This window comes from Pinus tabuliformis, chromosome 4_2 (genome assembly GCF_031772625.1).
Source record: "Pinus tabuliformis cultivar Carrire ecotype Pingquan chromosome 4_2, CPIR1, whole genome shotgun sequence".
NCBI lineage: Eukaryota > Viridiplantae > Streptophyta > Pinopsida > Pinales > Pinaceae > Pinus > Pinus tabuliformis.
Genome location: NC_142304.1, coordinates 877812951 through 877885039, shown reverse-complemented (window position 1 = coordinate 877885039; position 72089 = coordinate 877812951).

Below are 72089 nucleotides of genomic sequence, written 5' to 3'. Positions count from 1 at the left end.
TACCCTTCCTGCCACCTCACCTCATCACCGCAGAACATGCTCGTAAGCTCCCATAAGTTTAAATACGCTGCAGTCGACGCATTCATCACCTTTGCTTTCATTTGCATCATTGTGCTCTCGACCGCAACAAACTAACTACCACCTTCAGAACCTCGAAGCAGTTGCTCTCTGTCAGTTTCAAAACCCTTCTGCTTATCGAGCTTCTATAAGAGCATTATCGCACTCTACAGGAGCAAAAAACATAGTCCTACAGGAGCCCTTTTATAGGAGGGCCATTAAGTAGTCTCGCAGAGGGAAATTCAGGATTATATGCCAAATTCAAGCTTGAGAAGGTAGGCTCAGTAAAACCCACTCTGTATTTCATATATCTACAAAAGGTGGTGGATTTGAAGCAAAGTACTGAGTTGAAAAGAAAGGAAAAGTGAGAACAGAAGTCTGCCTGTTTTTTTTTAGAAATATATACAGTTTCTCCATTTACTCTCTGAACCGAAATTCTGTCTCTTTCTCCTCTATTGTATTCTAGTGTGTAAAGAAAGGATGCAACCATAGAAAATCAAGCCTGTAAAAAAGTGAATTTATATTGGGTAGTCTGTTTATTTTGTGGAAAGAAAAAAACACTGCCTTGTCTACTCTCTGTTTTTTCTTCAAAATATTGTTTCCCTCAACCAGCCCAAGAAGTAAATCAAGTTTGATAATAGAGTTTTGAAGGGAAGGAAAGTTGGAATTTGCTTTTGTTAAAAAGGAAGAACACGAAAAATTCTCTCTGGTTCCAAAAAAAACCCTCAGTTGTTCCTCTATTTTTGGGTTTGAAAATTTGTTGCCTTCCTCCTCACCTGAAACATTCCAGCAGTCTCTGAACATCATGACAGGGGGTTTTATGAGGAAGGAGCCTCTAAATTCCACCAAACTACATGAACAACCAAAAGTGGTAGCCCTCTTTACCAAGGCAAATTGGATGCCTTTCTTTGAAAAATTTCATGGGTATGATGAGGAAGTCATAGAGGAATTTTTATTTTCTTTAAAACCCCACTCAAAAACCCATGCTACAGTTAATTTCAGGGGTCTAACCATAGAACTTACACCAGAGTTCATCAGCAGAATTACAAGTCTCCCACTTGGGCTCCCCTGGAGCAAAGAAGAAAAACCACTAGGACAGGTTGCTAAGAAGACCTTTTTCCAGCTTGATGAACATCCTGTGGAGGATAAGAATGGGATCAGAAGGACAAGTATACCTTATCCATGGGGTGAGGTCAGCTATCAGATCATGAAGTATATCTCCTATGAAGGAAGATACAACATCATTTATGGTTATCATTTCAGACTGTTACATGAACTAAGATATGGCATGGACCTACCTGCATCTAGAAAACTCAATGTTCCATATTTTCTCCTCCAATCCTTAATAGAGGGTAGCACCAAATTGAATGTATGGGTTCCAGACCAACTGGCTCACTATGGGCTCATTAAATTGCTAGTGGAGGATGCCCTCCACACTTACACAATCCCTATAGTCTAGGAGATTTTCAGGAACATGACTACAGAAGATGACATAAAAACTCTCTCTGATGACCTTAGTCCATTTGGAAGTGAAGAGGAGGAACAAAAAGAGGAAGTTGAGAAGGACATCCATGAAGAAGAATAGAATATTCAATTGGAAGAAGAAAAAGAAGAAAATAGAGAGGAGAGGAGAAAAATGACACCACCACAGATGAACCTAAAGCGGAGAAGAAAACAACATCAAAAGTAGAAAAAGGGAAAACCACAGCAGAGAAAAAGAAGAGGACAAGAACTGAAAAGAAGAAAACAAAGACAACTCAGAAAAAGGCTGCCACGGGAAAGGTAGAAACTCAAAAAGTAGAGGAGAAAACAACACCAGAGACAACAGACACAGGAAAAACAACAGATGGAAAGGAAGAAGCACAGCAAGAAGAAGTGTCCCCTAAGACACTAGCAAGAGAAACAACAGTTGTTCTCGCTGCACTTAGTACTCTAGCCAAGCCAAAAGGGAAAAGGAAGAGAGCCATCTACGTACTTCAAAGCTCGAAAGAGCACTAGAATCAAGATAGAGAAGCCTCGGACACCTTCAAAGGAGCCCATCATCAATGAGGATGTACCTACTGTAACAAAGGAGGAATCTCCCTCCAAAAGCCCCATCACTTACGAGAGAGGAAGTCCTAAGACCTCTACTTGGAAAGAAAGGATCAAAATAATGGACTCCAAAACGGTCGTATAGGAGGCGTAGACCTCTCTACAGGAGACATTGGCAAAGCTCAAAGAGACTGAAAAACATGAAAAGAAGGCAGAAGAATAGACCCAGGAGGAAGATAAGGAAAAAGAGATACCAGAGCCTGGACCTCAACCTAACTTAGGCTCCTACTACAACCTTCTAGAAGGTGGGAAGATCATCCCACAAAAGTTTTTTGTGCCTCTTTTCTTCGAGATGGAAAAGGAAAGAGTTAGGACCCATACATGGATGCAGATTTCAAAATCAAAAGGGGTAGAAGACATTGGGCACATGGAAAACAAGTTGAGAGAGATGGGAAAAGAATTGAGCATGGTCAGGCATATAGAAAGCATCACAAGAGCTCAATTAGAAGCAGAAATTGAAATGTTGAATAAGTAGCTACAAGAAAGGGAACCTCAAGGAGGAAATGAGCTGTCAATCTCAGAGAAATAGCAGCAGGAAGAGGAACCCTAGGCAGATGGTGAGGCATTGATAAAACAGCAACAGGAAAAAGAATCCCAGGCAGAAAATGAAGTGTTGATTTTGAAAAGGCAACTACAGAAAAAGGAAGCCTAGTTAGCCTGCATGGCCAGCTGGGCAATGGAGGCATTACAGTGCAGCCAGCTAGCCAAAACATATGCACTATACCTCAAGGATCAGTGGCTCCAATTTCAGGTTAAGAAACTGGCCCAGAGGGGTAAAATACCTTTTCAGGATTATGGCCAATTCATGCATTTATGTGATCACAGTTCAGCTGAGGATAAAGCGAAGCTAGCAGAATTTTACCTGCACAACATGGCACTTACTGACATGAACTTATGGGATCCAAATGTTTTGTTGGGATACTTGTAGCTGATGGCTATGGCATCTTGGATGAGCCATGAAGAGAAAAGGGCAGTGGAAATTCAAAAAATGATGGCAAAAGAGCTGAGTGAGCCCATAATGATTAGAGCAGAACCAACAAACCCCTTAGCTCTCATCTATGCCCACCAACACCTTGCAGCTAATCCTCAAGTTGTCCCAGACTATGTTGATAAGCAGGCCCAGGCTATTGCTCACTTCGAGGACATGGAGAGATTGTTCGAAGATGACTGCATTCATGCCTGCATGAGAAGGTGGAATACCTTGCCACATAGCCTAAGGATCAGGGAGTATCACTCCCCAATAGCATGAGGGAATCCATGAGGAGAGTGCCCCTGTATAAGCACTCAATGCAAAATTTGAAGGCCAACTGGATTGGCCTTAAATTCAGTCCTCCATTGTTGCTAGGACTGTTGGAAGGAGTAAAAGAAGAGGAAGAATAGAAACAGTGGGAGGAAGTGGATAGGAAGGTAGGTTTCCATGATAAAGAGGAAGATATCACATCAGAGGCATGGGATGTCAGGGAATTTGTCAGAGCCATCAAGGATGAAGAGTTAGATTAGTTGCTCAGAGGATGAGCAACCCATTCAGTAGGGGGGTGATGATGAGCCCTAGAAATGGGTAATTATATGGGCTCATTTTTGCCTCTTATTTTGACTTAATCCACCATTCTCATTAGTTTATTTCATGTTTTTGAATATATTTATGCTAATAGAGTGAATTGGGTTCGTCACTTTGCCATGTAGTCTAATGTGTGCTTTATGCAGATTCTTTTGCCCAATTTTGGATAAAGTCAAGGGATTTATGAGAAAATGGTAGCCAAAACTTGAGGAAAATAGGGAAGAGGATTTGTAGGGGGGTGTCTCCTTCATTTATGACCCCTTTCCTCAAATCCTCCATTAGCAACTTGGAGCACAAAGGTCCACATTCATGATTCCAAGGGGTAGCCGAACAAGTAAAGAAGGACTGTTGTTTATCTCTAGTTCTAAGAAGCCGAGTTCCTTGATTTTAGGAGGACTGTTGGAGGACTCCATTTGTATAAATAAGGAGGCTTAGAGCCTCAGTAGGTTAGCCATTTATTAGTAGATTTTTGCACTTTTGTGCAGCATTGTGTTCAGCTCATTTTCGAGTTCCTTTTTGAGAACAATTTATGTAATGTGACTGTTATAGACATTTTTGTGCCTTACAGCATGGAGCATGAAAGGTAAATAATCTAAGGGATCCAAAGTCCCTAAACATGTTGTTCTTACCCTTAGAGGAACAAGGTCAGCAAACCACAGCTCTGCAAATCAGTTCTCCACTGAAAAACACTCAAAAACAGGTCAATTTTGGATCAAAGCAGCTGCTCCAAAGGCTACCTGCGTTGCATAGCAAGTGCAACAAAGGCTACCTGCGCTGCATTGCAAGTGCAACAAAGGCTACTTGCGCTGGGCGTACTTTGACATGTGGAGGAATCTTTTTCTCAATGTGCCAGTGCCCAGGAAGCTTCCAGAAAGACACTTGATCATAAGATTCGCCTGATGATGAGTTAAGAGCTTCTAAAACTCCGAGTGGAAGGCAGGAACTCCAAGTGAAGAACTGAAGAACAACTGGAGTTGAAGAGGACAACAAGTCACACATCAAGCTGACTTGTCTTCACTCCAAAACTCTATATCAGGATCTCATCCCATGGGATCTGGAGGCCGGAATTTTGTGCAAAGAATCGATGTTGGTTTACAGTTGTGAGTATTGGGTGATTGCTTGAGGGAGGTGAACAAGAGATTTCTCTCCGTCGGGAAGGTGATGCTGGATTGGACCTCTCATGGTTGTATCACCGCCTGAACCTTACTTCCATATATTAATAAAGCATTTGAGGTTCTTCTATTCGCATGTGTTTCAATGGTGTATTGTCTTACTTGCGTCTTTGATTTATGCTAATCCTTGAATCGATTATGAATGCATGCCTCTTGTAGTTTCCTTTTCTTGTCTTATTTGCAAGATCTCGTGTAGCTGGGCCCGTGAAAAGACTTGGATCTGGGAGCAAGCAGCAAACGGAGGAGATTGGATCGACCATTTGCGCAAGACATCGGTAAGTGGATCTCTTCCTTCTATCTCTTGCATGTCATAAAGAAGAAATTTTAGATAGCTTTGCTTTCAGCTGTTGCTAAGGAACTGTCACCCTTAGAGTGGGTTAGGGTCATTCCAAGTTGGATACTTTCCCCCACAACAGACTGGCGACTCCGCTGGGGATCGTGTCTTGTTGGTAGCTTGTGTTTCTTGCTTTTCATTTCTTAAACAAAGGGAGTACCGAATCGAACTGCATTCGAGTCCCTCGAATGCAAAGTAGAGGGCAGCTACTCTAGCCGAGTGCTGGGCATGTTTATGATCTGAAGAGCTGATCCACAAGGACTCTTTGTAGCTCTTTGTGATAGTGTTCATCTTCCTTTAATCACCCTCTAGTGTATACTTGACTAATAGCCTCTGATTTGGCCAAAAACCATTGATTTCTGAGCAAACTGTGACCCGGAATCTGAGAGAGACGAGAGTTGTCTCATCAGTGCAGCTGCAACAAAGGCTACCTACACTGCAACGCAGGTCCCGAAGGGGCTACCTGCCCTGCATCTCAGATTGACAGTGCAGCACCTGCGCTGATCCAGTTTTGCCTTGTGCAACTAGGGTTCCCCACTGTCTGTTGCCCAGTTTTCAGTATTGTTTTGCAGCCTGTTGTCAACCTGTATACCCAGCTGAAACCACTTCTCTTTGCCTTCATTCCGCCTCAGTTGTATGAAGAAACCATGATTGTTCTTATTGTATTTCTTGCTGTCATTCACAGTTTCCCATAGCGAAAGTGAACTAGTCTTGCTATGACCTCTTGGATCTAGACCTATGAGAAAATGTCGTTGTGATTCTAAGAGCTAGTTTATTGTTGTTCATAGCTGCTTGAGCATTTGCTTTCATTATATGGTTCGAATTTCAGTATTTCTTGTGTTGAAACGAGTGAATCTTAAGTTGTTCGTTTGATTATTGGACAAACACTTGTTGCTCTCGCTTGAAATTGAATTCGAAATTATACAACAGCTTTCTTTTTGTAATACATCAACATTAAGGAAGAAGAAAAGAAATACTTGCATTGTGCATGTGCATTTTGACAGTTTGCATGTCGATTTAGGAAAAGTGCATCAATGTGTGCTCTATGATCTGTTTGAAAAGATGATGTCTTTCTTTTCCTTCAGTAGTTAAGGTTTTCATAAGTTGAAAGAATTGAAAAAGCTTGCTTATCATTCTTAGACTGCATTTAGGAGTTGTATCATACATCACGTGGTGATCCATAAAGGCAAACTGCTAAGCAAGATCAACCTAAAAAGAACTGAATTTATCTAACAACGCTTTGAAACATAACGAAACACAGTAGAGGTCTAGGTAGAGACGTGAACCGGCGTCGTTAAACATAGTGACTATCGATCTCTACGAAGGTGGGTGATTCCTCCTGAGGGACGAGAGCGCTAATACGGATTTGTGCCCCCGCGTACCGTCGCATATATTGGGGGACCCCTATAGGAACAAAGCCTTTATCCATAGGAAGCCGTGTCGGCCGCCCTACTGATCGCGATGCAGTGAACACAGCATTCACGAAGATCGACCACTCGTAGCGTAAAACGTATTCTGTGGTTTCGCGAAAAGTTTGGCACACCCTTGCCTAGAACTCCAGAGTAGTTTCTTTTGGCCTTTTTCAAACTCTATAACTGAAAAAGTCCATCTGAGCATTTGTCACTTCGGGCTCATTAATACATCGAAGGAGACTAGAGTCATCTTTAGCTTTTTCTCGACTCTTAAAACATGAAAAGCAAGTTGTGTCTTAAAGGCGTCTAAAATTAATTCAATTCGAAAACACATTTAACCTGTGCATTGTTGGTTGATCAAGTAATCCGCAATCGTGGAAGAAAGTCAATCGATGAAACGTCGTTCGCGGAGGAACACGAGACAAACGTCTTTGTCCCCGGAATCGAAAACAACCCGGGCAAAGCGACCTCGTTCAACTGGTTCCAAATCTCCTGTCAAAGTTAGAACAAGTGTTCTGACGACATCTGAGGTTCCGGTTACTCCAAACATTTCTGGAAACCCTGCCCCTATTGAAGAAGTTCGACAGCCCCAGAAGGACAGTAACACTGATCCTAGTCTGAAAGCAAATACTTGTGTTACTGAATCAGTTCCATCAGTGATCGGTTCAGAGAGTCTTGCTCCTCAAACAACTGTCGCTGTCGAAACAACCCCTTCTTCGGCACCGGAAATATTCTACGGACCTGACGGTCTTCCTCTTCCACCCGGTCTGATCGCAATAGAAGAAATTGTAGAAGATCCGCAAGCAACTACTCGAACACATTTTGGAGCAGGGATCACTCTACTTCCTACTGCATCAGAAGCTAGCCTATCACCCAGAGAAGTTCCTGAAGAATCACTAGGAAATCTATTGGATAGACTAAAAATGTCTGAACAACCATCGACATCTAGGACTGTGCCAAGTGACACAGCGACAACAGAACTCCCTGCAGTCATTCCGACAATGTTCGCCGGCATACCATCTGTCCCTAGCTCTCAACAGTTGGAGAGAGTCCCTTCGGGGGCCATGACGATAGTATGGTCTGTTCCTGTTTGTTCTCCCGGGATAATACCCGGTAACTCCTATGTTGGAACTCAACAAATTGATCCTTTCGGGAATCAACTTGGGCAATCCGGTCCTCGAGGTGTAATAAATCCTCTCGGTTCCGGACCACCACCGTATGGGGGGCAATATGCTTTTTCATTACCCCCTCCGGGAGGGTACCCATACGGGAGTTCACAACCATACCCAAGTTATACTGGAATAACTACCAGTGGTTGGATACCTATGCTACCCCAGCAACCAAGAGTTGTGTATTCTATGCAACAACAGATGCCTGTGACGAACATCCCGACGACACCAGCTATTGTGACTGTGTCGGAAGTTCAAACAATACCTGTTGCATGTCAACCTCAGTTTTCTCAGGTTGTAATGCAACAACCCTTTGACCCTGCAACTCAACCACAATCGCCAACTGGCGGGGCGACACAAGCACAAACGGGTAACCTCACCCCTCATCTTGGCCCAGTGGTAAGCATAGCACAACAACCAATGGCGTCACAACCATGGTTGGTGCAGTATCAACAACCGTAGTTCCAGCAAGTGTACCAAGGTACCGAGCAACAAATTTTTGCGAACAATGGACAACCATACTTACAGTACGATCAAAACCAACCACTCTATAGTGGAGTAGTCCATCAACCGTATCAATCATATCAACATCAATTACATTATGCTGGTATGCAAAGACCAACTGCTCAGGCGATTCCATCGTATCCTGGGTACACTTCACCTAACTTGAGTCAGCAGCTGCCATTCGTGGCAACTCTGGAGTTACCCGATCTACATCGGTTGACAAACGATCCTATCGCCTACGCCCCTTGGTGGCCCATGATTCCTCAAAAACTTCCATCGGACATTCCTAAATTCAATGGAAATCCAGGTGAAGACCCGTCGAATCACGTCATGACCTTTCATCTGTGGTGTTCATCGAACACTCTGAACGATGATTCGATAAGACTTCGCCTCTTCCAGAGGACATTGACAGGTCCGGCGGCTAAATGGTATATAGAATTGCCAAGAGCCTCTTTCGACAATTTCAGCTCCTTAGCCATGACTTTCTTAACCCATTTTCAATTACCAATTAGGTATGAAACAGGAACCGAAATACTGACCAACTTCAAACAGACGAAAACTACTCACATATCAGATCATATACATGAGTGGCGTCGCCGTCGTAGGATGGTGAAAACATACGTTCCTGATCAGCTATTAGCCGAATGGTTTATAAAGTCATTACTTCCAGCTATAACGGAAGATGTGGCCAAAGGGGGAGTTGTAACAGAGGAGCAAGTCATTACTTGTGCTCAATATTTAGACTTGGTATATACTTAGTCTGGCACGCTCTATGACAAAATACCTGATGCCCCCAGACCTGAATTTTCAATTCCTCCCCCTCCTAAATCGAATATTGACTCTCATGCCGGAGATGGCGTGATTGGCACTGCAAGCGCGAAGTCGAGAAAGGCTTCACCTCAGAAAGCCCGTAAGACTTCAGATCGAAACGCCCATGAAGAAATTCTTGCTTCGGAAGTAAATGCCATATTTGCGGATAAAGGCAAAGAAACCACTCAACCAGGAAGCAAGAAGAAACAAAACAAAGGGAAGAAGAAGCAACAGGATGATCCGTCACCTGAAAAAGCTTCTTCAAGCTCTCCTAGGAAAGGGAAACCGAAATGGCCATGTCAGATATGTGATGATGAAGATCACAAGACATCAGATTGTCCATACAAAGCTGAGCTCAAGAGATTCTTTAAAAGTCCAAAGAACCCAGCTGTATTGACTGATCCATTTCCCAATCCAGGTCAAAATATGGTTGATGGTGGAAATGCTTCCCCATCGCAAGTGCTGATGTTGTCGATCTCTAAGCAGCAAAATGATGCTTTGATTTCGACAAGGAACAAAGATTATGGGAATCCGCAACTGTCAAACGAAAAAGGTAAAGATCAACCTAGTAGTTCGACAACAACTTCGACAGAAGTTGTCCCACCCATAATGCCAGAATTAACAATAAAACCACCTAAGGGTGTAGTACACAAGTCGACGTTTAATCCTCGCGCCAGAGCGGCGCAACATTATAACATAGTAGAAGATTTGGCTCAATCGCCATCCGCTATGTCGACTCTAGAAGTACTACAAAATTGTCCATCCCAAAGGCAGGCATTGTTATCGGCAATAGGGGGGGTTGATCCTAAGGATTCCAATCTTGTGTCCTTTGATCACAAAGGGTACGACCCCCAGTTACCAGCTCAACTAGCCTTCCTTATTCAAGTGAAGGCCCTCAACAAAACTGTTCACAGAACAATTATTGACGAGGGGGCATCGACCTGTATCATGTCAATGAGCTGCTGGAAAACGCTAGGGTCACCAACCTTGTCGAGATCTTCGACAACACTAAAGGCTTTTGACGGTAGGACATATACCCCTTACGATATCCTAAGTAACTTAAAAGTTGAACTAGGTGGAAAAACAGTAGAGATTGATGTTGAGGTCATAGATGGAAATCTGGATTACAACATCCTACTGGGAAGACCATGGATTTATGCCATGGCTGCTGTCGTGTCGACTTATTTTAGGAAGATCGCATTCCCGTTTGAAGGAGGGATTACGGTCGTCGACCAACAGAACTTCCTCCTTAATGGTTCACAAGTTACGGGAAGCATTCCCATGATCCATGAAAGCGACCATTCAATTAAAGATATAGGAGTAGGCCTGTTGAAAGACCCCACAATGATGGGGACTTTCTCGTTGCCAAATCATATGTACATAGGAAATGTACCATTGGTGGCTACCTGCAACATGATATCTTCCACGAAGGTCGCAAAAGACAAAGTCGTCATGGATCGGGCAATGGTGTTACACCCAAGCCCAATCGAAATATTGTAGCAATCAATGTTTCAGGCATGGGAGGCGAGCCCAAACCAATGCTCGTCAAGCATGTGGGTAGATAGGTCAGGAGAATGTGGTACCCCTTTGGATCCTTGGTCACGAGTGCATGCAAGTGACGAAGGAATCCTGCAATCAATGTGGATTGAGGGGGCACCATGGGATGATAACCACCGTCGTTCCCTTCCAAAGGAAGATACTCAAGGCGACCTGTATCACCCTTCAGTATTTGAGTTCCTAACGAATACTGTAAATACGGTGGACTCCGAGAGAAACCTATCCAATATAGAAGAGACTATAGCCATAGATATCTCGACAAAAACAGACATTGTAGAGAATATTTATGTCGACAAAGGTTGTTCCCCTTCAGAACAAGAAATATATAAAGCTCTTTTCCACGAATTTAGAGATGTCTTTGCCTGGTCATATGATGAAATGCCAGGCATTGACTCGAGTATCGTTGAACATGAAATTAAGATGTATCCTGATGTCAAACCAGTAAGACAACGGCTTCGGCAGGTACACCCCAAGAAGGCCGCTGCCATTAAAGCAGAAGTTGAGAAGCTTCTCCATGCTGGTTTCATCTACCCGGTTCCTCTAACCGATTGGGTATCGAATATTGTCCCTGTTATGAAAAAACAAGGAACAATACGAGTGTGCGTCGATTATAGGGATGTAAATCAAGCCTGTCCAAAGGACAACTACCCTACACCCTTCATCGACCAGATAATTAATGAATGCGCCGGATGTGAAATCTTTTCGTTTATGGACGGATTTTCCGGGTATAATCAAATTAATATCCGCCCACAGGACCAGTCAAAGACTGCATTTATTTGTCTGTGGGGCACATTCGCTTATCGAAAATTACCCTTTGGTTTAAAAAATGCAGGGGCAACGTTTCAGAGAGCAATGAATTATGCTTTCCATGACATCAAGAACATCGTTCAACCTTATCTCGACGATCTTCCGGCTCATTCGCAAAAGCGGACTGATCATCCGCACCATTTAAGAGCGATATTTCTACGTTGCCGACACTACAAGATAAGACTCAATCCGCACAAATGTGTGTTTTGCGTCGGTTCTGGTCGTTTACTTGGCTTTATAGTCTCCAAGGATGGGATTCGTCTCGACCCTTGCAAGGTGCAGGCAATCATTAATTTGCCTCCACCTTCGAACTTGCTTCAGATTCAGAAACTCCAAGGGAAAGCAAACTTTCTGAGGAGGTTCATTCCAAATTACGCAGAACTTGCTAAAGGTTATACCCGTCTCCTGAAAAAGGATGTACCTTTCGTCTGGGACCAGGTTGCACAAGCTTCCTTTGATGCTTTGAAAGAAGCGCTAGTCAAAGCATCATTAATGTACGCCCCAGACTATCTAAGGGATTTTAACCTGTATCTGGCTGCAGCAGATACGACCATTGCGATGGTTTTAGTTCAAGAAGTCGACGGAATTGAACACCCTATATATTATTTAAGTAAAAACTTAAATGATACGGAAAGTAAATATTCTCATGTTGAAAAGCTAGCATTGGCGGCTGTTCAAGCGATACAAAGATTTCGACACTATGTCCTCTTTAGGAAGACCACCGTATTGTCAGATTGCAACCCCATGACTTATATACTGTCGCGACAGTTGCTTGGGGGCAAATATTCAAAGTGGATAGCTATCCTTCAAGAGTTTGATCTGGAATTTGTGAAATCCAAATCAAAGAAAGCTTTAGTTTTCGCAGAATTATTATGCGATCTCCCATCATCATCCAACGATGAAACGTCCAAAGAATCAATCGTGGACGAAAGTTTGTTTCTGATATCAGCAAGTGATGAGTGGTATGGAGATATAATAGTTTATCTCCAAACCCAAAAGTTTCGGCCAGACACCTCTCACTCAGAACAAAAACGCATTCGATACCAAGCAAAAGACTACATGATCGTCGGTGATACGCTTTACCGTCGTGGTGTCGATATGGTCCTGAGAAGGTGTCTAACCCATGAGGAGGCCGAAAAAGCCCTGAATGAATGTCATTCAGGCACCTGTGGGGGGCATCAATCTGGATATGCTACAGCACAAAGAATCTTACGAGCAGGATACTTCTGGCCAACCATGTTCAAAGATTGCATAACTGCAGTTAGAAGTTGCCATGCATGTCAGATTTTTGATAGCAAAACCAGAAGACCCCCCGCTCCTTTACAGCCAATAATAACTGTGGGGCCTTTCGCCAAGTGGGGCATCGATTTCATGCAATGTAACCCCACCTCGACCGGGGGGCATGGGTATATTATAGTCGCAGTTGACTATTTTACCAAATGGGCCGAGGCGATGCCTACATTAGATAACACTGGTGAAACAACAGCCCTATTCTTTTTTAATCATGTAGTCGCCAGATTCGGCGTGCCACAGGCCATAGTAACAGATCATGGATCGCATTTTCGCAATCACATGATGGTTGAATTAACTGCCAAACTAGGATTGTCTCACGACAGCTCTACCCCGTACTATCCGCAAGCTAACGGACACGTTGAAGCGATCAACAAGGTCCTGAAGCGCATGCTGCAAAGGATGGTTGGGGTTCACAAAAGAAGATGGCATTTGATCCTGTACTCGGCTTTGTGGGCCTACCGAACATCGGTAAGGAATGCCACTGGGTTCACACCGTTTCAACTGGTGTATGGCCTAGAGGCGATCCTACCAATCCAGTGTGAAATTTCGTCCCTTAAACTCGCAATTGATCTCCTCCCCGGAACCTCGGAAGAAGAAGCTCATTTCTTGGAATTAATCCAGTTGGATGAAACCCATCGTGATGCCGCCTTGGCCAATGAAGCCCACAAGAAACGAGTCAAAGCGCAGTTCGAAAAAAATGCCAAACCACGTGTCTTCTCGGAAGGTGATTTGGTCTTGGTTTATGACCAAGAATCCGATAAATTGGGAGCTGGGAAATTCAAGTCCTTATGGATGGGCCCTTATATTGTTAAAAGTGTGTTAGCAAAGGGTGCCTACGAGCTGGTAGATTATGACAGAATTCCACTGGCGCAACCCCGTAACGGGTTGTACCTTAAGCGTTACTATGCTTAATAGTGACCTGTATGCTTTTGTTACATTTTTGTTTTCGCTAAAGCGTTTGTTCCGGTTTAAGTAATCCGCTTTTTACACTTATTGCAGATGCCAAATCCATTGGAACCATGGGTTGGATATGCTGACGGAGCGAGTCGTAGTTCGAGGAATCTATCCTCTGCAGCATGGGCCATTTTTAACCCAAGCGGCGAGTTAGTGAGTTTGAGGGGGGTATGTATTGGTCAATCAACAAATCGCTGAGTATAGCGCGTTGATAGAACTCCTCTCTGATGCCATCGCCCATGGCATACGCCGGCTAGTCGTCAGGCTAGACTCACAGCTCGTGGTACTACAGCTCAATGGTACCTACTCTGTCCGAAATCCAGCTATTTATCGCAAGTTCCTAAGAGTTAAAATCTTGGAAAGACAGTTTGATTTTATCCAATATCAACACATTTCCAGAAACTTAAACACATTAACCGACTCATTAGCAAACTATGTGTTAGATAGACATTTGCAAAATTGATAAAAAGTGAAGCATCATCAATGTTTCATACATGGATCACATAAAAACTGGAATAAACCCCGAAAATAAAAAATATATATAGCTGTTTACGGTTTACATATAATGTTCTGTAACCAAGACAAAATCGGTCATATGACCCCAAAACTCAAAAATGGCTGGGGGGCACCCTAGCCTAGTGATGCTCATGATAGCATGCCACGGCCTGTGCAATCATGCGCAGAAGACGAGACCATCATCTAGGAACACCAACAGTATGTCGCTGCAATCGTAGAGGCAACTCGTCGATCCGTACATCTGGAATCCCAAGGGTAAGACCCTCGACCTGATCCTGCACAGCTGTAAGAGTCTCGGCCAAGTCAAGGTCACGGAGAATGGCTCTCCCAGGAGCCTCCCCTGCGGGGGCAGCGGCCGGAGCTCTCGGACGGACTGCTGGACGGATGGGACCAACATCTGCATGCACACATGAGTTTGATTAGAGTCTTGATAGAGTAAAGCACAAGAACATTACAAATAGAAACAGTAAAACAGTGATAAGGTCAAGAATTTACCAAGATCACCCCACTGCTCGCCATCCGGTAGCACCAAATCCGGATCACCTCGAAAATCCATGCCAATATATGGATACTCGGAAAAAGCCATATCCTGCCGCTCGAACCACCTAAAGAAGGCATCAGTAAAAGTAATCCGAGATTGGCCTGCATGTCTAGCCATGTGGTCAACCCACCTCTGCATGCGTGGCTCAGTAGGAGATGGCAAGTCGAGGACAATGTACTGAGGTTGCATCAAGGGTATCTTCTCCAAAGCGAAGGCAGTCAAGACTGAACCAAAGCCAAAATTCTTCAGTCTCCTGTCCTTTACTTTGGTCAACTGGTTTTTCATCTGAACCAGTACTGCATCACACCAGTTAAAAACTTTCGGCTAAAGACACTCCAGGGCATGCTGCACATATGACCTGTTGGCAACATGAGGGGATGCACTACCGGCCATCCTACAAATCGTGTACAGAATAGACCTGAGAGACCTGTCAGTAACATCACAGATAGAAATCTTGCCGTCTCTGCTCGGCTGGGATCCCTCCCTGCAATACTGATGGATATAATCTTTCACGGAATCACTCCCTTGGGCCGAACCGGACAAGGAAATGGGGGCACCCCGCCTTGACAACCCAGTCAAGAAGTAAATGTCCACTATGGTCAAAGGGATGGACTTGCCCCTAATCTGGAACACTTGGTTAACAGGATCCCAAGCATCAAGCAGGTACTGTAGTAAACGTATCTGTGCCCTCATGCTAGATATGCGGAAGAATTTTAGCAAGCCATAGTTCTGCAACGCGCTCATGGTAACAGGATCATGGAGGGCAATCATGTCCTCCTCTTCATGCTCTCGTTCTCGCCACGTAAGAGTCATTCTGCTCCAATAAACTCTGCAAAACAAACAAGAGGAGGAGTAAGATCCCTGACTCAATAAAGAAAATGGCAAAATTCTCAGGAAAAATATGCAACCAAGAAGTTTTCTGCACCCAACGCAGGAGGGGAAGGCTCTCACCTGCGTTGGGAGACAATCTGCCTTTGGAAATGAGCACCCCAACGCAGGTTTCGATATAGGGCACCTGCGCTGATGGCAGAGCGCCCTAGGGAAACCCCAGGGGCTCATGGGGGTAGGAAAACAAGCATAAAACTGAGAAATAAGACCATGAAAAGATAGAGCTAGGGTTTAGCTCCTGCCTGGTGGAAACGGCGCTGAAAATCGTCCACAGAATCTCCCGAAATCAGCTGGTGAAAAATCGAGAGGAAGAGGCACCTCCAAAGCTCCAACAAACAAAATGCACATGAAATGGTAAAATGAGAGGTAAAAACATCTTTTAATTGCTTTTTACGTAGTTCAAAGTGAAATATTAGTATTTTTTACTTCATGTTATCCGTTTCTAACAAGTTTGTTGCAGCAATTGATGAAACAGTACTATCTCTGAAAAAGAAAAACTAGTCATGGTAAATATGAATTTGACCTTATCAAACGAGCAGTTTTGGCAAAGTTCATGCTCGTTAAAAAATAAACGCAAGATCCAAGCAGTTTTAATGCGGAAATTCATGCTCGTTAAAAAATAAACATAAGCTTGTGAGCAGGCTTTCCCCAGAGTTCAAGCTCATTCAGAAAAAATGAACCGGTAAACAACCATTTGAGACCATAAATTCATCAGCCATAAAAGCCTTGGTCGTGTTTGTGTACCGTCACCGCCACTTGTCATTTGGCCGATCATTCACATCCACTTGATTGTTTACCCATTTTGAGGAACAGCTGCGAAGAGTGATCCCACCTAGCCATCCTTGTAATACTGCCGTGATTGGAAAATTCCAACCTGTACCTGGAATCTGCTGCTATCCCTGTTTATCACTCGTTCCTCAAAAGACGAGTCTTCTTTGAGCTCTTTTCACTGACTCGTAAAAAATGAAAAGTTTGCCAAGTTTTGGCCTTCCAACTCGTTAAAAGGACCGGAAGAGCTATCCCTCCTCTAGATTTTAATCTTTTTGGACCTGAGGGATTATTGCACAAAAAGATCGAGCGCTTGTCTAGTTCGGCTCGATAAAGATATCGAACATTCATCCCTTCTGTATTGTTTTATACTTTTTCGGACTTAAGGGATTAAATGACGAAAAAGGACCCCTGGAGTCCACTTTATGTACCCTTTTCAGACTCTCTAAAAATGAAAAGGACCGAGTTGTCTTTGTCGCTAGGCTCGTTAAAAATATTAGATAGCGACAAACTTGTCTTTAGACGAGAACGAGTTTCCCTATCGCTAGGCTCGTTAAAACATAGCGATGGGCTTGCCCGAAGGGCAGGTTATAGAACAAGCATATGTTATCCTCCTCAAGCTTGACAAAAATAAAGAGGTACTGGTCAGAAATGACTGGGGAAAAATTGGGAAGAACCTCAAAGCTTAATGGTAGCAAGTCGCTCTTGAACATGACACTTTTGCCTCTGTAAATATTGGGTTGGGTTATTATCATTCACTGGTCCCTTCACCATGGTCTCGCCATACCATCCATACATGGGGTAATGCTACCGATCCATCACATCAGTGTCGTTATATGTTCGAGAGATGTCATTCAGAAAGTGTCAACCGGGTCCCATCCACTACCGTACATCATCTTTCATCCTTCCATGACCGCCACCCTGAATCATATTTCACAGATCGTTTTCACCATCATCACTAGCTCCGTTCCATGTCATTGATGTGGGATTCATTAAGACCCTCCTTTGACGGATCACTTCTTATCAACATCAGCTCATTATCCAAGAAGTTGATCTAGGAACACCCCCTCAGTGCTTTGAAGCTTGCATGCCTCAATGGCAAGTTTCTCACTCCCGGCGATAGGTATACATTAATGACCTTCGACCAGGAGACTTTGCGTGGTGTTCGACGTCAGATCCTATATTCACACCATGTGAATTGTGCTGCAGTACCTTGAGGGTCATCATCATTATCGGTGATTCCTCTCGCGCTTGTTAACAGTTTACATTATTGACTGGTAATCAAGCGATGTCTTTCCATGTTCGACTTCAAGAAATTATCACATGGATCGACTTGTACTAGAGTGAAGATTGGACAAGTTTGAAGACCCCGGATCTAGTTTCATCCATCCAGGCTGCGATATATATTCAGGAGATAAAAACATAGACATGTGCAGCAGATGATCATCCTACTGAAAGGATGATAATTGAAAGCAGAGAATTATCAGTCTATTATCAGACGATCGTCTGTTTATGTACATCAAATGTATTTATAAAGCTGAGCATGGGAAATGCCCGCCTCAGCTAGATCATGAAAAGAAAGTATGAAAAGATAATGTATTGTATTGTATTTTGTTACAGGTCACCTCCCGACGATTGAATGAACTTCGGATCCTCCTAATAAAGCATTTCACTCGATAAACGACCTCATACTTTAGGGGGCAACTATTATAGACATTTTTGTGCCTTACAGCATGGAGCATGAAAGGTCAATAATCTAAGGGATCCAAAGTCCCTAAACATGTTGTTCTTACCCTTAGAGGAACAAGGTCAGCAAACCACAGCTCTGCAAATCAGTTCTCCACTGAAAAACACTCAAAAACAGGTCAATTTTGGATCAAAGCAGCTGCTCCAAAGGCTACCTGCGTTGCATAGCAAGTGCAACAAAGGCTACCTGCGCTGCATTGCAAGTGCAACAAAGGCTACTTGCGCTGGGCGTACTTTGACATGTGGAGGAATCTTTTTCTCAATGTGCCAGTGCCCAGGAAGCTTCCAGAAAGACACTTGATCATAAGATTCGCCTAATGATGAGTTAAGAGCTTCTAAAACTCCGAGTGGAAGGCAGGAACTCCAAGTGAAGAACTGAAGAACAACTGGAGTTGAAGAGGACAACAAGTCACACATCAAGCTGACTTGTCTTCACTCCAAAACTCTATATAAGGATCTCATCCCATGGGATCTGGAGGCCGGAATTTTGTGCAAAGAATTGTTGTTGGTTTACAGTTGTGAGTATTGGGTGATTGCTTGAGGGAGGTGAAGAAGAGATTTCTCTCCGTCGGGAAGGTGATGCTGGATTGGACCTCTCATGGTTGTATCACCGCCTGAACCTTACTTCCATATATTAATAAAGCATTTGAGTTTCTTCTATTCGCATGTGTTTCAATGGTGTATTGTCTTACTTGCGTCTTTGATTTATGCTAATCCTTGAATCGATTATGAATGCATGCCTCTTGTAGTTTCCTTTTCTTGTCTTATTTGCAGGATCTCGTGTAGCTGGGCCCGTGAAAAGACTTGGATCTGGGAGCAAGCGGCAAACGAAGGATATTGGATCGACCATTTGCTCAAGACATCGGTAAGTGGATCTCTTCCTTCTATCTCTTGCATGTCATAAAGAAGAAATTTTAGATAGCTTTGCTTTCAGTTGTTGCTAAGGAACTGTCACCCTTAGAGTGGGTTAGGGTCATTCCGAGTTGGATACTTTCCCCCACAACAGTGACTACTCTTTTTGATAATGAAGATGAAAAAGGTTTTGAGCCAGCACTGATCTCTTTCAGAGGGCTGAAGCTCTTGGGTTAGGGCTCAACCCAAGCTGCCCAACACCTCCTACTATGTACTTATATGTTTTTGCTTTAGTTCATGAGTTAATTTCTATTGCATAGATTCATTTTACTTTGTTAAATTAGGTTGCTTTTTATGGTTAGTATAGTTGTTTTTGTTTCAGTTGCTCAAGTAGATTACTGCAGTGACAGAATAAGATTCAAAAAAGCCAATAGCAGGCCCTGATCTCCTTTCTCCCTTCCTAGGACTATGATTTGAGGTCAAGGCACTACTGCTCTCACCAAAAACACAGTTTTTGCTCTTCCATGCAATTGCTAGTGTGATAACTTGATTTGGAAAGATTAATATTAGTTCAGGTTCAGTTGCTTAGATTATTTATTGTTCTTCTACCATAGATCTCTCTGCATGATTTTCTATTCATAGGTTACTGTTCAACATTTTCTGTGTTTAGGTCAGGAATTAGGTTAACAAGTGACATTTCTATTTTCATAGTATAGCTAGTTCTTTCCCACTCAGTTTTGATAAGTAAATGTGCAGATCTCTTGTAGGACACATCAGCTCACCATCCATCCATAAAAAAACTAGCATAACCTCACTTCTCATAGATTTCCCAAGTCATTTGCAACATTTCGCCAATCTGCCCTAATTTCTGCATTTTTCTCCATAAAGCTGCTTTCTTTCCATTTGAACAAATCCAACCATCACGTTCATTCTTAATCTTCCTTGACAAGTCCTCGAAACCTCAACACCTTCATATAGCCTTCATTTCCCCTTTTCCATCATTTTTCCACCTTCAAAACTCCAAAAATAGCTATTGGCCTCCCCCTGTAGATCCTCCTATAGATCCCCTGCAACCTCCTGTAGAATTTCCTGTGAGTGCTTTTTCGAAGTCCGATCACTATGGAAGTCTTTAGAAGGGTACTAGGGGCTTCTTAGGACTAATCCACACCTTCCTCACCCTCTGCAAAAGCCAACTCCATCTTCCTTTTCCACCAAACCTTTGCACAATCACAACCAGGTAAATCACAAGCATAATGATTTCACCTAAAAACAATTAAAAGCACAAAAGATGTTTTCTTCTCATTTCCTTTTAGAAGTAGCTTGAATAAATGCAATTTACCTTTTTAGTAGTCAACAACACTCATTTCATCAGTTTCCATCTCTTTTCTTGCAAAATTAGGGTTAATAGGTAAATTAGGATTTGCTAGGGTTTGCATTACATTTCAGTTTCCTTCTATTTCTGCAAGTAGAATAGTCCTTGTAGAGTTAGCTTTATTTCATCACAGTTAAAAGCTTCTTATGAGAATCCATAGAAGTTGGCTTGAGCTCCTAGTGATCTTGTGCCAGCTGACCAAGTGACAGCCTACAGTAAGAGCTAGTACTTGTGCATATAGCACCGTCTCTTCCAAGTTTGTTACGAGCTACCAGGTTGATAGAAGTAAAGAAGGAATCCCCGGGAGTTGAAGAATTATTGCTACAATACTGGTGCTCACCACACACCATCCAACCATTTCATAAACCTTCTAGCCATCCTCAAGCACCCTTAATCGACCTGTCACATCCACAAGAACAATTAGTTTGCATACATGTTTTTGCATAAAGAGACCAAAAAAGTGAAAACATATTTAGTTTAGTTTCTTTACTTGCACATTAGTATTGTTTGATGCTTCTTACTTCGGAAACTTAGATAGTAGAATTTGTTTTATGTTGATTTAGCATTTTTTCTTAGCATAGCTTCTTAAATGGTTAATTATGGTATGGTGTGGTTTAGCATTAAATGTTGGCCTTCTCCATTATTGTGGTAGAGTAACTCTCTTAGAGTAGATTTACCTTTCTTCCATCAAAGAATCAAGCTTCTTCTGACTCCATAGAATTCTGGCTTGGAACCCCATTGGTCTCTCGCCAGCTGAACAATGACAATAGGCAAAACCATCACTTTTACTTGTGCATACAACACTGTCACCTCCAAGTTTGTACGAACCCCAGGTTGATAAGTAAAGCTGGTATCCCAGGAGTTGTAAAATCCTTGCCACAATGCTGGTGCTCATCATGTTGATGGTCACATAAATGATTTCCAATCTTGAATGTGAAATTATAATTTGGGGTAGAATTAAAAAATTAGCCTTAATAATGATGCACGCCCCCAAGTATTAGACATTGTTTCTAACAGTAGATCAATGGTATTAAAGTAGTCTAGTCTTTCTATATTTTTATGTGCATGTCCCCAATAAGGCAATGGTATAATGAGTTGGGAATAAAAAAATTTGAGCCCCTGCAAGACTACCCTTGCCGACCCTAATTACCTCCCATGGTGGAAGAAAATAAATATGAGGGAGTAGAAGACTCTACCTAACTACTACTCGAAGAATCCCTTCAGAAACAAAGGAATGAGATGATGGATAATTTTTTGCAGATCCTTTGAAAGATTCTGATAGGAAACACATATTTAGCAAGCAACCTCTTTGGATGTGCCACCCCATTTAAGATGCAAGTTAATTTTGATATTTCTATATTTTAAGGCCATATATATGTAGATACTCTATAAAACTGGTTAAATATGCTAGAAGGATATTTTTCAATTCATTATTTTTCTCATAGAGAAAATATTACCTTTGCACTCCTTAATTTCACCCCCATGTCAAGGATTGTTAAGAAAATTACTATGAGAAAAGGGCCATAGAGGAATGGACATTATTTTCAATTGCACCAACTTAGGACTCTTTTTAGGGATGTTGTTAACGAACAATATTAATATGTTGGAAGATACGAAGAAAAATACATGAGATGAACCACATATGGAGGGAAAGGGACCAAGAAGTGCTAGAGCTCACAAATATTTTTCATACCTTGCATAACAAGTTGGGTAGCAAAGAATCTGAGTGAAATCTAGTGCTCAAGTACCCTAGTTGTCTGTGTAGATACATCTAGAAAGAAATCGAGTTCCTAGACATCTCCTCCCTTGGCACAACATACCAATATGATGTCAATATAAAGCATAAAATTAAACATAAGAAGCGATATTATAACCAACCATCCCACATTTACCCATTTTCACTAGCCTACCAAGGTAAACATGAGATGGAGAGTTAGTATGAATTAAACCAACCTCATGGATCGAGTTAAGGAAGTGGGGCCAACTACGGATGAAAAAATGGCAGTTAACACATCCTATAGGAGCTACAAGTCACTTAGAGGCTAAACAACCACCCTAGGTGGCCAAACCTTAATCTAGACCTATTTTTCTTAGCTCTGGTCCCACAAATGCACCCACAACAAAGCATCCATGTGGTTGGGAGCCTCCAACTACATGCACAACATTGCATCCATGTTGTTGCAACCGAATTTCTACAGTTCACAGGGTGCGATACCAGATTCTGAGCCTAAATTCCAAGCCAACCTCCAGACCACCAACTAGAACTCAGTGAGGCTTTCTAAAATGATAAATTACATCAAGATAAAGCCATTATACGAAAATTGATCAAATAATTTACCTATCCAAGCCTAACCATGACAGTCATTTCGTCAAACATATGGTGAACAAGTAATTCATAGGTCATGAATGCATATATGAATATAGGGGTCTGAAACTTATTTAAGAATCACCAAGAAGGTCTAATTCCCTCTCATAATAGATTCAATAACATTTTTTATCTCATACTTTCATTAACCATTCATAAACTAATCAAAATATATCAATATCCATAGACAATATACATCATATAACCAACATATAACAAACTAATTAACAACATATAAACCATGATAGAACAACCATCAAATCCACATAATCTCAAGTACAAGTAATCATAAAATACTTTAGGGAAATAGCTCTTATTAACATATGCAAAATCAAACCAAGTAAAGGACTTCCACTGATCCAAAATGGATCCAAATACCCTCTAAGTCTTTAAAAATCATTCAAAAGATAAAAAAAATCACATGGGAAGAACCCTTAGAAAGAATGGAAAACAGGCTTATCGGTGGTCAAAGGAGCGATGCACAGTCGCCTTCAGATCTAGCTGATCAACGATCTAGTTCTGGTCGGAAAATCACAATCGGCAGTGGCAAGTGAAGGCTATCGGTGAAGACCACATAGGATACGTGACAGTGATCAGTGGGGTCAACGAGGATTGTCGATCAAGCATGTAGATCGATGGCCCATGTTGCATCACAACATTGCATCGACAAACCACAATAGAGCACTCACCAAATGCCCTGGGGTTATCGCGATATGCGATTGCGATCAATCGCATAGCGATATCGCAATTGGAAAAAACAATGGAGCGGGCATACACACACACACACATATGTGCGATCCAATAGCCGGACCGGATGGAAATATAAACGCTATTTTATAAGATTTGAGATCCGTCAAATGGAATTTTTAATGTATTTTCACGTCTTTCATTTATTAAACAAAATACAAGGGGAAGCGCCGATGCAATGAAATCGGACCCGAAAGGGTTTGGGAATGAAAATGTATAATATTTCAAACCCACCCAAAGCCATTTCTACGGGATTTTCATAGTTTAGAATGTATTTCTTTGCATAAACATGGAATGGCCATTTCAGAGATTTCAAAGGTTCGATGCCATCATCAGTTGCAGATTAGGTGGCCACCTTCCCTAAATGCATTATGCAATGATTATTTAACACTAGAAGAGGGATTCGAGTAGGAAAAGGACGGGATACAGAAAACCGACAACACAGATTGGCTTTAAGCCACAGACGGAGAGCAAACAGAGGTAGGCAGTATTGAAGGTAGTGCAAAGACATAGCAAAGACAGAGACAAAGAGTGATAGAGAGAGTCTGTGTACTCGAAGAGGCTTGAGGGGTTCAAGCAAAACTCTTGTTGTTGTATCTCTTGTGTGTTGAGACTCAAATTGAGCTCATACTGTTGTAAAAATTTGCTTCTGAAGACATAATAGAGAGGCCACCACTGAAGGCTGGACCAGGAGATGTAGCCCAGGAGTTTTGGGTGAACTCCATATTAAACTTGCTGTGATTATGTGTGTTGTCTATTATGTTTCTTTAATTGCTTCACTGTCTATGTATTTCACAATCTTATCGATCCATTGCACAAAGTAACATAGGCATATCCATGCACATGAGTCTATAATACCTTAATAATTGTCTTAGATATCATTTTCAGATCAAGTGGTATCAAAGCTTTAGGTTGCTAAGGTTAGGAAAGCTTGTGCTGGATTGTTGAATGCTAACTAGGTCAAAGCTCAAATTAGGAGAAGGAGAATTGGTTGAGACTAACACAGAAATAGGAGGAGTCTATCCTAGGAGGAAAATGGCAGAAGAAATTTTCTTAGAATAAGATTCTCAGTTCATGGATAGTTTCATGACCATGAGAGCCATGGTAGAAGAGATGTATTGAGAATTTAAGAAAGGTCGAGGTGAATTTACTTCAACCTCCAAACCAGACAAAGGATCTGTCATGCAGAAAGAGTCAATAGTGCAGACACAACCGACCTCCCTAGAAGCAAAAGCTTTCTAGTGACAAACAAGACAAATAAACACTACCTTTCTCTAAACATGCATTGAGCATACAAGCAATCAGGTGATTTTAACATACCTCTAGTCCAACGCTTTGTAGTAGTCCAGCCTCGCCGATCCGGATGAGCTCCTCCTTCTCTTCGAAACCTGCATTCACTAACAAGCCAAAAGATTAAATAGCACCTGATAAACTCATAAAACAATACATATCCATCATACAGACCAAGGAGTATATGAAACAAACCATGAATAACAATCTGTTGAGAAAAATGAGTTCATTTGTATTAAGAGGAAACAAAAGGAACCATTACAACCTGAGCCTTGGTGTTGTGCAAGTCCCTCCTAGGGTCCAGCAAGAGTTTTCCTTTACTTTGATCAGCTCACCCACTCTCAAATAAGGCTAGGAAAGGATGGGAATCTCTCCTCTCAAGCTTTACAAGGGAGTCCTAATTCCAGCAGCATCTACCCTTAGGAATGTTCAAATTTCAACCTCCCCTCCCTCTGGCCCAATGCCTGTATTTATAGTGCTTTAGAGGAAGTTAATCAGGTCCACCATCAATGGGATAAGCCCCTCTTTGAATGGGATAGCTCCCCTCTTGATGGGATAAGTTCCTCTTTCATAGGGATACATGAACCATCTGGAGGCACTCAATACACGTCAAACAAACTTATAGAATGCTCTAGAAATGACCACAAGTAACTTTTTTGAAGTGAAGCTTGTGCCTTTTGACCTTTACAGGAGTACGCACCCACCCCTTTACAGACAGAGCGTACAAGTACGCAGGTATTGTGAACTTGGGGTGCGTACTCGCAGGTAAGGCTAAGAGAAACTGCGTACCCAGAGATATATAGATTTTTAATGACTTTCTCTCTTTCTTGAAGTTTGACATGGAGAGCAGAGGTATGAGGCTTGCCAAGGAGGATAGTATGACAGTTGATGGAGCCATACTAACTGCAAATAGTCATGGTGACAAATTTTAGTGTAACAGATTCCCCCCTAAAGTGCGAAGCCTGTAGTAGATAAGGGTTTCATATCATCTAGGAAGGGTGAAGTACTTTATCATTTCAAGGATTATCTTGTGGAGAGCCCAGTCGAAACTTGCAAGTATTCAACACAAAATACATATATAAGATCATATCATCGTTGAGGTAGGCATTCCCATACTCAGATTGAAAACTTTAACTAATTGACTATCTACTGCTCTAATACAGGAATGATTTTGCAGTACATCATAATCATAGACTTTTTGTAGACACAGCATGGACGCAGCCATCTGTTTATAGTTGGTCTACTATATAATGAATACAAAACTCCTCGCAACCTGGATGGTGGAAACTAGATCCAGGGTCTTCATTTCTACTTCCCGAACAAGTACGATTCTATCCATGCGAATAAATGAGTTGATGTCGAACATGGTAGAAACCACTTGATTACCAGTCAATGATGTAAACTATTAACAAGCGTGAGAGAGACCACCAGTGATGTCATTGGTTCTCAAAGTACCCAGTACAATCCATGAGATGTGAATGAATGAGTTGATGTCGAACATTTCACGGAATCCTTCGATCGAAAGTCAATGATGTAAACCATCATCAAAGGCGAGAAACCTGCCATTGATGTATGCAGATTTCAAGGTATTGACGATTCCTAGGTCATCTTTCTAGATAATGTGCTAATGTCGATAGAAAGCGACCCGTTGCAGGCAAGCCCACAACACGAAATCATAGATCGAGTTGAAGAAATGTAACTGTAAGGACTGACTCAGGGATGGTCAAGATGGATGACGGGTATTTTGCAGATGAATGGTTTATTTGCAGTGACCTCTTGAACACATAACGACATGACAGATAGCTTGGTGACATTTGACCCAAAGTTAATACCCGGCTGAAAACTTTCAATGTGGTTTGATCAACTGTGAGGAAAAGGATTTCCCAACCCAGGTGAATGCAAAGTGTCGTGTTCAAGAGTGGTAATAAAGCTTCTTCTGAGACAAAGGATGACAAATAGGCTCATTTTTCTCTCTTTTCCCCCACCATTTTTGGCAAGTACCTCTTTATTTTTTACAAGCTTGAGGAGGATAACATATGCTTGATTATAAGCTCATCCTTTGAATGAGTCCAACTTAGTTTTGATTCGAACCCTAAGAAGGAGTGGTCTGTTCCCGTTTGTAATCGAATAGGTCCTTTACTGTGAAATTTTAACGAGTCCAGTATAGGAGAAACTCGGCGTTTTTCAATTTTAGAGAGTCTGAAAAAACTTAAGAAGACTCCAGGGTTGACCTTTTTCGTAAATTTGTGTCTCCCAAGCCCGAAAAAGTGTAAAAGAATACTTGAGAGAACCGCTTGATCTTTACGACCAAGGAGTACTTTTCGTTATTAGTGTCACTGATCCGAAAAAGTAAAAAAGCGGTCAACGACACGTCGTTTTATAACCAATATTGAATTTGAAACGACAAAAATCCGGCAATATTTTCATGTTTTTATGGTCGGAAAAGAGCTGTAAGTGGACCGTCTTTTAATTCCATTTTAACGAGTTTAAAAGAAAAACTCGGCGATCTTTTCATATTTTAGGAGTCAGAAAAGAGCTTAAAGGTGACTCTACGGTTTCACTTTTTCGTAAGTTTTAACGAGTTCGAAAAAATGATAAAAATGTACTCATGGTTTTCACTTTTTCGTGAGTTTTAATGAGTTCGAAAAAATGATAAAAATGTACTCATATGCCCGACTTTCAATTTTATTTACGAGCAGGAAAAGACGGAAAGAAATCGACATTTTCATTTGTTTTATGAGAATGAAAGATAGAAAAATAATCTCAGGATTTTCATGAGTTTAACGAGTCTTGAAAATAACCGAAATTGACTCGAGATAGGTTTCATTTTTACAAAAGCTTGAAACAGAGAAAAACTATGCTTTAAAGTAGTTTCATTTTTGCACAAGCTTGAAACAGAAAGAAAACTGTGCTTGATGCCCCCTAAGCATAACTGCTAGAGTGCATGCCCCCCAGCTTCATTTCATTCAACTAAGTACAAGCTGGATGGAATGAAGGTTCATGTACGAGATCTTTTGAAAGACTCGACCTAAAACTGTAAGAAAATTATGCAAAATACTGAAATAACTAACCTAAATATACAACTTAACATTTATGAGATCTAGTCAAACTCTCGACTCAAGTAGAGGAGGATTTGTTTCATTTTTTAACGAGCTTGACACGGGAAAAGAACTATGCTCGGATTCGATTTCATGTTTACGCAAGCTTGAAACGAAAAACTATGCTTGTTATAAGTTCGCATGCCCCCAGCATAATGACGCAAAACTAGGTACATGCCCCCCAAGCTTCATTACATTCAATGAGGTGGATGGAATGAAGCTTTACTTTCAAGATCTTGGAAAGACTTGTGGGAGTTGTTTCATTTTTTAGTGAGGTTGACACAGGAAAAGAACTATCCTCAAAACCCTTGTTTCATTTTTTAAACGAGCTTGACACAAGATAAGGAACTATGCTCATAACTACTCTCTACAAACTACCTAACAAGGAACTATACTCTAAAAAACCTTGATTCATTTTTTAACGAGCTTGACACAAGACAAGGAACTATGCTCTAAAATCCTTGATTCATTTTTTAACGAGCTTGACACAAGACAAGGAACTATGCTCATAACTACTCTCTACAATCTACCTACTTAACCTACCCTTGTTTCATTTTTTAATGAGCTTGACACAAGACAAGAAACTATGCTCAAGACTCCTTGTTTCATTTTTTTAACGAGCTTGACACAAGACAAGGAACTATGCTCAAAAAGTTCATTATGCCCTAGTATAATGATGCAAAACGAGGTACATGCCCCCCAAGCTTCATTGCATTCAACCAGATGGATGGAATGAAGGTTTACTTTCAATATTTACCTTGAAAAGGGAGTTGTTTCATTTTTAAGGAGGTTGACACAAGAAAAGAACTATCCTCATACCTGATTCATTTTTTAACGAGGTTGACACAGTAACAGGAACTATCCTCATACCTAATTCATCTTTTAACGAGGTTGACTCAGTAACAGGAACTATCCTCAAAATTCTACTTTCTACAATCTACCTACATAACCTAAAATCTACCTGATTCATTTTTTAATGAGGTTGACTCAGTAACAGGAACTATCCTCTAACACCTTGTTTCATTTTTTAACGAGGTTGACACAGGAACAAAACTATCCTCGTATCCTTGATTCATTTTTTTACGAGGTTGGCACAGGAAAAGAACTATCCTCGCACACACTGATTCATTTTTTAACGAGGTTGACACAGTAAAAGGAACTTTCCTCACAACACTGATCATGGCTTCTGTTAACGCCCAGGTTGTTCCCTATGACTCCCAAGGGAATACGGCCGGGGTAACCACTAACCAATCTTTGGACCACAGTTTCTAGCCAAACTGTAATCAGAGAGGGCTCTCTCTTTATAATTTGTCTCTGTTTGATAGTATTTTAGGCTAGCTATGTTGTTCAGACCTTTGTTTTGTGTTTGGTTGGATAATGTTTCAGTCAAGATATATGTGCTCTCGTTAGAATGTTATATGTCATTGGGTAATGGAGTCAGTGGTCCTTTAAGTGTTTTGAGGTGCTGTGTGATGCTGTAGTGATGCTGCAGAGCAAGGTTAGTGTTTGAGAAATAAACTTTCATAAAGTGATTGGGTGGGTTGTGTCCAGTTTATGCAAGGCAATTAAGAATCTTACAGTAAACTGTTAGAGAAAGACAGTGAGAATATTGACCTAGGAGCATTTAAGAATTTCTAGGTGATATTCATACATATAGAATTAACAGCTACATGAGCAATTAAGAATTCATGTTCGTGGTTAATTCTGAAGACAAACATTCACAACATTAAAAATTGAGTACAAGGTGTAATGTACAAATCCTGCACTATTCTTTTTCTTTACTGCTAGTTTAGTGTAACATGAAAATGATTTGATAAAAACAAGAACAACAAGAACAGAGATTTAGGAAAAAACTTGTTATTTCATCAGACAGCACAGGAATTCTGCATCAACACACGAGTCATCAGCAAGACACCATAGTTCCAGGAAATCACTGAGCTGATCTAGCTCTTTGTATTTAAACAATTCTGAAATATAGTCTACATGCCTCAGAGTGAAAAATTACCAACCCCTTATGCGTTACTAAGGGGAGTATATATACAAAGTTTACATAAGAAAATATATGAATGGAGAGTGAATGCTTCATTAATAGCATGCCAACCGCTGGAGTGTAGCAGCTGAGAAAGTTAATGTTGTAGTAACTTTTGTTGCCTTAGCTGTCAAAAAATGGTCAGAGCCTGTTGTCTTGGTGGCAGTTGGAGTCGGCTGAGGGTACGCTGTCAAAATTTGCGCACTTCTTTTACCTTTTGGGCTGGCCGTTGTTGTCTATGTGCTGAGTCACATTTCAGCTGCTTTCAATGCTGACTTTATCATGTTGTTTGTCTTGTAGTGACCTGGAGCTGGCAGTGACAGAACAGCTAAAGCTACCGTGGAAGAATTTGAACCATTGCTTGCCACCAATCCTCTTTGGGCATTTGATGCCTCCTAATATTTATCAAGGTCTCATCGGCCTCTGTATATCTGTAGAAATTAGGAGGAGTCTCAAAAAGATGATTCACTTCATTCTCAATAAAGAACAGGCCTTCCAATTTGTCATACAAGCTCTGGCCTGAGGGAGGTCCTGTTTGTTCAGATGTACTGCCGGATGCAGTAATCTGATTCTCAAGGTATGCTGCCATTCTGTTGGCAAATTGATCCCAGGAGACTAGTTTTCCTGCACCAGTTAGGAGGCTGGGCAGGCCTTTTGCTTGCAGCACTGCCAACTTAACTTTGAATTCCTCCACATTTGCTATGATCTCATAACACTTCCTCTCCACAGTTTGCACACAGCTCCTGAGAGTTAGCACTTTCTTGGCAGTGAGGACAACCTCTGTTATGTTGGGAATGCCTATGGCTGCCAGTTCCTCCTTTTCCTTCCTGTTCAGGAAGTCTATCATTATGTTGGCCTGCTCTGGTCTGTTTTGCAGCAGTGTTTTGGCCTTATTAATTTCTATTTGCGCTTGGCCCAACAAGTCCATCTGTTCATGCATTGTTTTTATTGATCTCCATTGTTGAGTGATGGATTGGCCTATTTTGGCCCATAGAATCCTTTTTATGTCTGCCATGGCTGTTTCTAGATTCAGCTCTTTTTCTAAGGCCTTTATCTTATCCTTGAGGGTCTTTATCTCTCTGCCCTGTTCAGCCACAGTAACCTTCGACTTGTCATACTTGGCATCTAGTTCTGCCAATTTTTCCTTGGCCTTATTTATTTCATTGGCCTGGAGCTCCATTTCTTTGCTGGCCCTGGTCAATTCCTCTACACTTTTGCTGGCTTCTGGAGCTGTTGTTATTCCTGCTGCTTCTGTTGTGGGGGCCACTGCTGCCCCTGAAGTTGCTGTGTTAGGCCCCTATAATACTAGTGTAACCCCTTATTGTTATTAGTATAACCCACTTATTATATTGATGTACCCATGTAGTGCCCATATTGTTACTATTATGCCACATAGAAGCCCACCATTGTTATTGTTGTGCCCTACAATATTATTGTTATGTAGGCTTTGATTGTATTGGGACCACTTAGACTCCTATATATAGAAAGGAGGTATTTTCATTTGTATCATCCAAGAATTGTTCATTTATGTAATGTAAAGGAGGTTGCCCCCTCGAAGAGGCTGAATTCTAAGGCGTGGATCTCTCTTTTCTATCTTTTTGTGAGCTGGTTTCATAACATTTGGTATCAGAGCTTTGGATTCTAGGGTTTCGCTGCTCCAAACAGGTCATCGTGGAATGTTCGCTATAACTTTTTTTCTGTGATGTTTCAAAAGTTGCAAAAAAAACCCATTTGAGAAGAATTGACGCTGAACCTTGGGTCCAAATTTCAGATATTTTTACGAGATAGTTTCGGAGATATGATCTGAGGAAGTTGGTCTTTTTGCAGACTCCTGAATTACACACAAAACAGGTGACCTGGGGAAAACCGTCATAACTTTCTTTCTGAGCATCAGATTGAAATTTCGTAAGAAGGTGCAGAAAGAGGACAGACTGTAGTTTCTGTTTATATATTTTTTAGAGTGAAAGGTTGAAACAGTGACACGTGGCACTTCATACAAGTTGGCTCTACTGAACTAGTCTATAATCAGGTCACTGCGGGCGATTGTGCATAACTTTTTCTTGGGGAATCAAATTTGGATCAGACTTGTGGCATTGGAAAGAGGACACAGAGGGCTACTACAGGTCACAAGTTCAGAACTTAAAGATCCACAAGTACAGAGTTAAAGTTGTTTCAAGGTAGAGTTCCTAAAATCAAGAAAAAGCAAGATGAGGAAGTTTGATGGCAAGGATCCGGTAAATTGGATACTTCAGATGGAGCAATATTTTGATATACATGGTGTACAACTGTTACAAAAGGTATGTATTGCATCTTCATATTTAGAACCAGATCAATTTTTATGGTACAAAGGGCTTTGTTCTCGTAAAAAACTTGTTACGTGGTCAATTTTCACAGAGGAAATGATAGCACATTATGAGGATATAAAGAGCAACACCTTATTTAGAGCAACACCACAACAATTGGAAAGAGTAAAAGGGCTTTGTGACATAATGGAAAGCAAAATTATGGAAACCAGGAAGGATACCCCTCACAACTATAAAGATGGAAGTGTTGTTTCTCCCAGCCTTCCACAACCTACAAGGGTTACACCACAACAATTGGAAGAAAAAAGAGAAAAAGGGCTTTGTTACAATTGTGATAGAAAATGCACTAAAGGTCATAGGTGTGCTGAGAAGAAATTATTTTACATAGAATATGAAGAGGAGGAAGAAAAGGATCAAGAAACATCAAAAGAAGAGGATATACGTCAGGACACCACCCCAGAGAAAGAAGAAATGAATCAGACCATATCTTGTAAAGCATTGGCAAAAATTACCACTCCTCAAACTCTCAAGATAGAAGGACATATCAAGAAGAAAAAGGTGCAAGAAGTGAAAGATCACATCGAGAAAGAAGAAATGAATCCAACCATATCTTGTAATTCAATGGATGAAATTACCACTCCTCAAACTATCAAGATAGAAGGACACATCAAGAAGAAAAATGTTCAAGAAGTGAAATATCACATCGAGCATCAAGAAATGAATCCGACCATATCTTGTAAAGGACTGGAAGAAATTACCACTCCTCAAAATATAGAAGGACATATCAAGAAGAAAAAGGTTCAAGTAGAGAAAGATCATATCGAGCATCAACAACAAGTTCTCCAACTTTTAAAGGATAACGCCACTTTGGTGCAAAATCAAATGAAACAACAGGTAAATCAACATCGTAGTGAAAAATGTTTTGATGTGAGTGATTGGGTATTTTTACTGCTACATCTCAAGCAAGCTATTTATGAGAAGGAAATGTTGGCAATAATACATGCACTTAAAAAATGGCGACCTTACCGAATGGGAAGACGCTTCAAGGATGAAGATGTGGAAGCATTGTTTTGTGCTATTTATATTATCCAACCAAATTGGATAAATGAAGCAACAGATGATTGGAAGAAGAACGAAGAAGTATGGCCACTTATTCAAAAGTTGCAAAAGATCCCAATTCAAGCAATATTGCCAGAAATTGAAGAGGAAGGAAAAATCATATTGGAACCTGGAGCAGTCACAGAAACAAGAACCCGACAGCTACGAAATCGATCAATTTCAGAGTATCTCATCAAGTGGAAGAACTTACCCACTGAATATTCCACATGGGAGGACAAGAATTTTATATAGAAGCATCAAGAACTACTCAAGCGTTGAGGACAATGCTTTTTGAAGGAGAGGGGCATGTTAGGCCCCTATACTACTAGTGTAACCCCTTATTGTTATTAGTATAACCCACTTATTATATTGATGTACCCATGTAGTGCCCATATTGTTACTATTATGCCACATAGAAGCCCACCATTGTTATTGTTGTGCCCTACAATATTATTGTTATGTAGGCTTTGATTGTATTGGGACCACTTAGACTCCTATATATAGAAAGGAGGTATTTTCATTTGTATCATCCAAGAATTGTTCATTTATGTAATGTAAAGGAGGTTTCCCCCTCGAAGAGGCTGAATTCTAAGGCGTGGATCTCTCTTTTCTATCTTTTTGTGAGCTGGTTTCATAACATGCTGCTGTTGTGGAAGTAGTTGGAGGAGCTTGGGAAGTGGATTCTCCCTGTTTATCTTGTAGTGATCCTTCCAGCTCTTTCTCCAATTCCCTGATCCTCTGGTCTTGCTACATTAGGAGGTCTAGTTGGTCCTCAGCCTGTTTTTGCTTTTGCAGTTCTGCTGTTTGAGGGTGCTCTGTGGGCTGCAGCTTCAACCTCTTCTTTAATGCATTCAGGTCATCATGTTTCTTCTTCATGAGGGCCTTCACACCCGTTGGATCACTAGGATCATGTCCTAGATCAATGATGATCTCCTCAAGAGACTTCATTCTATTGTCTTTGGCCTGAGAGGACATTCTCTCAAAATCCAACTGGGTGTTGGTGTTTTTTAGGGACTCTTTCAACTCATGGGCCATGGTGGCCTTCTCTACCAAGGTTGCATAGACCATCTCCCCAGCTTGCTTATGGAGTTCAATCTGGTCCATGGGATGTATATCTCTGGCTAGGACCTCCACCCTTGTCTTTACAAAATCTGCAGTTGTCTTAGGCTGCGACCCTTTGGGCTTAAAGTGGCTGAGGAGCAATTTTTCCTGCTGAATGTCATATACCGACATTAGCCTTTCTTGTTGGGCTGGTGTTGCATCTATGAATTGCTTGTAGACCTCAGCCCTTAGCAGCTCATTCTGAGCTTTTATTTGTTTGAAAGAAGCCTTAGTGCTTTTGGGCTTCTTGGTCTGCTGGGAGGAGGAGGACACCTCTAAGCCAAGTTGTAAACCTTGCTCCTACTGAAAGGAGCTTGTTCCTGTGCGCTGGCTGTCCTCCCTGTTTTTCCTTGAGCTGTCAAGGAATTCTTCAGTGATGTCTTCCACCTCTGGGGAGTCTAGCCTTTGCCTTTTGGCTTCTGTTTGCTGGGAGGATCCACTAAGAGGAGTGGACTCTTCTCTATCTCTTTTTGTACCCCTTTCCTCATGTGCTGGGGTCTGCAAAATTGGGGCAGTCAATGGCTCAGTTTGAGGTGGTGGTGTTTGCATTATTGGAGCTGTTGGCAGCCCAGTTTGTGGTAGGACAGTTTGCCCTTGCTGCTGTTCTGGCTGCTGCTCTGTTTGCTGCCCTGTTTGCTGCTCTGTTTCAGGGGCAGGCTTTTATTTCACTGTTTCCTCCTCTGCACCCATTATGCCTTTGCCTTTGTCTGTCACCGGTGCTGATGTAGAGGGTGACTGTGGTGTAGTCCTTGTGGCCGAGGTCCCTTCTCCTGCTGAGTGAGGCCGTTTGAGGGGTACCTGGATGAAACGCTGGAAAAGCCTGCAGGCCGAACTCTGGAGGTTGAATTGATGAATTTGAGCGGTTGGATTTTGAATTTGGAGGTCTGGAGGTGCTTTGGCAGCTGCAACGGCTATCTCTTCCTTTACGCGAAAATAACACAAAAACTGCGCAAAACATGACTTTAACGACAAAATTCGGAAAAAATGGGTAATTAGCGCCTTTCCACCGATGACGTTAGCATGACGTCATGGCGAGCCCGGGTACAGAGGATGACATGGCTGCTGAGGTGTAGGCTAGGGTGGCAGGACACGGTGGCGGGTGGATAAGGTGGCAGGGTTACGTGGAGGACCATATGGCGCGGGGGCGGAGGAGGGCGCTACGTCATGCCGACGTAGTGATGACGTAAGGGAAGGTGGTAAAGGAACGGTGGTAAGTGGGTTCCCCCACCACCTTTGGGAAAAGGCGGTATCGGGGAGGGGGGCTCCGAACAACCCCACCGCCTGCCACGTGTCCCTTGTACGGGGCGGAAAACCACTTTCCCCGGATGCTAAAGGTCGGCAGGTCGGGGAGTGAAAATTACCGCCCACTGTTAGATCTGGGCGGCGGAGATCTGACGGCTGGCGGGTCCTCCGACGGATCGTGCAGGTTGGGGGGTCCCGCTGGCCTATTAAAATATTAAATTAAATATTTTCGGGCGGAGAACCTTAGGGTTAGGGGTTTTTGCATGTGTTTTGGGGATTTTTGGGTTTTTCAAGGGTTTTATAAGGGAAAAGAGGTTTTTTAGGAGTGGGTTTAGCAGGGGGAAAGGGGTTTTCTGTGTTTTTTGAGCAGAGGGAAGGTGAGGGCTTAGGGGAAAGGTTGTTGCTCATAACCAGAGGTTAGAGCAGCCCCAAGACAGGGTTGACCACAGCCCCTGGTGGACTGAAGTCTCCCTAAACAACTTATTTAGCTATAGTGCCAAAGGGGGGGAATATTTATACCATGTTTGGGGTTTATACACCATGGTGTTATAATAGTAGGGAAAGGGCCATTTAGGGGATTTAGATAATAGAAGTTAGGGGTTAAGGTGAATGAGGAAAGTGAATGAGGAGTGGTTTCATCAAGTGTACCTGAAAGTTACTTGGTTTAGGGAGTAGATCAAAATGAAAAGATTTTTAGACAAGAAATGTGGCTTTTAAAGGAACAAGAACCACCATAAAACCTCAGATCTTTTCATCAATCTCCATGGATGAAGGGATGTTAGTAATAAGAGTTAAAGGGGGAATTTGGGAAGTTAGACATGCTTCCTTTCTTGGCTACACCCTGATGGAGAAGAGGAGCTTCTCAACCATTGATTTTTCTTTGTGGACATTTCAGCACACACTTTTTTGCAAGGAATGATATTTCTGCAACCCCAACTTCCTACCCATCTACTTGCCTAGCATTTTTTTGTTTCTTCTTGGAGGGTGCACTTGGATTTGCAGACCCTTATTTGCCTTTTCTTTTCTTTGGCTTTTTCCTTTTGATTTTCTATCTACTGCTACCCTTATTTCTTCCAAGGTCCCAGATTAAGCAGTTGGGAGCCTTTCTTCTCTACCTAAACTACTTGTCTGCCAAGATTAAACAGTTTGGACAAACTTCTTTCTCTATTCTACAACTGAAAATTTAAAACATGGCATGATCCAGATTAGACTGTTGGACCATCCATCAAAATTGAGTCCACCTCAAGCTATAAGCACAGATTGTATTCTTCTTGGAAATATGTGATCTTTGCATGATCAAAGCAGAGCATATTTGGAACTTTCCTTGCCAATCATGAAATATGAAACCTATTGGTATAGGTATCTAACAGCTTCCAACTGGAAGAAAGACATGTCAATGGACACACCTTGATCATGGCTCCCAAAAGGTCTTTATCAGAAGGAAGAATAGTTCTTTGGAAGGAACACATGTCAAGGGACTCAAAAGGGATAAGAACATCGTGTTCAAGTAATCCCATAGAGTTTTCCATGTCAATTACCGGATCTAAATCAAAGGAAGATGAGAAAATAGTGAGAGGCTCACTTACATCGGTAACTGAAAACATGGGACCAGTTGCCACATAATTAACCCGTGGCAGGGTAGATACCACTTTAGAATCAGGAACATTTAGGGGTGTCATATTATTGGTAGTTGAAACAAGACTAGGGAACGAAAGCTCGTCTACAGTCACAATATTGCCATTGTGAGGGAAAGACATCACGCGAAAGAGTGTCGATACAACAGCTTTCATTGCATAAACATAGTCTCGCCCAAGGAGTAAATTGAAATCCAAGGGACCTCGAACTACCATAAGATCAATACAGACAGTTTTACCTTCCAAGGTAATAGAAAACTTAGGAAGGATCCCTAAAGGTTCACTAATGGTTCTGTTAAAAGCTTTCAGATTCTGCGTAATAGGCGCAAGCTGAGGGGAACCCAAGGCTTTCCAAACAGTTGAGGATAAAATACTAACAGAAGCACCTTCATCTACCTAAGTACGATGTATGTCCCTACCACCAGCCTTAACAATGATTTGGAAAGGGATGGAGGAAGGAAGACAAGGTTCTGTCAGTCTATTCCAATCAAAGGAAAAGACCTCAGTACTTGGAGGGGGTTCTGTAGAAACAGGTGAAATGCCCCCCGGCGTAGAAGAATCTGATGTAACAAAAAGAACCTGAGCGGTATGAGATTCACTTTCTAAAGGGAAAGTGGGATCGACCGAATGTGAAATTGAATCGACCACTTGATCAACTAATGGATCATCAACCTGAGTGACATGAGTTTCACTCTCCAATGGAAGAGTGTGATCGACCGAATGTGAAATTGAATCGACCACTCCGTCAGTTGATGGTAGGTTGGGAGAAAGTTTACGGTAACCAGTTGGAAATTCTTGCTGTGGAACAGTAAGGTTTTCCAACAATTTTGAGGCTTCATCCATGTGAGGGCAAATGTGAGTTTGATGACTCCCTTTGCATAACTTACAAGGAAACCTAACTTTACTCTTTTTCCTAGGAACCTGACTATCACTGGTTGATGGATCAATGGAAAGTTGATGAGATTTTTCTGACCATACTTCCAAGACCTTTGGAATACCAGGACAATTGACAAGGAAGTGGTCACCCTTACAAAGCCTGCAAGGGTATTTTGGTTTACGATGCATGTCGGAGTTTTCCTCAACATAACTAACACTTACAGTTGTGGTTGGTTGGTTGACTTCTTTCTTATCTTTCTTCTTCTTCTTCTTCTTCTTCTTCCCTTTCTTCTTCTTCTTAGCCTCCTGGTTACTAGCATCAAGGCTTTTACCAGGTGAAGAGGAAGAAATGGAGGAAGAAAAATTAGGCGAAGAAGGTAAAGGGTCAACATAAGGTTGGTGATGTTGAGATGGTGAACTCTGTTGAGGTGAAGCATCCGGTTGAGATGGAACAATTGAAGTATTTTGGGCCAACGAAGTTGAAAATAACCATATCGGTAAACCTATTGTAAATACAGGTAATGACAAAGTAGCCATATAAGGAGGACCAACATTTCGAAAGTAAGGAAAAGTACTAGGATTCTCGTTAGGAGGGGTTCCTAGGTTGGTAAATTCCGGAACATTTGCCATTATATTCAACTTCAGTGAATTTTATTAACAATTTAAAAACTAAAATTAACAATTAACAATTCACACTTGACAATTAAAATTCACAATTCACACCTATGGTCTCTAAAAGTAAAAACAAACAAATTAACACACGCTATCAAATCTAGGAGTCAAACCACACACAAACAGTAACCTTCCGGACCGAAAACACTAGTTGGTGATGAAATCCAACATCGCAGAATTCAGTACAGAAGTGGTGGGTGGAACAGTTACCCCGGCAACCTGCTTAATGAATAGACTGGACCAAGTTCCTCCACTTTAACCGTCTCGAGTGAAGTGAACCCCCCAGAAAATCCAAGTGAGTCTAGCCGACGTTTGCTCCAGGTACAGTGGGATCTTCTCTCCACCGTCACCTTGGGTAGAACCCTAAAGATAATGGTCACTAAGGCCACCAACAGTAACAAATACACCTGGGGGAACAGTCTATGACCCGATAGCACGCAAGGGCAGAGTAACAAGCTCAATCCCCTTGCCGGCTCCTTGACAATAATCCAAGGTTTACCGACAAGTGACCCCAGGCTCCTCGACAATAATCCGAGGTTTACCGTTTGTAGTACGTGCATATCTGGCGTCTTTCCCAATGAAGGAGGATTGATCCCCTCACTGGTTCAGACACGGTCTTGTGCTTCTCCTTTAAGAGGAGCTTTCCCAGAGCATAAATGTAACAGTTGGATTTATCCTACCACAAGATGAGCTACTTGTTTGGTTTTGCTGTCTTAGAGAGTTAATTACTCTCCTACTCCAAGGCACTAGCCTAAGCTATGTTGGTGTTTCAGAGCCCTAGAAATGTAAAAATTACTAGATGAATTTTAATTAAGCGCTATGTTATTAAGGCTGTTATTACTCAACTGGGTAAATGGATATGAAACCAATGGTGTTATGACCCGAATCAACAATGAATGCAATCAAATATGATAATGTAATCTTTTCAATTCGATGAATCCTAACTAAAGTAAGGAGAGAGTTTCCATTCACTTTCAACAATGCAAAAATTGATCACTAAGAGAAAATATAACAAATTCTCTAATGCACTAATTTTATCAAGAAAAACTAGTGCAAATCAATTCCAAAATAGTTTTTTATTTTTTATTTTTGTGTAAATTCAAATCAAAGAAAACTGATCTAAATCTACAATTGATTTTTCAGAACGTAAACTATGCAATTATAATCTATGCACAATTCACTTGAAAAGTATGCAAATGTAATCTATGCACATTTTTCTTTAATATTCTGAAAATGAGAACTCTATTTATGAAAATGTGATCTATGCAAGAGAATTCTCAAACACAAGACGATTCTAATGTAATCTAAGAACCAATCAAGTGCAGGTCGAGAAAATTGGGCGAGAGTTCCAAAGATCAAAAAATAAAAACACTCAAAGGCGATTAACACTCATACACAATTTAGCCCCCCTCGGCGAATGAGGGGGAAATTTTTTTTGCAAAAAGAAAAGCAAAAAGATGCAAAATTGTGAAAAGACTGAGACAAACCTCCAAGTAATGACCAAAGGAAATCAAATTAAGAATTTCTCAAAAAAGAGACTCAAAACACCCAATTGATGAAAGCTTTAAGTAGGAATGCCAATGAAATTAACCAAGATGAAAGCTTCTGATAGGTGAACAGTGGATCTGGGCAGCAAAAAACAAATTAAAAACAAAATCTAAAAGGCAAAAAGAAGAAAATTGAAATTTTCTTAATTTTGACAGGGTACGCAGGCGACCTGTTTGCACAGGTGCGGGTACGCTCTGTGCACAAAGCGACAGTGCGTACAAGTACGCACTGTGCTCAACTCAGAGGCTGCGTACTTCTAGCAAAACAAAGAAAAACTAAAATCTAATTTAACCCTAAGCTATCCCACCCAAATACACAGTCAAACAGCCAAAAACCAGAAAACAAACGACTTTTCTCAAATCAAAGTTTCACACAAAAGAAAAATCATTCACATCAATGGAGTTCCCCAGTGGAGTCGCCATTTTTTCATGTGGAAAGAGTCGATAGTGCGGACACAACCGACCTCCCTAGAAGCAAAAGCTTTCTAGTGACAAACAAGACAAATAAACACTACCTTTCTCTAAACATGCATTGAGCATACAAGCAATCAGGTGATTTTAACATACCTCTAGTCCAACGCTTTGTAGTAGTCCAGCCTCGCCGATCCGGATGAGCTCCTCCTTCTCTTCGAAACATGCATTCACTAACAAGCCAAAAGATTAAATAGCACCTGATAAACTCATAAAACAATACATATCCATCATACAGACCAAGGAGTATATGAAACAAACCATGAATAACAATCTGTTGAGAAAAATGAGTTCATTTGTATTAAGAGGAAACAAAAGGAACCATTACAACCTGAGCCTTGGTGTTGTGCAAGTCCCTCCTAGGGTCCAGCAAGAGTTTTCCTTTACTTTGATCAGCTCACCCACTCTCAAATAAGGCTAGGAAAGGATGGGAATCTCTCCTCTCAAGCTTTACAAGGGAGTCCTAATTCCAGCAGCATCTACCCTTAGGAATGTTTAGCTTTCAACCTCCCCTCCCTCTGGCCCAATGCCTGTATTTATAGTGCTTTAGAGGAAGTTAATCAGGTCCACCATCAATGGGATAAGCCCCTCTTTGAATGGGATAGCTCCCCTCTTGATGGGATAAGCTCCTCTTTCATAGGGATACATGAACCATCTGGAGGCGCTCAATACACGTCAAACAAACTTCTAGAATTCTCTAGAAATGACCACAAGTAACTTTTTTGAAGTGAAACTTGCGCCTTTTGACCTTTACAGGAGTACGCACCCACCCCTTTACAGACAGAGCGTACAAGTACGCAGGTAATGTGAACTTGGGGTGCGTACTCGCAGGTAAGGCTAAGAGAAACTGCGTACCCAGAGATATATAGATTTTTAATGACTTTCTCTCTTTCTTGAAGTTTGACATGGAGAGCAGAGGTATGAGGCTTGCCAAGGAGGATAGTATGACAGTTGATGGAGCCATATTAATTGCAAATAGTCATGGTGACAAATTTTAGTGTAACAGGAACATAACTTCTTCTAGATGACCATTCTGAAGGCAAAGGGAAAGGAAAAGAGCCTCCTCTATCCACACCTCCTTCTAGCCCTAAAAATAAAAAGAAGAAGACTTCTGTGATTAAATTAGATGTACAATTTGAATTGCCAATATATGATGGAGAATTAAATGTAGAAAAGCTAGATAACTGGATTAGATAGATTAATGTATATTGCAGGGTGTAAAACATTAATTCAGAAAGGAGAAAGATTTAGTTGGCCAGCCTTTGCCTTAGAGGAACTGCCCTAGTGTGGGGGGAAGGTAGGACACAAGCTGATTTGAAGTAGCATGGTAAAATTATTTCTACCTGGAGTGAATTTGTTTTTGCCATTAAAAAATAGTTCTATCCACTAGCTTATATGCAACAAGCCATGATGATTTGGCAAACTCTTCTCCAATGGAAGGAGAAAAGTGTACAAATCTATACCCAGGAATTTAGAAAAAGAGCTTCAATTCTAGGCATTTCTCTAGACTCCCCTAAAACCTTGTTGAAGTATATAGGTTGTCTTCATAGCTATTTGAGGCACACCATTCTCATGTTTAACCCTACTAGCATAGATGAGGTATTCGTTCAGGCTACACATCTAGAGGCTAGAGGCAAGAATGTGAACTCAAAGATTGGGGGATCATCAAAACCCATTGCAAGAAAGAACAAGGAAAAGAGGAAGCAGAAATGGAAAGAGAGGAAGGAAAACACTGTACAAAAAGGAAAACCTTCATGCACTCACTACAAGAGGGATGGGCATGATGATGAACATTTCTAGTCTTTACATCTAGAGCTGAAACCCAAGAAGTTCGATGGCAAGAAGAAGAAGGCTGCTGCTGATATACATAAGTATTTGGGGTTAGACTCAAGTGATGAAACAACAATCATAGCTACAGGTATAAAAGGTAAAAATTCAGAAGCATCTACTAGTAATTTTGCACAAACTATTGATAATGAAGAAAATGAGAGGAAAAGACATGAGCTTTTTCATATTAGAGTTATTTCCAAGCATCAAAAGATTGATACTTTATTGGATAGTGGTTCACAAGTAAGCTTGAATTTTGAAGCAATTGTAAAGAAGTTGGGACTACTAACCACACCTCACAAGAATCCATATACATTAGGTTGGGTATGTGATAATGCAAAGCTACAAGTGACTAGACAATTTAAACTTAGGTTTTCCTTTGGGTCAGCATTGGTAGATGAGGTTGAGTTAGATGTCGTTCCCTTGGATATATGTGGAATTGTTTTAGGAAGTCCTTACTTGTATGATAGAAAAGCCATTTTCTATAGAACTGAAAATAAGTATCAACTTAGTAAGGATGGAATGGAATATATTGTAAGAGCTCATAAACTCAAAAATAATTACAGTCTCATAAACTCAGGGCAGATGAAAAGAATTGTAAATTCATGCAAGAAATTTTTACTGATGGTTGTAAAGGAAAAGAAACCTGATAAAACCAATGTATTTGAGGGCTTTGATGCTAAATAGAAAGCTGATTTAGAAAAAGTTGTTTCAGACTATGATATCCTATTTCAAGAACCTAAATGTCTGCCACCTAAAAGGGAAATTGTACATGCTATTCATTTGCAGCAAGATGCTCCATTGCCTAACATCGGAATGTACAAGTTATCCACATTAGAGAATGTAGAGATCAAGAAGCAGGTACAGGAGCTGCTCGAGAAAGGGTTCATAAGACCAAGCACATCACCATGTAGATCTCTGATCATGTTGGTGAGAAAGAAAGATGGTTCGTGGAGGATGTGCATTGATTACAGAGCACTGAATAAAATAACGATCAAGAATCATTATCCCCTTCCTCGCATTGATGATCTACTGGATCGTCTGAAAGAAGTTATAGATTTCAGGCTTCTGTGATCCATATCAAGTTTGTGAGAGATTTTTTGGCGAAAATCACATGGAATACCATTTGTCGATGCATTTCGAACCAACTAGTGTGGTTCATCGTCAGGACAAGTTTCGAACCAAATGGTATTCCATGTGATTTTCGCCGAAAAATCTCTCACAAACCTGAAAGAAGTTGTTTACTTTTCCAAGTTGGACTTGCATAGTGGCTACCATCAGGTCAGAGTAGTAGAACAAGATGCATGGAAGACTGCTTTCAAAACAAAGCAAGGGTTGTATGAATGGCTAGTTATGCCTTTTGGCTTAACTAATGCTCCTGCCACTTTCATGAGAGTTATGAATGATGTAATCAGGCCTTTTATTGATGATTTTGTAATTGTATATTTAGATGACATTCTTGTTTTCAGTAAAACATGGGAAGAACATTTGAAGCATGTAAAGCAAACTCTAGATGTTTTGAAAAAAGAAAATCTCTATGTTAAGTTATCAAAATGTGAATTTGGCAAAACATCTTTGAATTATTTGGGTCATATTGTAGGGGGTGGTGAATTGAAGATAGATCCCTCTAAGGTTGAAGTCATTGTGAACTGGCCTAAACCCAAATCTGCTACAGAAGTTAGAAGATTCCTAGGGGTAACACACTATTGGAGAAAGTATATTGCTAACTTTTCCTTGATTGCAGCTCCCTTACATGCTTTGACAGGATTGAACAAGGTGTTTCAGTGGGGGGCAAACAACAGAAATCCTTAGACACGTTGAAAGAAAAAATTAGTACAGCACCAGTACTAGCATTGCTAGATCTGCAAAGACCATTTGAGATTGAAACAGATGCCAGTGACTATGCCATGGGAGCAGTGTTGATGCAACACGGTAAACCCATATGTTATCATTCGGAGACATTTAATTCTACAGTAGTTAATTATCCCACATATGACAAAGAATTGTATGCATTAGTTTAGAGTGTGAAAAAGTGGAAACATTACTTAATGGGCAAAGAAACAATTATACATACTGATCATAAACCACTTCAATATTTTCACTCACAAACTAAATTGCAACAATCAAGACACTATAGGTGGATGGGTTTCCTACAACAATTTCATCTAGTCATCAGATATAAGAAAGGAATACACAATAAAGTTGCAAATATGTTGTCCAGACCAGTCATAAATGCATCTACTATACTTAAGCATAATTTAGTATTGCATGAAAGCTACATTAAACAATATGCTCAAGATATAGATTTTAAAGATGTATATGCAACTTTAAGTCATGGCAAACAGGTAGAAGAATTCGATTATCATGTTAAGGACCAACTCTTGTATCATTTGGGAAAGTTATGCATTCCTCAAATTGAAAGAGTCAACATAATCCAAGAAGCACATACTTCTCTAATATCAGGTCACTTTGGTGTAAGTAAAATAGTTGCACAACTGCAAAGATTTTGTTATTGGCCAAGAATGCATGAAACAATTTCTAGATATATTAAAGGGTGCACCATGTGTGATGAAAGCAAGCCTAACAATAGAAAACTAGGCTTGTACACTCCACTTCTAGTTCCTTCTCATCCTTGGGAAAGTGTTTCCATGGACTTTGTTGGGGGATTGCCAAAATCTAGAAAAGGTCATGACTATTTATACATTATTGTGGATAGGTTCAACAACATGTGTATTTTAATACCTTGTAATAAGCAGATTACAGCTGAACAAACACCGAAGTTGTTCTTTCAACTTGTCTGGGTGCATTTTTGGTTAACCACTTCCATAGTATCTGATCGAGATTCCCAATTTGTTGGGAAGTTTTGGTCAAGTCTGTGGGAGTAGATGGACACTAGAATGAAGAAAAGCACAACCCTTCATCCACAAATAGATGGCCAAACAGAGGTGGTCAACAGGACAGTGATCCAGTTGCTTAGCGGTTATTGCAGCAAGCATCCCAAGCTTTGGGATGAACATTTATGTTATGTGCAACATGCTTACAACTATGCCAAGCATTCTTCTACACAGAGATCTCCTTTTGAGACTTGTTTTAGTTTTATACTAAGGTCTCCCTTGGATTTTGTCTTTGAAAAAGACATAGCAGTTGATGGACACAACAATGTGGACAAATCAACCAAGTTCATTGAACAGATCCAAGAAATTCACCATGCAGTGCAGGAACGACTGGAAAAGAGCCAAGCCAAGTACAAGACAAGGCATGATAAGCATCGAATGGAGCATAGCTTCCAAGTTGGTGATCAAGTCTGGCTGTATATCAGCAAAGACAAAATGCAAGTTGAAGGAAAGAAGCTGAAGCCAATAAGGTATGGGCCTTTCAAGATACTTGAGAAAATTGGTGAGAATTATGTCCGCCTTGATTTGCCAGCTTACATGCACATCTATTCAATGGTTAATGCAGAAAATTTAAGACTGTTTGAACCTTCATTAATTGAAGATCCTGAAGAGAAAAGTAAGTTGCCTTCTATTGATGATCTATTGCTTGAATATCTCAATGAGTTGCGGGAAGATACAATTTTGCATAAAAAGGTGAGAATTATGCGCAATTGGAATGTCGAGTACCAAAGAATTAAACTCAAAGGTTCAAAACAGAGCAGTGCATGATGGATGGAAATTGGGCAAGTGAGGAAGCTGTATCCTCACTTGGTTGATGCTTAGAAACCAAATTTTGGTGGTTCAGTGGGAAGATGTGATCCAAAATGGATCCAAATACCCTCTAAGTCTTTAAAAATCATTCAAAAGATCAAAAAATCGCATGGGAAGAACCATTAGAAACAGTGGAAAATAGGCTTATCGGTGGTTAAAGGAGTGATGCACAACAGCTGTCAAATCTAGCTGATCAATGGTCTAGATCTGGTTGGAAAATCGCAATCGGTAGTGGAAAGTAAAGGCTATTGGTGGAGACCACATGGGATACGCAACAACGATTAGTGGGGTCAACGAGGACTATCAATCAAGCACACAGATTGACAACCCACGTTGCATCACAACATCACGTCGACAAACCACAATAGATTGCTCACCAAATGGCCTGGGGTTATCGCAATATGCGATTGCGATCAATCACATCATGATATTGCAATCAAAAAACACAATGGAGCAGGCACACACACACACAGATATATATATATATATATATATGTGATGCGATGAAAATCGGAGCCGAAAGGGTTTGGGAATGAAAATGTATAATATTTCAAATGTACCCAAAGCCATTTCTATGGGATTTTCATAGTTTAGAATGTATTTCTCTCCGTAAATAGAGAATGGTCATTTCAGGGATTTCAAAGGCCTGATGCCTTCATCTGTTGTAGATTAGGTGGCCATCTCCCTTGAATGTGTTATGCAATAATTATTTAAAGCTAGAAGAGGGATTTGAGCGGACAGAGGCCGGGAGATAGAAAACCGAGAAGAGGAAATGAACAGACAACACAGATTGGCTTTAAAGCCACAGATAGAGAGCAAATGAAGGCAGGCAGTATTGAAGGTAGTGCTGAGACAGATCAAAGACAGAGACAGAGATTGATAGAGAGAGTCTATGAACTCAAAGAGGCTTGAGGGGTTCAAGCAAAACTATTGCTATTGTATTTGTTGTGTGTTGAGACACAAATTGAGCTCATACTCTTGTAAAAATCTGCTTTTAAAGACATAATATAGAGGCCACCACTGAAGGCTAGACCAGGAGATGTAGCTCAGGAGTTTTGGGTGAACTCCATATTAAACTTGCTGTGTTTATGTGTGTTATCCATTATGTTTCTTTAACTGCTTCACTGTCTATGTATTTCACAATCTTATCAATCCATTGCACAAAGCAACATAGGCATATCCATGCACATGAGTCTGTAATACCTTAATAATTGTCTTAGATCTCATTTTCAGATCATCCACATACCACCCGACTAGAGATTTGGTTGAACCAAATATCTCTTTTATCTAACCATCCTCGCACCATATTCGAAGCATGAATGTGGGATCTCATGGAATAAACCAAGAAAAACAAAACTAGGGCCTCCAGAGGCCAATCCACCTCAACCCTCAACCAGTGATTCCACCTCATGGTCATACATCACTAACACCAACCAGATCAGTCTCTACCCAAGCTATCTAGGGCTCTAGGAACTAGTAACTCAACCCACATCCTTCCAGGGCTCTAGAGCATTTGTCCAAACCGACTCTAAGACTAGTAACTCAACCCACCAAGGGATCTAGATCATTTGTTCAACCTAGGCTCCAGAACTAATAAGTCAACCCAATTTGTTTAAGGGATCCAGAGTGTATGTTTCAGCCCACAACCATAAGGAATTATGAGCACCAATTAGAAAACAATTAGATGGAAAAACCCACAACACCATGGTTATCTAGGAAATGAAAAGGAAAGGATAAAACCACTATCAATTCAAATAATCCTCCATGCCAATGACATATCATAACCAAATAATCACATGCATCCATAAATAAATAAGGAGATAATACATGTAACCTATTACTTGCAAAGAAATCCAGCTGTAGTTTTTGATCCTGTTGTCCCCTTGTGATTTCCTACTTTTCCTTGCCTTGTTTCTCCAAATGAAATTTATGCCAAAATGATTCAAGAGTGCCCCAAGAAAAATTTAAGTGTGCAAGAGTATGAGAGAGTGAGAGAATAGAGAGAGAGATCTCCAATACTAAGCGGAAAAAAGTTGTGAACTGATCCTTAGAAGCCTTTTAATTATTGAGGCCTCTATTTTCTTAATTTTCCTCTATTTTTCCTTTAATTTTCCTCACATGCAATATGTGACCTTTCACCATACTTTTCTCTTATTTTCCATTATTTTCATAAATAAATGCCAATTAATACCACTTCACCTTTACAAATTCCTTTGCCAATTTCCTTAACCATAAATTAATCACCAGTGATACTGATTATTGTGTTTTTCCAAACATTCAACTTGGAATATGTGTCCCATGACCTTGGTCTTATTTTTCCTTTATTAACTTTATTACATGAAATTTTAACCCGGGGTTGTTACAAGCCTCTCCACCTTAGGGGAACACCATCCTAAATGTTCTAGGACACCTATGACTAGAAAGAATTTTGAAAACAAAAACATACTACCCATGGAGCTTGATAACTTAGCTCAATGCAGTATTTATAATGAACATCCCGCTGAAAAGAAAAGCCAACAAAAAAAACATGACAACATGATAACCATATGCTTATTGGAGCTTTATAACACAACTCATTGCAGTATTTACAATAACAACCACACACACACACACACACACACATATATACCAAAACGTCTTTGCCTCAACCAACAAAAAAGAAGGATACATATCCCACATTTGATTAGTCGTCTCCCATGTAGCTTCATTGGGCCCAAAGTTCTTTAACTACACTTTAAATTGCTAGATTTCTCAATTTCGGAGCATGAGCATCTTTTGCTGCAAAATGCACTGAGGTTTTGACTAGATTATCCTTCTAGTTCCACCTACAATACAAACCAATCTACCACATGATCAACATATTTCACATCTTAAGAAATGACACATGGAAAAAACCATGGAATTTCACTGTTGGAGGCATTTTTTAATGAAATTTACATGCAAGGAGTTATTTCTCCACAATCTCATACTCAATTGAGATCACCAGACAACAAAAGGAATGGCTAAGACAATATAATAATAATCCCCAATCCAGATGGCCATGCATGCAGTTCGATGCAATTTTTAATGCTACAAAGTATGAGAAAGTGCCTTGCCTCCTCGCAAGTTGGTCAAGGGTTTCGGGCATGATGTAGTATCCTTGCTCTCCAATCAAGCGATCTCTTTCATCCATTCCAGATCCAAAGCCTGCATACAAACACAACAAAATAGAGATGACAAGTGATCTTCCATAAAAGATCATTGGCTCAAAACATCTAGAAATCACACATATAAATTAGAGAAAACTAATATAAATGGAAGGAACATAGATTTTTATTAACAATATAAGTGAAAGTACATCAATATACCTATGATAAAAGGAGATCCTCTCCTCAAGCTTGTAGTATGGACTCCTCTCCCAATACAACAAAGCTTTCATGCTATAGTTTGGATACTTCCTCTTCCCCCTTTCCTCTTGGCGATATTATATATTCTCATTCTATCCTCCAGGAGAATGTATCTAGACACCTAAGGGCTTGAGAAGTTAGGGAACTTATACAATAATGGAACCCTGGCTAACTTATACAAAAGTGGGTGAAGTTGGTCTCCTTGGGAATGAAAAAATCTAGAAACCTTTTCCACAATTATGAGTTTTTTTATCAATTATCTCAATTATGAAATAATTATTAACTCATAATTATAATATTTTGGAAAATTAGTTATGAGAAATAACAAAATCATGTAATTTCACCCTTTTAACATGGGATAAATCTCACATAAGTAAAAGGAAAGGTGAAAAGGGGATTAATTTTAGCCAAACAACTGAGGTAAGTTGATATTGGGTTTATGTCACTATAATGGAGTGACAAATAGGGTTATAATAGATGCCCCTCAATGCATGAGGTCAGAAGAGAAACTGATGGCCAAAATGCATTACAATAATATTCAAATCTCAAAATGGGAGGAAGGAGCCAACACTATGAAGCTAGATCGGAGGAACTCAAGTGATGAAGTCTCAACTTTACTGATAACATCCCTGAGGTGGGCATACCCATGCATGGTCATAAAGAAATATTGAACATGGCCACCAAAACATACACTGTAGATACATGACGGTAAATTCTAGAACATGGCCATGAAGACATACACAGTGGATCCATGTGAGTTAACACATAGAGCATAGGCACCAACAAATAGAATGTGGATCTATGCCATAGTCTACATCAGTAGGACTATGGACACATGACAGACAAAGAAGTGTCTCAAGATAGTCCTCAAAGTACATGAAAGATACATAACTCCAACACAACCTAGGAAGGATTCAATATAAGAGTGAAATGTCCCTAACCCAGGGTCTTCGACATAATCCCAATGGCAAGAATCTACATCATGTGAATATATGAGTTGATGTTGAGCATGGTAGAAACTGCTTGAGTACTAGCCAATAAGTTAAACCAGCAACAGATGCAAGGGAACCCATCAATGAAGAAAATGGACCCCAAGTCACCTAGTATAGTCCACCAAGTGTTAATAAATGAGTTGACATCGAACACTAGTGAACTTGACCAATCAGGAGCCAATGATGTAAACCCACTATTGATCGCAAGGTAGCATGCCATTGAGGTCTTCATGCTCAAAGGTACTAGTGGTTCCTAGATCAATGTCCTAGATAATGAGCTGAATTCGATAGGAGAAGATCTGTTAAAGGTAAAAGAAGGGCCTTGATGTATCCCCCATCAATTAACACAGAACAAACCAAGATTATGTGATGTATGAATGAAGTCATGAGATGATGACTTACAATTGACATAGGTAGGATTGACTTAAAAAGATCAGTAGACTATTGCATATGGCCAACACAGGCTAATACTTCCCTTGAACACATAGTGACAAAATAAAAAAGTGACTTGGTAGCATGACTAATGAGGCCCAGATGATATCACACAATGATGTAAGAGGCATCGAGGCATGTTCCATATGACTAGAAGAGTAACTAGCTGAAGAAGTAGAGAGACTCATATGGATGGTACAACTCCTAGGAAAGTTACAACCCAACTGTAAGACATTGAAATAGACAGGTATCATGTTTAAGGGCAACACAAATGATTCTTCCATTGGATGGCTAGTGGAAATAAATGTTCCCTCACTTCTCTTTTTATTTTTCGTAAATTTTTCCCCCAAGCCTCAAAAGGAGATACAAGTATACAAGAAAGAACCTCCTAGCCATAGTAGACTAGGGTATTCCTTTTTAGTAACTAGTATATCCTAGTCTATAAAAGAGTTAAACTTATACTGGGTAGACGACCCTTCAATTACTTTTATGATTGTGAAGGAGACAAGTTCACTTGATAATATTTTCTAAATTAAGGAGTCTGAAAAGAGCTTAAAGGAAACTCCTCTTAGAGGAACAAGTGGTATAAAGGATAGCAACTGGTTCTGGTAATGATGGAACTGCTCATGACATAATGAGGACAAGAGGCTAACTAATAGGACCACTCATCGCAACGGTTCCTCCAAGAAAGGGTAAAAAACCAAGTGAAAGTGGATGGTAGGCTAACAAGATGATGAAAATGGAGTGTAGAAATCAACGCTCATCATGCATAAACAAGCTAATAAAAGTGGAAATCATAAGGGATAAAGTGTGGAATCCTCCTGGGGTATGGCTAGAAATATGATGAAGAAGAGGACATGAGGCTCAAATTCTAGGTCATGGTGGGTCAGAAGGAGGGATTCTGAAAAGATGATAAAATGACTGCATGGACACCAAGATGGGAAAAAGGAGCTAAACTCGGGCATCCATGTATAGGGTAAGCTCTACCACCAAGCTATGACGTGCATAAATGAGAATGGCTAAGGCTGCAACTAGACGGGGTCAGACTTAAGGCATACAAATGGAACTTATGGTCAAAATGCAATGGAGACAGCAAAATGACCTACTACCCTATGCCAGTAAGAGAAAACATACCTCAGGCCCAATGGATGTCACAATAAAAATGCCACCCTATCCTCTGAAAACCATCAAGAAAGATTGGAGCCAAGGATAAGGTAAAAACAAGACCATATATTTTATGTATATATATATATATATATATATATATATATATATATATATATTGCATAAATAAGGCATGATAAATACTCGCATCACACACCAAACCAAAAGGAAAGTAGAAATGACACACTCCTATGTATAATATGTACAAGTGCAATGCAATCTAGTAGGTTACACTAAAGGGTGACCACACTAGGCACATGCCGAGGGATTCTATACTTGAACTCATGGAGGGTAAGGGAACCATATGGCTCACTATTGTGGGGCCATGCCAAAGGAAGTCAAATTGACTAATCCGAAAAGGTTGACCATGCTAGGGACATTCTAACATAGTCATGCTCTCAAAATTAACCTGAGGACATAAGGGGGGATCAAGACATAAAGGGGGTACAAGACGCCCATCGACACATGGTGAGAGAAATTCGTTGGCAAGTTTAGTAGTAGAATCCCAAGACTTTACTTGGTCCATGGGTGGTATTTCCAAGGAACACCGAGGAGGTGTCCCCTGGGTCAATTCAAGATTTTGATTACGAAACTCTACCTTTTCCAAGTCAGGAAGACTAGAGGCATAATATCCCTATGATTATCAATGGATAGGTCCATCACCTTCAAGTTGAATTTCTAAGGAGGTTTTTCATCAAGGGAGTCGTGTGGAATAGGCAGAGGGGTGGCCCGTGTGGGTAAAGGAAGTTGGTGATATTCCATATTGGGATGGTGTTTCTGACTAGCATCAGGAAGTAATGACAATATTTTTGGGGAGGTAATATATTACACAAAAGGTGGCAGAGGATGCTTACTAGCTTGATAAACTTCCATATGTTCAAGTGACACCACCCAAGAATCAAGAGGCCTATGGGGTCCATAGGTGCTAGAAGAGATCATATGAATATAAGCTTTAGAGGATGATGAAGGAATGTTGGGTGGTGGTAATTGAGGAAATACCCCAATAAGAGATGAGCTTTTAAACAAACCCACACCAACACTCTGATGCTTACTAGGGTTATCTCCCACAAGTGGGACTGAGGTCTCCGTAGTGGAAATTTGGGCCTATAACACACAATAGTCAAGTTTGTAAATGGTAATAATCTTTCCTTCATGAGGAAAGAAAAGGACACGGAACACAAACGAGACAACTATGGTCACGGAATAGAACTAGTTAGGACCAAGGAGTAGGTTACAATCCAAAGGAGCATTGAAAACTTCAACATTGATATAAATAGATTTTCCCCCTAACTCAATGGAAAACTTGGGAAGAGCCCCCTTAGGTACAAAGTTGTGTCCATCAAAGACTTGAAGAGTAGTGTTGGACGTGGTGAGTGCTGGAGAGCCAAGACCCTCCAACCATGATGCTGACATGAAACATGTGGAAGAGCCTTCATCCACCAAAGTGGGATGAATATTCTTGTGGAGAACATGCATGATAATTTGAAAAGTGCTCTGATGGGAAAGGCAAGGAGAAACCTTGTCAGCACTAAATGCAATGAGGCTTGATTCACATAGGTCGAATCCACCAATCATAGATAATAAGGCCTTGCACTATTGAGGACAACTTTGCAAAACCTCTAGGGAAGACATGGCACAAGGAGCATCGGAAAGATGTTCAACAATACTATAGTTTTGAGTAGCTTGGGAAAAAGCATTGTGTGTTTCCTTAAGAACGACACCCTTGGGGGCATGATAAACTGATTCCAAAGGTTGATCTAATGTGAGAGGTCCAATGTGTTGTGTGTGGAGCATGATTGTTCAGAGGTATTTGTTTCAGCCGGATGTATACCCCAGGAAGTTTGTACACCCCTCCACGCGGTGCGGTGCGGGGGGGACTTGTCCCCCCCGCGGGGGTCTAGGGGCCAGCGGTCCCCCGGTAGGGGCTCGGGGGCAGCGCCCCCAAAGCTAAAAACAAATGTAAAATTGCCTTGTAAAAGTATAGTAATTTCTAGTCAATCTGGGCCGTTCATTAGGAAGATGATCTGATGGTAGAACTTATGTTTAGTTTAGGGTTTTTTGCCCTAGAAGGAAACCCTTCTCTTTGTATGAGGGTATTGTATTTGAGGCTGAGATATAGATGTGTATTCTGTGAGCGAGAAACAGAGAGGTGAGACTGTGAGAGAAAACAGAGGATATTACAGCGGATTTGTTGTAGGTTGTGTCTCTTCATTTTGCTGGATAATAGAAAGGAAGGACTAACTGTTCGGGGTGGATGTAGCCCAAACTGGGTGAACCACGTATATCTGTGTCTCTCTTGTTTTGTGCGTTTTTTGTGTTTATATTTATGCAATATTTTATGTGTTCCATTGCTCCATAATATATAATTTTCTAACAAATGGTATCAGAGCCGAAGGTCTATTTGGCTGATAAACTTGCAGGAAAGAAGGATTCCTGGTTCGAGTGGGAGCAATGGCGGAAGATGGTAAGTTTAGGGTCGAAAAATTTAACGGCCAAAACTTCTCGCTGTGGAAGATGCAGATGGAAGATTATCTGTATCAGAAAGATCTATACCTACCATTGGGCGGAAAAACAAAGATGTTGACGGGTATGAAAGTCGAAGAATGGAACCTTCTCGATAGAAAAGCACTCGGAACAATACGGTTGTGCCTTGCTGTTATAGACATTTTTGGGCCCTACAACCCCAAGCATGAAATGTCCATAAACCAAGGGCTCCTAAGTCCCTAAAAGTGTTGTTCTAACCCCTAAAGGAACAAGGTCAACAGATTACAGCTTCTCCTAGAGGTTCTCCATGAAAAACTGCTCAGAATTGGTCAAAACAGGATCATTTCAGCTGCTACACTGTGTGGGTGCGTTGCATTTCATAAATCCCTTCTGTGGGGTGCGATGGGCGAGAAATGAAAAATGGCAGTGTCATTCCGCGAGGTGGAGAGGCAATGGAAGCTTCCAGAATCTTCTCCTATGACACTTGCCTCACTGAATTCGACCAATGATGAGTAAGAGATCATCAATCTCCAAGTGGAAGCAAGAACTATCAGAGGGAAGACACTAATCAAATCATGAGATGACTCATCTCTATTACAAATATCTATATATGGATCCCTCATCCTAGAGATCCAGAGGCTGGAATTTTGCATATTGTAAGGAATTACTGTTGGTTTCTTGAGACAAACATCAGATTGTTGGGTGATCTAAGCTTTGTTTGAGGTGAAGAGGGGCTTCTTTGCTGGGAGGTTGATGTTGGGTCAGAAAAACGGGTTGTAACCCCTCTTCGCTCTTTTCTTGTTTATCAATAAAAGCTATTCAAGTTTTCCTCCATGATTTTGTGTCATTGATGTTTGCTACATTTGTATGGTCAATTTACATCTGATCCTAGATTGTTTATGATTATAGATCCATGTCTTTGTATAGTGCTATGCTTCTATGATCTTACAGGTACTTGGTGAAGCTAGGCTTGCAAGGGAGTAGGTAGCTGAAGACTATCAAAGAAGAGAGGGACCAAATTAGGAGATTAGCGTAAGACAAAGGTTGGTCTTTCTGTTCCTCTCTATCTATAATTCATAAAGGAAAAACGAAAGTAGCTTTTCTCTATTTGTTTCTAAGGCAGCTGTCACACCTTAGTGGGATAGAGCAGTTCTATATAGACACTTTTCCCTGTAACAAAATGGCGACCCTGCTGGGGAGCTAATTAGTTTGTTTGTTTATCATTATTTGTTGTTTGTTTCATAGACTTGCAAGTAGCATTCGAACTGCATTTGCCATAACAAATGAAAAGTAGATAACTGCTACTTCAATCCACCTACTGGATCTGTTTATGATTTAAACAACTGATTCACAAACTATCTGATTTCCCTTGTGATATCTCTTAGATCCTCCTTAGATCTACCCCTGATTGTTGCATTACTGATTGCTTTTTTCTCGGCCAAAACCTAAGAACTGAACTGCAAACTGTGACCCGGAACCCGAACAGAGTCTCGTTTCTGGCCCAACGCAGGTACTGTTTAGAGATTCTAAATTTCAGCGCACTTCCTGAGTGGACAAGTTGCGCTGCATTTCAGATTCTCTGTGTTACAGGTGCGCTGATCATACTAGCTCTGTGCAGTTGTGGCTTCTGTGGTTCATCCTTTCCAGTTCTATTCCTGAATTTTGCTGCCTGTGATCAGTATATGTCTGTTTGAAACCCCTTTTCCCTGCTATTATTCCACCTCCTTTGTAAAAAAGAACTGTAGATGTTTTTGTGTGTTTGTTGAGTCATTTACAGTTCTCCTTTGCAAAATTAGCGTAATCGTACTGTCGTCCTTTGATTTGAAACTGTCGCAAGTGTCGATTTCAATCGTAGGAAGGAGTTTGATTGTTGTTGATGGTAGATTATCCTGTTACTATTGATTTTGGTCTGAATTTGTAATTTTCTAGTGTCGAGAACAAGTATTCAGTTCAAAATCGTAAAGTGTTGTGATCGTCTCCATTTTTTTATTTCGAAAAGAAACTTGTTGATATTTGTCGCTTGAAAAGAAATTCAGATTTGTGCATCAACTTTCTTTTTAGCATTCATATACTAAGAAAGTCGAAAATAAATACATGCATGTGCATTTGCATATAGACAGTCTGATTGGCTTGATTTAGGAAAGTGCATTTAGAGTGTGCTCTTTGCTCTTTGTGAAAAGATTATGTCTTTCTTTTCCCTAGTAGCTAGGATTTTCATTGCATAAAGGAGATAAAAAGTTTGTTTATCATCTTAGATTGCATTTTAGGAATCACATCTACATCTCGTGGTGAACCTGAAAGGAAAACTTCATAAACAAGATCAACTTAAAATAAATTCAATGAATCTAACAACGCTTTGGAACTTAACGCACAACATTTAGAAGTCTAGGCTAGAGACGTATTCCGGCGTCATAAAGCCCGGTAACTATTGTTGTCACTGATGGTTGGGTGATTCCTCCACTTTGAGACGATAAGTGCCAGTATGAACTTGTGCTCCCACGTACCGTAGAGTATATTTTGGGAGACCCCAATAGGCTTAATCCTTCATCCATAGGAAGCCGTGTCTGCCACCCTATCGATCGCAATGCACTGAACACAACATTCGGGAAGATTGACTGTCGTACCGTAAAAAGTATTCTGCAGTTTTGCGATTGGTTTGGTAATCCCTCTATCTAGATTTCCAGAGTAGTGCCTTTCGTTCCTTTTCAGACTCCTTAACAGAAAAGGTCCATCTGAGCACTTGTCACTTCAGGCTCATTAAAAATCGAAGGAGACTAGAGTCATCTTTTGTTTTTTCTCGACTCTTAAAAATTGAAAAAACAAGTTGTGTCAAAGCGTCTAAAATTTATTTTAAACGGAATATTCATTACCCTTTCCTGCGTTGATCTTGGGTTGAGAAAATGGAATCCACCAACCAAGGAATTCCCCTTGGAGGAAATCCTAGTCCCTTCTCCTCTTGGGGAGATGTTGGTGCACCCCATATGGCCACATTGTCACTTCCAAGACTGACAATTGGTTTGCCTATATGGCTCTTCTCAACCTCTGTCGTTCAAAACACCACAATTCCTGAACAATCGAATCAGCAACTAGACGAGTCCAGAGTTACCCAACAACCTTCTACTTCCTCTAATTCTTCCTCTCCTCCTTCCTCTTCGCTTGATGGGGCTGGTAAAGCCAAAAGTCAAGTACATAAGGAGAAGAAGGAAAAGAGGAAGAAAGAGAAGAAGAAGAAGGAGCCAAAAGTGAATGGGGGCAAACGAGTGTCGTCTAGCGAAAATCCACACACTGCACCGACTAGGCCTAAATCGCCATGTGTCATTTGCAAAGGAGACCACTATCATAGAGATTTTCCTTGCATCCCTTGGATATTAAGGGACTGGTCTCCTCACTTGCACAACCCGGTGTCGTCAACCTCTGATAGTCATGTTGAAAACACACCGTCAACTAGTTAAAGTGAAGCCCCATGACAAAAAGGAAAATATAGATTTCCTTGTAAATTGTGCGAAGGCGATCATGCCGTCCACTGTTGTCCCTTCTTAGATGAAGCTAAAAGAGTTTTGGATGATCATCTGGTTTCACCGTTATGACTTCCTCCTGGATATAAAAAAATCTTGCCGAGTCTGTCACTAGTTGAAAATCCGGCTGGCCCGCTCAGGTGGTCAGCCGAAGCATCTACCATTGAAGATAAACCATCTGAACCCATACTAGACAAAAGTCAAAAGGTCGAGGCGGTAGTTGACCCAGTCTTGCCTTCAGAGGTTCCATCTTCAGATGATACAATCACTGAAGAGAACAAGGATGACACTGTCCAAATTATTTTCATAAGCACAGACTCCAACGAACATGGGGGCAATTTACTTGTTCCTTTACCACAGGAAGGAAGTTCATCAGAGTCGTACCCGGCCGTCTATTCGGTCCCACCTCCAAGCAACCTAGTTGTCTCCTTCGACTGGAATCAACTAGGCAGACCCTGTTTACCAGCTAGTGTACCATTCCGAATCATTGTTCAAGTATATAGAATGGTTATGGCTGGTACCATCATAGATGAAGGGGCTTCTGTGAGTATCCTTTCCTCAACTGCTTGGAAAACGCTTGGTTCGCCAACGCTTTTGCCTGAGATGAGAAATCTAACAGTTTTTGACAAAGAACTAGTCGATCGTTAGGGATCCTTCCCAATGTGCCCATAACATTGAGAGGGAAAACCATTCACATGAACGTAATGGTAGTTCAAGGACCCCTGGATTACATCTACTCCTTGGACGAGACAATATTTATTGCATGAGAGCCATTGTCTCATCACTCTTTAGAGTGATGTGTTTTCTGCACGAAGGAAGATTGGTCAAGCTCGTAGACCAGCTTTCATTTCCCAGATCATGCATAGCAAATAGTCATATACCATCCCTAAATGGTCTTTTCACGCAAGAAATGTCTCAATCTCCAGTCCGTCCACCTGATGAGCGCGAGTGATTCGGGGGGACATGACTGGATCCCAGGGGGCATGCACCCTTGTTATAGACATTTTTGTGCCTTATAGCTCTAAGCATAAAATTTCCATAAACCAAGGGCTCCTAAGTCCCTAAAAGTGTTGTTCTAACTCCTAAAGGAACAAGGTCAACAAATTACAGCTTCTCCCAGATGTTCTCCATGAAAAACTACTCAAAATTGGTCAAAACTGGATCAGTGCACTTGCTCCATGGCCAGGGTGCGCTGCAGCACACCTTGTACACACAGGAAGTGCATTGCAATGCACCTAAATACACTGTGAGGGTGCGATGGATGGGAAAAGACAAGTGGCGAAGACAGTTTGCGAGGTGGATGATCATGGAATCTTCTAGAAACTTCTCATGGGACACTTGCCTCTCAAAATCGCCCAAGGATGAGTAAGAGATCAATGAGATCTCCAAGTGGCATCAAGAACTGTCAGAGAGAAGACACTAATCAAAAACCCAGAGCTGACTCACACCTCTGCAAATATCTATATATAGATCTCTCATCCCAGAGATCCAGAGGTTAGAGGCTAGAATATTGTACATTGCAGAGAATTGTTGTTGGTTTTGAGATAGATATCTGAGTATTGGGTGATTTATGGTTTGTTGGAGGTGAAGAAGGGGCTTCTCTACTGGGAGGTTGATGCTGGATCGGGAATCATCGGTTGTAACTCCTCCTGGATCTTCTTGTTATATCAATAAAACTATTTGAGTTTCTCCTACATGCTTGTGTATCATTGATGTTTGTTACATTTGTATGTTTAGCTTAAATCTGATCCTAAGCTTTTTATGAGTATGAACCCATGTCTTTGTATAGTTTCCTTCTTCTGTGATCTTGCAGGTACTTGGTGAAGCTGGGAAAGTAAGGGAGCAGGTAGCTGGAAGCTGTCAAAGAGGAGAGAGATTGGATCAAAGGACTAGCGCAAGACACAGGTTGGTTCATCCTATTTCTCTTTGTTTATAGTTCATAAAGAAGAATACAAAAGTAGTTTTCTCTATTTGTTTCTAAGGTCACTGTCACACCTTAGTGGGATAGGGTCGTTCTGAATAGACACTTTTCCCGTTAACAAAATGGCGACTCTGCTGGGGACGATTGTCTAGTTGGTTTGTTTGTGTTTCTCTTGTTGTTTGTTTCATAAACTTAGAAGTAGCGAATCGAACTGCATTTGCCATTAACAAATGCAAAGTAGACATATGCTGCTTCAATCCATTCATTGGATCTGTTTATGATTTGAACAGCTGATTCACAAATGATTTGATTGCCCTTTGTGATAGCTCTTAGACCTCCTTTAAATCTACCCTCTGATTTTGCATTACTGATTGCTTTTACTCGGCCAAAAACCATAGATTAAACTACAAACCGTGACCCGCAACCCGGATAGAATTCTCGTTTCTGCCCTAGCACAGGTATTGTGAAGAGTTCTTGCATTTCAGCGCAATTCCCGAGAGGGCAACCTGCGTTGCAATCCAGTTTCTCTGTGTAGCAGGTGCGTTGATCAGCCTAGCCCTGTGCAGCTGAGGTCCTTTGCTCATTTTTTTTAGTTTTGTCTTTGATTTTTGCAGCCTGTGATCAGTGTGTGTGTCTGTTTAAAAACCCCTTTTCTTTGCTAATATTCTGCCTCAGTTGTATAAAAGAAACTGTAGATGTTTTTGTGTGTTTGTTACGTCATTTACAGTTTTCCATTGCAAAAGTAGAATAGTCATACTGTTGTCCTCTGATTTAGATCTGTCGCAAGTGTCGATTTTGATCATAGGAGAAAGTTTATTTGCTGTTGACAGTCGATTATGCTTTTACTTTTGCCTTTGGTATGAATTTGTGAATTTCTATTGTCGAAACGAGTGTTTATTTCAAAATCATAAAGTGTCGTAATCGTCTCTACCTTTTGATTTCGAAAAGAAGCTTGTTTCTGTTTTTCACTTGAAAGCGAATTCAGATTTCTACAACAACTTTCTTTTTAGGCATCAATATTAAGAAAGTGAAAAAAAAAACACATGCATGTGCATTCGCATATTGATAGTCTGTTTGGCTTGATTTAGGAAAAGTGCATTTACAGTGTGCTCTTTACTCTTTGCGAAAAGATTGTGTCTTTCTTTTCCCCTAGTAGCTAGGATTTTCATTGTTGAAAAGAGATAAAAGTTTGTTTATCATCTTTAGATTTCATTTTAGGAATTACATCTACATCTCGTGGTGAACCCAAAAGGAAAACTTCATAAGAAAGATCAACTTAAAATAAATTCAATGAATCTAACAACGCTTTGGAACTTAACGCACAACATTTATAGGTATAGGCTAGAGACGTATTCCGGTGTCGTAAAGCCTGGTAACTGTTGTCCTCACTGATGGTTGGGTGATTCCTCCACTTTGAGACGATAAGTGCCAGTACAGACTTGTGCTCCCACGTACCGTCGAGTATATATTGGGAGACCCCTATAGGCTTAAATCCTTTATCCATAGGAAGCCGTGTCTGCCACCCTATCGATCGCAATGCACTGAACACATCATTCGGGAAGATTGATTGCCGTACCGTAAAAAGTATTCTGCAGTTTTTCGATTGGTTTGGTACTCCCTCTACCTAGATCTCCAGAGCAGTCCCTTTCGTTCCTTTTCAGACTCCTTAACGGAAAAGGTCCATCTGAGCACTTGTCACTTCAGGCTCATTAAAAATGGAAGGAGACTAGAGTCATCTTTTTTTTTTTCTCGACTCTTAAAAATTGAAAAAACAAGTTGTGTCAAAGCGTCTAAAATTTATTTTAAACGAAATAATCATCACCTTTCCCTAGTTGATCTTCGAAGTTAGTCTCCCTTCATCACAAGTTCTTGTAGAATCGCTAGGAAATCTTTTGGATAGACTAGATATGTCTGAACAACAATCAACATCCAGGACTGTGTCATCCGATGCAGCAGTGGCAGAGCCTCCTGTTGCTACTCCAACGATGTTCGATGGTATACCAACTGTCCCAGCAAGTTATCAACAACAAGCCGGAGTCCAATCGGGGACTGTTTCGACGACATGGTCAGTTGCTATTTCTTCATCTGGATTATCATCTCGTATTTCTTATGTTGAAACTAAACAAGTTGATCCAATGTGTCTTCAAAGGTCAATCTACCCTTTAAGTACTAGATTTCCACCATATGGAGGGCAGTATGCCTTTTCATTGTTCCCTCCCGGAGAACAACCATATGGGAGTTTACAACAAAGTTCAGGTCAAACTAGAATTACATCCAGCGGTTGGGTACCAATACTGCCTCAGCAACGAAGGGTTGTATATTCAATGCAACCAGTCCACCCTGTGTCGAATAATCCCACTATACCTGTTATGGTGACTGCATCGCAAGTACAAGCGTTACCTGTTGTATGTCAACCCCAAGTTTCTCAGGTTGCAATACAACAGCCTCTTGTCTCAATGACTCAATCACAACCTCAGGTTAGTGCCTCCTTATCTGGAGCGACTCAGGCTCAAACGAGTACTGTGACTCCTCATCTTGGTCAATCATCCAGTATTGGGCATCAGCAAATGGTCCAACAACCATGGCTGGTTCAATCTCAACAACCGCCATTCCAACAATCATGTCAAGGACCCGAGCAACAAGTCTTTGTAAGTAATGGGCAACTGCATTCCATACTATAATGGCTATGCCCACCAACCTTGTCAAATTTGCCAGCATCAAATACATTATGTTGGTATGCAAAGACTCACTGCTCAGGCGATTCCATCTTATCCTGGGTATGCTTCGCCTAACCTGAATCAACAGTTGCCCTTTGTAGCAACTCTAGAATTACCAGATCTAAACCGGCTGACGAATGATCCAATTGCTTATGCCCCTTGGTGGCCAGCGATTCCGCATAAACTTCCACCAGATATTCCTAAATTTAATGGAAATCTAGGTGAAGATCCGTCGAATCATGTGATGACCTTTCATCTGTGGTGTTCATCAAACACCCTAAATGATGATTCAATTAGGCTTCGCCTTTTTCAGAGGACGTTAACTGGTCCAGCAGCAAAATGGTATATCGAATTGCCCAGAGCTTCATTTGATAACTTCAGTACCCTATCCAAAACCTTTCTAACCCATTTTCAATTACCGATAAGGTACGAAACGAGAACATAACTTCTTACCAATTTCAAACAAACAACGGCCACTCACATATCTGATCATATACATGAGTGGCGACGTCGTTGTGGAATGGTAAAAACGTATGTTCCCGATCAGCTTTTAGCTGAATGGTTTATTTAGTCATTATTGCCTTCCATCACAGAAGATGTGGAAAAAGGAGGAGTCATCACCGAAGAGCAGGTTATCGCTTGTGCGCAATATTTTGACTTGATTTACACTCAGTCTGGCACACTCTACGATAAAATACCTGACGCTCCTAGACCGGAATTCTCAGTCCCTCCTCCTCCTAAATCAAACGATGACTCTCATGCCGGCGATGGTGTGATTGGCGCAACAGACACGAGATCGACAAAGGATACATCTAAAAAGGCCCGTAAGATTTCTAGTTAAAATGCAAATGAGGAACTTCTTACCTCAGAAGTAAATGCTGTGTCGACCGACAAGGGCAAACAACTGAAGCAACCAGGGGGCAAGAAGAAAAAGAAAGGGAGGAAAAAGAAGTAGGATGAGTCATCTCCTAGAAAACCTTCTACAAACCCTTTTGGGCAAAGGAAACCCCCTGCGGGGTGTCATATATGTGATGAGGATCATCGGACGAGAGATTGTCCTCATAAAGCTGAAGTTAAGAAACTCTTTAAGAGTTCAAAAACTTCAGCAGTATTGAATGATCCGTTTCCAAACCCAGGAACTAAACTGGTTGCTAATCAAAATGTCTCCTGATCCCAAGTGCTTATGTTGTCTATATCAAAGCAGAAAAATGATGCTTTGACAAGAAATAAAGATTACGGGAATCCACAGCTGTCGAATAGCAAGGCTAATGAACAACCTAGTAGTTCGACAACAACTTTGACCAAAGTTGTGCCACCCATCATTCCTGAACCAATGATAAAGTTGCCAAAGGGAGTAGTACACAAATTGATATTTAGTCCTCATGCAAAAATAACACAGAATTATAATATAATAGAGGACAAGGCCCAATCGCCGTCCACTATGTCAACACTTGAGGTATCGCAAAATTGCCCCTCCCAAGAGCAAGCTTTATTATCAGCAATAGGTGGGATTGACCCAATGGATTCAAATCTTGTGGCCTTTGATCATAAAGGATATGACCCTCAGTTACCAGCTCAACTAGCTTTCCTTATTCAAGTGAAAGCCCTCAACAAAACTGTTCATCGAACAATTATTGATGAGGGGGCATCTACATGTATAATGTCAATGAGTTGCTGGAAAAATTTAGGCTCACCACCCTTATCGAGATCGTCAATGACGTTAAAAGCATTTGATGGATGATCGTACACTCCATATGGGATTTTAAGTAACTTGCAAGTTGAACTGGGGGGCAAAACAATAGAAATTGATGTTGAAGTAATCGACAGAAACCTCGATTACAACATCCTACTGGGAAGACCCTGGATATATGCCATGGCCGCAGTTGTGTCAACCTACTTTAGGAAGATTACATTTCCCTTTCAAGGAGGAATTACAATCGTCGACCAATAAACATTTCTCCCCAATAGTTCACAAGTTATGGGAAGCATTCCAATGATCCATGGAAGCAATGATTCGCTTCAAAATATTGGAGTAGGTCTCCTAAAGGACCTTGCCTTAATGGGTACTTTTGCCCTACCGCCTCAAAGTAATCCGGGGGAAGTGGCCATAGTGGAAACCTACAATATGAAATCTTCTATATCTAATGGATTCAGAAGATTCCTAAACATTTTGTCAGCATGGATCATCGCCATTTTAGAAATATTGTAGCAATCAATTTTCTTGGCGTGGGGGGAAAACCCAAATCAATGCTCATCGAGTGTTTGGATAGATAGGTCTAAGGAATATGGTACCTCTTCAGATCCTTGGTCGCATGTACATTCTACAGACGAAGGAATCATTCAATCAATGATGATAGGGGAGGCACAATGGGAAGATTACCACCATCACTCCCATCTTCCGGATTACCACGAAGATTATTCCAGCAACCTTAATCATCCATCAGTTTTTGATTTTCTATCAAATACTGTAAATACGGTGGATTTCGAGGATGGTTCTTATCTCGTGTCGACCTCGTTAAAAAATGAAACAAGGAGTTATGAGGATAGTTCTTTTACCGTGTCAACCTCATTAAAAAATGAAACAAATCCCCTTTCCAAGTCTCAAAGGTAAACCTTCATTCCAACCACCGAGTTGAATGCAATGAAGCTTGGGGGGCATGCACCTCGATTTGAGTTATTATGCTGGGGGCATGCAAACTTATCGAGCAGTTTTAGCACATAGTTCAAGCTCGTTAAAAAATAAACATAAGACATGAGCAAATGTTTCCACCCGCGTTTAAGCTCGTTAAAAAATGAACTATTCCCCGGTAAATAACCATCGTGAATATAGTACTTCAGCCATTAAAGCCTTGGTCGTGTTTGCACCGTCACCTCCATTTTTCATTTGGCCGATCATTCACCTCCATTTGATTGTTTACCATTTTGAGGAACAGCTGCGAAGAGTGATTTCACTAGCCATCCTTGTGACACTGCCGTGATTGGAAAATTCCAAACCTTACCTGGAATCAACTGCTACCCATTTTATCACTCGTTCCTCAAAAGACGAGTCTTCTTTAAGCTCTTTTCAACTGACTCGTAAAATATGAAAAGATTTCCGAGTTTTGGCCTTCCAGCTCGTTAAAGCGACGGGAAGTGCTATCCCTCCTCTAGATTTTAATCTTTTTGGACATGAGGGATTATTGCACAAAACGATCGAGCACTTATTTTGTTCGGCTCGTTAAAACTATCGAAAATTCATCCCTTCTGTATTGTTTTATACTTTTTCAGACTTAAGGGATTAGATGACGAAAAAGGAATTTTGGAGTTACCTTTACGTACCTTTTCAAACTCTCTAAAAATGAAAAGGACCGAGTTATCTTTGTCGTTAGACTCGTTAAAAAGATTAATAGCGACAAACTTGTCTTTAGACGAGAACGAGTTTCACTGTCGCTAGGCTCGTTAAAACATAGCGATGGGTTTGCCTGAAGGGCAAATTATAGAACAAGCATATGTTATCCTCCTCAAGCTTGACAAAAATAAAGAGGTACTGGTCAGCAATGAGTGGGGAAAAATTGGGAAGAAAACTCAAAGAATCTTTATTGGTAGCAAGTCGCTCTTGAACATGACACTTCCACTCCGTGCCCGAGTCGGGTTGGGTTGTTTCATTCACCGGTCACATCACCATGGTCACACCATACCATCCACATTTGGGGTAAATGCTACCAATCCATCACATAAGTGTCACCAACATGTTCAAGAGAAGTCATCCAGAGAAGTCACCTGTGTCCCATCCACTACCATACATTATACTTCATTCTTTCATGACCGCCATCCTAAACCATATATCATCAGATCGTTTTCACCTCCATCAAAATCATTTGCTCCGTTCCGTGTCATTGATGTGGGATTCATTAAGGCCCTCCTTTGACGGATCGATTCTTGTCGACATCAACTCATTATCCAAGAAGTTGATCTAGGAACACCCCATTCAGTACTTTGAAGCTTGCATGCCTCAATGGCAAGTTTCTCACTTCCGGCGACAGGTATACATCAATGACCTTCGACCGAAAGATTTTGTGTGGTGTTCAATGCCAAGTCCTTTATTCACACCACGTGAATTGTACTGCAGTACCTTGAGGGTCATTATCATTATCGGTGATTCCTCTCGCGCTTGTTAACAGTTTACATCATTGATTGGTAATCAAGCGATGTCTTTCCATGTTCGACTTCAAGACATTTCTCACATGGATCGAGTTGTACTTCGAGTGAAGATTGGACGAGATTGAAGACCCCGGATCTAGTTTCATCCATCCGGGCTGCGATATATATTCAGGAAAATAAAGACATTGAAATGTACAGCACTGCAGCACAGATAATCATCCTACCAAAAGGATGATGGCTCTATCAGAATCATCAATCTACCATCAGACGATTGTCTGTCCTATGTACATGAAAATGAACTTATAAAGCTGAGCATGGGAATGCCCGCCTCAGCTAGATCATGAAAACAGTATGAAGATAATGTATTGTATTGTATCTTATTACAGGTCTCCTCCCAGCATTGAAAGAACTTCGGATCCTCCTAATAAAGCATTTCACCCGATAAATGGCCTCATACTTTAGGGGGCAACTGTTATAGACATTTTTGTGCCTTACAGCTCTAAGCATAAAATGTCCATAAACCAAGGGCTCCTAAGTCCCTAAAAGTGTTGTTCTAACTCCTAAAGGAACAAGGTCAACAAATTACAGCTTCTCCCAGAAGTTTTCCATGAAAAACTACTCAAAATTGGTCAAAACTGGATCAGTGCACTTGCTCCATGGCCAGGGTGCGCTACAGCGCACCTTGTATACACGGGAAGTGCGTTGCAGTGCACCTAAATACACTGTGAGGGTGCGATGGACGGGGAAAGACAAGTGGCGGAGACAGTTTGCGAGGTGGATGATCATGGAATCTTCCAGAAACTTCCCATGGGACACTTGCCTCTCAAAATCACCCAAGGATGAGTAAGAGATCAATGAGATCTCCAAGTGGCATCAAGAACTATCAGAGAGAAGACACTAATAAAAAACCCAGAGCTGACTCACACCTCTACAAATATCTATATATAGATCTCTCATCCCAGAGATCCAGAGGTTAGAGGCTGGAATATTGTACATTGCAGAGAATTGTTGTTGGTTTTGAGATAGATATCAGAGTATTGGGTGATTTATGCTTTGTTGGAGGTGAAGAAGGGGCTTCTCTGCTGGGAGGTTGATGCTGGATCAGGAATCATCGGTTGTAACTCCTCCTGGATCTTCTTGTTATATCAATAAAACTATTTGAGTTTCTCCTACATGCTTGTGTATCATTGATGTTTGTTACATTTGTATGTTTAGCTTAAATCTGATCCTAAGATTTTTATGAGTATGAACCCATGTCTTTGTATAGTTTCCTTCTTCTGTGATCTTGCAGGTACTTGGTGAAGTTGGGCAAGTAAGGGAGCAGGTAGCTGGAAGCTGTCAAAGAGGAGAGAGATTGGATCAAAGGACTAGCGCAAGACACAGGTTGGTTCATCCTATTTCTCTTTGTTTATAGTTCATAAAGAAGAATAAAAAAGTAGTTTTCTCTGTTTTTTTCTAAGGTCACTGTGACACCTTAGTGGGATAGGGTCGTTCTGAATAAACACTTTTCCCATTAACAACCCTGGTCTGCTTCAGCAGGAAAACTCTGGGTATAGGGTAGGTTTCCGCGAGAGAATATGACTAGTCTGTACTCCCGTCTGTGATTGGAAGAGTGGGTTATTCTAGAACAAGATCCTCTTGTCAAAGTTATGTGAGTTGGCGGGCATCACCGCTCACCTTTGTTTATCTCGGTAGACATTGCTGAAGAAGTGTTTTGTTTACGCCGTAAATAGAACAATCTTTGGTAACCTGTAAGAGGTAGGCCTCTCTCGGTAAATCAAATGTTTCAACGGACTAAAGAAGGGGTAACCTTGAAACTCTGTTTTATACCTGGGGGCATGCAAGCCTTTTGGCGTGCAAGCGAAGAGCGACTATTTATTTTTTAAATTTGTAGGTCCTCTAACCCTTTAAACTCGTAGGATTGTGTTATAGACATTTTTGTGCCTCGCGTCATGGAGCATGAAATGTCGATAATTACAGGGATCCTCAGTCCCTAAACATGTTGTTCTTACCCCTAAAAGAACAAGGTCATCAAACAACAGCACTTCCAATCAGTTCTCCACCTGAAAACACTTCAAAACAAGCTTATTTTGGATCATGTCAGCTGCTTAACTGAGCTTCTGCGCTGTAATGCAACTGTCCCACTCTGTACCTGCGCTGGAAGTCAAAAGTAATGAAGGCTACCTGCGCTGGGCGAGATTGGCCAAGTGGCACAGTCATCCTGCAAGGTGTCAACTGCCCAGGAAGCTTCCAAACTGACACTTGGTTCATCAGATTCGCCTTGTGATGAGTAAGAGGTACTTGATCACCATGTGTAACCAAGGATCTCCAAGTGGACTCAAGAACTGAAGATTAACTGAAGAGGGAGAGGACACAAGGCAGCTTCATGTCACTCTCAAGCTGACTCATCCTCTCTTCTTCTCTCCTATATATAGAGCTCTTCTATGAGGTCTAAGGAGGCTGGAATTTTGTATTAAGCAAGGAGGTGTTGTTGGATTACAGTTAGAGTTATTGGGTGATTGTTTTACTAGAGGTGAAGAGGAGAGTTCTTGCTGCTGGGGAGGTGCTGCTGGATTGGAGCCATCATTGGTTGTAACCTTCTCAGAACCCTGTTACTTTCTATCAATAAAGTTTTGCATGTTCTCCTATATACTTGTATTACATAGATGTTTTGTGTTTACATGTATATTTGATGCACCCTAATCCATGCTTCAGTTATGAATACATGTATCTTGTAGTTTGCTCTCTTGTTTTGTGCAGGATCTGTGTGTAGCTGGACCGGCTGAGAGAGCAAGAAGCTGGGAACGAGATACAAAGAGAGAAGGACAAGGATCGACTAAGCGAAAGACACCAGGTTGGTTGACCTTCTTTTCATTCTCTCTGTATTTTCATAAAGTGGAACATCAAAACTTTACTTTCAGTTGTTGCTAAAGACCGTCACCTTTAGAGTAGGGATAGGGTCATCTGCATCGGATACTTTTCCCCACAACAAACTGGCGACTCCGCTGGGGAACCCAGTGCTTTCCAAGCAACAGAGGAAAGGATACTCACAGACGCCCCTTCATCAATGATAGTACCAGCCATAATCATTCTATAGATCTGGACAATGATTCTGAATGGTGTACTGGCTGGTAACCGGGGTCTGCCTAGTTGATTCCAATCAAAGGATACAACCAGGTTGCTTGGCGGTGGGACCGAATATACGGCCGGATATGACTCTGATGATGTTCCTTCCTGCGATAAAGGAATGGGCGCATTGCCCTGATGCTCATCGGAATCGGTGCTGATGAAAAGAACCTGGATGGTGTCATCCTTGTTCTCATCAGTGAGGGTGTCGCATGAAGATGACTCTTCGGCGACGGTGCCATTTGAAGACGGGTCTTCAATGACGGGGTCATTGGACGATAGAACCTCTGAAGGAAGAACCGGGCCAACTGCCGTATCGACCTTCAGACTTTCGTCTGGTCTAGATTCAGTAGGTTCATTCTCAATGACCGACACTTCAGCTGACCACTTGAGTGGTTCAACTGGATTTTCAACTATCGAGGGATTAGGCGCGAGTTTTTGATATCCAGGTGGAAGTTGCACCGGTGACACCGGGCGATCTTCCAAAACTCTCTTTGCCTCATCTAAGAATGGACATTTGTGGATGGCATGATGACCTTCACACAATAGACAGGGTGATCTTGGTCCCCTTCTTCGTCCTTCACTCTCGCTAGTCGACGGAATGCAATCAACTTGACAACCAGAGGTTGATGCTACCGGATTGTGCAACCTTGGGGACCAGTCCCTTAGTATCCGGGGAATACAAGGACAATCACGATGGAAGTGGATCCCTTTGCAAATGACACATGGCGTTTTAGGCCCGGTCGGTGCAGTGTGTGGGTTTTTGTCAGCTTTCTTCTGCTTGCCCCCAGTCGCCTTCGCCAGAGGCTCCTTCTGCTTCTTTTCTCTCTTCTTCTTTTCCTTCTTCTCCTTGGGAGGCTGACTTTTGCCAGCTCTACCTTGCGAAGATGAAGGATCAGAGGAAGTATCACAAGAAGTGGAAGGCTGGTGGGTAGTTCTAGATTGTTCTGACTGTTGATTCGACTGCTCAGGATTAGTGGCGATCTGGACTACATTAGTTGAAAAGAGCCATATAGGAAGGCCGATTGTCAATCCTGGAAGCGACAATGTAGCCATATGAGGCGCACCAACATCTCCCCAAGAGGAGAAGGGATTTGAACTTCCGCCAAGGTTACTTCCTTGGTTGGTGGGCTCCATACTTTTCAACTGAAAGATCAACGTGGGAATAACAGGTGATTATGTTCCGCCTTAAAATAAATTTTATTAACGACGCTTTTAGACACAAACTTGCTTTTTCATGTTTTAAGAGTCGAGAAAAAGCTAAAGATGACTCTAGTCGCCTTCGATGTATTAACGAGCCCGAAGTGACAAATGCTCGGTTGGACCTTTTCAGTTATAGAGTTTGAAAAGGGCCAAAAGAAACTGCTCTGGAGATCTAGGCAGAGGGTGTGCCAAACCTTTCGCGAAACCACAGAATACGTTTTACAGTACGGGTGGTCGATCTTCGTGAATGCTGTGTTCACTGCATCGCGATCAGTAGGGCGGCCGACACGGTTTCCTAAAGATAAAGGATAAAAGCCTATAGGGGTCTCCCAATATACGCGACGGTACGCGGGAGCTCAAGTCCGTGTTAGTGCCACCGACTCTCAGGAGGAATCACCCACCTTCGTAGAGTTCGACAGTCACTATGTTTAACGACGCCGGAACACGTCTCTACCTAGACCTCTAGATGTTTGCGTTAAATTCCAAAGCGTTGTTATGTAAATTGAGTTTATTTTAATGTTGATCTTTCTTAACAGTTTGCCTTTCAGGTTCGCCACGAGATGTATATATACAACTTCCTATATGCAATCTAAGAATGAGAAGC